This window comes from Chrysemys picta, chromosome 9 (assembly GCF_011386835.1).
Source record: "Chrysemys picta bellii isolate R12L10 chromosome 9, ASM1138683v2, whole genome shotgun sequence".
NCBI lineage: Eukaryota > Metazoa > Chordata > Testudines > Emydidae > Chrysemys > Chrysemys picta.
In genome coordinates, this window is record NC_088799.1 from 7724847 (window position 1) to 7793963 (window position 69117).

Sequence of the window (69117 nt, forward strand, 5' to 3'; positions counted from 1 at the left end):
TAAAGGTTTATTCATAAAAGGAAAAAGATAGAGATGAGAGCTAGAATTGGTTAAATGGAACCAATTACATACAGTAATGGCAAAGTTCTCAGTTCAGGCTTGCAGCCGCGGTAGAATAAACTGCAGGTTCAAATCAAGTCTCTGGAATACATCCCCCGCTGGGATGGGTCCTCAGTCCTTTGTTCAGAGCTTCAGTTGTAGCAAAGTCCTTCCAGAGATAAGAAGCAGGATTGAAGACAAAATGGAGATGAGGCATCAGCCTTATATAGTCTTTTCCAGGTGTAAGAACACCTCTTTGTCCTTACTGTGGAAAATTACAGCAAAATGGAGCCTGGAGTCACATGGGCCAGCCCCTGCATACTTTGCTGAGTCTGAAGGCATATTTGCCTTCTCTCAATGGGTCCATTGTATAGCTGATGGTCCTTAATGGGCCATCAAGCAGGCTAGGCAGAGCTAACACCAGCTTGTCTGGGATGTCACCCAGAAGCATAGCATAAGTTTGCCATACAGACAGTATAGAGCCAATATTCATAACTTCAACTACAAAACTGATACACACATATAGACAGCATAATCATAACCAGTAAACCATAACCTTGTCTTAGACACCTCATTTGACCCCCTTTATACAAGATTTGGGTGCCACTACAGGACCTTGGTTGCAACAATGATCTATATGGTCCCAGTTTATGTCAATAACGTCACACAAGGGACCTAAGCTCCTAACATCCTAATGATCTATCATGTTGGCCTGCCCAGGAAAAGTTCTCAGGTGCTGGATAAGCAAATGTCAGGAAACTGATTTGTCCTAAGAGTAGCCTCAAGTGGTGGAATGGAAGAGACCATCCAGAGAGAGGGACATTGGAGAATTGGAATAAATCAGCCATGGAAGGTAACAAATGCAGTGATCCCAGTGGATCATTTCTCAGGCAAGAGAGGCTTGCCTGAGACACATTCTCAGGCACATGGAGGCTGGTGGGAAGATGGTACCATTGTAAGAACTAGCTGACACCATTTCATCATCCACAATAAGGGGATCTGCTGCGCTGCTCCACCATCAAAGTGGGCTCCCCCCGATACTGGCCGGTGCAAGGATATTTTGCGCCCTAGGCGAAACTTCCACCTTGCGCCCTCCTTCCCCCTGCCCTCCCCCCAGAGCATCGCTTATTATAAACTTTCAAAAACGAATACAGCATAATGTGCCATTATTCATTAGAATTAATACAAGGGGGCAGAGGAGATGATCACAACGGTCCCATCTGGCCCGGGGGAACCAATGAGCAAGGCGGAGGCTGAGAATGCCCCCAGCTCGCAGGGTCCCTAAACGTTCCCAGGTTCTGAGTACTTTGCCCTCCGGGGGGGACCCAGGAGGGCAGAGCCTGGCTTTCCCAGGGAGCAGGTGAGGATCTCCCTGGGGATCAGGGCCGGCTCCCTGCATTGGCACAGTGCCACCGGCGGGGGGGTGTCCGTGTTTGGAAGCGGCACCTGTGCCAGCCCTTTCCCCTCTGTCGCACTGTGGGGTTTAGATTCACTTTCCCTCGCCCCAGGAGGTGGCTGCGCCCGGCCCCAGGCGCGATGTATTGGAGGGCGAAGCTCACCTGAGCTCAGAACTGTGTCCTGCCTCCCCCAACAGCTCCGTCCCTCGGCTGCGCTGGTCATTGTGCCTGGCCGGCTCTCCTCCTTGCTCCGCCGCAGGCTCCCACTGACCGTCCTGCGCGGCGCCCCTCGCTGCGGGGGTGGGCTTGTCATGGAGGCCTCGCTCCCCACCTTTCCCCCCTCAGCTGACTCCCATGTTGCCGGACACCACTTTTTGGCGCCCGCAAATCTTGGCGCCCTAGGAGGCCGCCTAGTGGTTACACTGGCCCTGGGTACCCCACAGCAACAGTGTCTCTCCATGCTTTATTCTGTGTACGCACCCTTGCTGGAGCAGAGAAGACTGACCATGGAAATACAGGTGTTTGTCTGCTCCAAGCTCACCAATTGCAATGCAGGCCTGGATACAGACCCAGTTGGTACTGCCGGCAACAGCCCACCTTCTACATTTCACAGGCTGGTGTGAACATATTGCCCTGATGTTAGGGGCACTGGGATTCAGTTAAAGGTCCTGGTTTTAGTCTTCAAAGCCCACAATGGGCTGGCAACAGGCTACGCAGAAACCACCTTTCCCTCCATCAACACAGCAGCTGCACCCCACCTGGCCAATGGGACAGGCTCTGAGCAGAGTGACAGTGCCAGGTGAATGGGCACAGCTTTTCTCAGCAACTGACCCAGGGCTGGTTGCCCTCTCATGATTGACCACAGACCTTCACCCTTTCAGGATGCAATGCAACACCCACTTCTTTGCCTTGGCTTTCCCACAATAGCAACAAGGTACAAAATGGTATTAACAATAGAATTAAAACCAGACAACGCCACAGTGGAAAGAAAAGCCAAGAGACAGGCTAGGGTCAGGCTACCTGTCATATTGATGTAATCTTGTTAGGTGCCCAGATACCATGGTGATGGGCTTGGTATAAGAAGCCAGATAGGCTGGAACAGACAGATGCTTTGGTGGCCAAATAGATAGATAAAATGGCCAGATAGAGAAGGCTCTCAACCTGATCTACTAGTTAAATCGGTCTCCGTACATCTCACGGGACTGTTGGGAGGCTGAGTTTGTTAATGGTTTGGGAGTCCAGATGCTGCAGTGATGAGGCCATAGGATTCAAATCCCTTCACAAGATCCCACCGTGCAGCACAGAGCCCTCTCAAAGAAGCCCTGATTCCAGTGGCATGACTCCTGCCCCCTTGTGAAGGTCACTCCGACCCCTTTACCTGTCCCCCTGGAAGAAGGCCAGAGGATGTGATGCAACTTGCAAATCAAGGGCTAGCCACTACTTACTCACGCGCCATTTTGTCTCGGCTCTGCCGCCATCGGAGAGTCACGGGTTTAGTCACTGGGACTTGAATGTCACTGGCTGTCCCTACAGAGGAAGGTCCCAGCACAGGCCAGGCAAGGAGGAGTCATTGCCATTCACCAGGGCGGATTCCTGGGAGAGTGGGGAGGCAGGGACTCAGGTTTGCCTCCAGCCCAGTCCCTTCTGAATGAGTCTCTTGCAAACGCCTCATTCATCTTTTCCTGCGCCTGCCACCCCTGGGGAAGGAGAATGCACATCTGCATCACCTGTGTAAGGGCGCTAAGGCACCCTGCTGGGGGATGTGCCCCAAGCCAGCAGGAAAGGGAGTGAACTAGGGGTTACTAGGACGGGTCCCTGGGTCGGGGGGGGGACACAAAGGGGTCTTGTTATGGCGCGTGTCGGGGGCAATTGACGGGCCCAGGGCAGGGGGGAGGGGGCGACGCTAAAGCGTTTTCTCAATGATCTGCGGAGAGGCTCCTCCCCTCCCCCCAGCTCCCCGCGGGGCGGCTGCAGCGTTGCTGAGAAGCCACCTTTGGCGCAAACGGGCCGCATTGATATTCAGCACCACGGGCAGCTCCTCCACGCGCCGCCGCCCCGGCTGCAGGGCGAGATCCCGCCGCGGCTCCGGGAGGCGAAGCACCTGCAGCCGGGCTGGGAGAGGGGCTGAGGCGGGGGCATTGCACCGCCAGCCCTCGGGGTCAGGAGCGCCCTGGGGACCCCGAGCTGTGAAATGGGGCTGAGCGTGTGTGTGTGTGTGTGTGTGTGTGTGTGTGTGTGTGTGTGTGTGTGCACATGAGAGACAGAGAGACACTGTCTGATCCCCTGTGTGTGTGTGTGTGTGTGTGCACATGAGAGACAGAGAGACACTGTCTGATCCCCTGTGTGTGTGTGTGTGTGTGTGCACATGAGAGACAGAGAGACACTGTCTGATCCCCTCTGTGTGTGTGTGTGTGTGCACATGAGAGATAGAGAGACACTGTCTGATCCCCTCTGTGTGTGTGTGTGTACACACCAGAGATAGAGAGACACTGCCTGATCCCCCGTGTGTGTGTGTGCACACGAGAGAGAAAGACACTGTACTCCCCTGTGTGTGGGTCCCTGTGTGTGTGTGTGTATACACACCAGAGATACAGAGACACTATCTGATCCCCTGTGTGTGTGTGTACACATGAGAAATAGAGACACTGTCTGATTCCGTGTGTGTGTGTGTGTGTGTGCACACCATATATATAGAGAGAGACACTCTCTGTCTGATCCCCGTGTGAGGATTTGTGTGTGTGTACACACCAGAGATAGAGACACTGTTTGATCCCCTGTGTGTGGGTCCCTCTCTCTGTGTGTGTACACACGAGAGACACTGTCTGTCTGATCCTCTGTGTGTAGGTGTGTGTGTGTGTGTGTATACACCATAGACAGACCATCAGAGACACTATCTGATCTCCTCTGTGTGTGTGTGTGTGTGTGTGTGTGTGCTTGCACCAGAGATAGAGACACTCTCTGTCTGATCCCCTGTGTCTGGGTCCCTATTTGTGCCCGAGTGCCTGTATCTGTTGGTATGTGACTCCCCGAGAGTATGCCTGCCTCTGGCTGAGTCCATGTGACTAAAATAAAAGGCAAACACATAGCCTAGTTTTATTCATAAAATCTGTTGAATGAGCCTGCAGCCCAGAGGCTGGCAGCTGCTGCTGGGGCAGGAGGATGGCGAGCTGGAAGGGGGAGCAGATACAGGGATCAGACTTTCCTGAAGGGATCCCATTTCCTGTGCAACACTTTGCTCCCACGCAGATCAGTGCAGCCCTGGAGACGCCGAGATTCCCATCGACAGCCCAAACCGCAGGCCTTTCGTTCATGCTGGTGCATCCATAAATTGGCACAGAGATCAGCTCTGTACCTGGGCCATTCCCCTGCCCCAGCGTGCATTGGAAATAAGGGAGAGATGCCAGACAGATCTTTCCCCTCCTCCCCCTCGCCTCAAACACCGGACTGATATGCTAATGGCTAAAGAGCACGCTGTTTGCAGTACATTATACACAGTCCCCGAATATTGCCCCTATAGTGAGCCCGATGTGTCCCTAGAGTTCGCCCAGTGGTATTTTGAAGCACCCACCATAACCATTGAATCTTATTATCATTTGTATTACAGTACAGGCCTCAACTGAGATCGTCAACACATAGTGAGAGACGGTCCCTTCCCCAAAGAGCTCACACCCAGTTTAGTGTCATAGCCACAAGAAAAGCATTTTGAACGCTCGGGCTTGGTGGATGAACCCTGCCAATCTCTAAGAAGATCCCCGTTTTCACAGCCCCCAGCCAGCCTCCCGGGAATGCCTCATCAGGACTTCTCAGCACGGACAGACCAAAGTGTGACTCACAGCTGCTGCCTTGGCGAATGGGCCCTGGCAAAGAAGTTGTACTGCTCTGTAGAGATGTTCCTGCCATCTTAATCTTCCTGCGAGACCTAGGTGAGCCCAGTGGCCCCAGCATGTACCATTGGCAGTGGCATGGAGAGGCAGCACTGGCCACCCCACTGTGCCCACTCTGGTTTGGCCCCACAGGTCCTCTGTCATGATGGAGGAGCCAGGGGGTCAAAATTGAGGGAGTGGAGTTGTGACTCTGTGTACGGGGGTGGGGAGGTGGCAGCTCTGCTCAGGTTTGGCCTCGCAACCCCGCCACCATAGGGCCAAAGCTGAATGAGTAGTGGGCCGGCTAGCGCTGTTCCTCCTTGCTGCTGCCAAGGGGTGGCTCCTGTGCCAGGAATTCCCCCTGGGGGCCTGCCTGGCCTCACCCCACTTCCAGCAGCCCATGTCCCCTCTCAGGGATGTGGAGTGATGCTGCACCTGGACTGGCTGAGCTGGAAGGCAAGGGCTGAGCATGGCGTTGGTAAGGAACTGGGACCAGCGGCTTCCGCAGAGATGGCTCCACAGGGATTGACGACGTGGGAAACATTTCTGGGGGCAGCCCTGAAGGCCCCACTTCTGTGGAATCTTGTGTGTGCCCCAGTGAAAATTTAGCACCATTCCTCACAGCAAGATGTCAGCCAGAACCTATTTCCCGGACCCTACAGCAGCCTGGCCTGGGCTATCTTTCTGGCTGAGGGCTTTATCCTGCTGCCCATCACTGTAGCGTCTGATAAAATTAATAGCAAGAGCAAAGTCTTTAGGGGACTTCCTGGAAGCTCTATGTCTTTTCCCTTCATGGGATAAAACTCTGCTTTGGGGAGGGGCTGTGGTTGTTTGTGGGGGTATTTGTGGAGGGTGGGGGCACTCTGTGGAGGAGGGTCTTGCAGTGATTGCCATTCTTGCTCGGGCAAAAAGGCTTTTTCAAAGAGGAAGGTTTTGCAATGTTTCCTAAAGATGGTCAGAATCTGGGTTCACCTGCCCGGCTCTGGAAGATTGTTCCATAGCTGGATCTCCGTGACGGAGTACGTTGGCCCCAGCTCTCAGGCACTTTGGCCTGAGCTTTGTGACCTGCATTATCCCAGAAGAGCCCAGCTGCCTCAGCAGTTCATAGATGGAAATTCAGTCTTTGGTGTAGCTGGGGCTTGAGCCGCTAATTAGGATCAAGGCCTTAAACTGCCTGACAGCCAATCAAGGGCTGATTTAACAAGATAACATGAGCATCAATCCCCTCCCCTTACTCCCAAGAGATAACTAGCTCCTTGGAGCAGTGATTTCACCCTGATATTAAGGTCAACCAGGTCCCCAGCATATGGCCTCCTCTAGTCCCCCGTCTAGTCTGGCCCGGAATAGCCTAATGGTGATCCCATCCCCTCACCCTCCTAATGTCATTTTTCATTATAATTTGTTCTTTCCAGTTTATGATCCTTCGGTTCATCACCCCTCATTGAATCCTCGCACTGCTGAGAACTCTCCCCTCTTCCTAACATTAGAGTAGACATGACGAATGGAACTCTCCCCTCCTGCCCAGTCCCCTTAACCTCTCCTGTGGGTCCTGTCCCACAAACATTTGATCATGTGGACCAGGCATGACCAGAGCATGACCACATGAAACCCATGAAGTTGCAATACATAGGGTCTGGACAGACTATATGAGTGTGGCCCATCGGGACCAGCTGTCCCAGAATTCAGTGCTCCTCCATTGTCTCCCTAGGCCACTCCCCCAGTGTTAAAAGAGGAGGGCAATTGCCACTTCCTCCATTTGGCCAAATCACAGGCAGCCCTTAGCCTCCTAGCAGGCTACCAATGTAGCCCCCTCATCTGGGCCTCCCCTGATGTGGGCCATAAACTCAGCCAAGGGAAATAGCTCTCCTCAGACATTCCCTTCCTGGGCGGCTCTGAAGAAGCACAAGATGCAGCTGAGACTTTCCAGCTGCTCCCCATGTTCTTGCCTATTCAAACGCTCTGGTGAGAAGGACTGAAGCAACTCAGGAGAGAAGCAGCTCTGCCTATTAAACGCCATCCTCCAAGCCTGGACTCTCCACCTTCTCTCCAGTCCCACCTGAACAGAGCCTGCCAATGCTCCTGGCCTCTCCCTTTCCCTCTCCTTGGCTGATTATGGTCAAGCTCTGTAAAGTGTCCCAGGTTAGAGGTTGTGGCAGAGACATTGCATGGAATTGCCAGCCTGGCACTGAGCTCCCTTGGGGTCAAATCCAAGAGTCACTTCTGCAGCTTCCTTCCCTTCCGTTCCGAGGGGGGGGGTCTTCCCCTTGCTGGTGCCTGGGCAGCCTGGGATGGTGCAGGGGTCTCACAGTGGCTGGCAGGGAGGCAGAGTCCTCCCTTCCAGGCCACAGAGTGGAAGTGGAGTTGTGGCAAGACAACTTTTGGAGCATCTGGATTCCTGTGACTTCCCTTGTGTCATGGGCCTGCAGAGGTCTGTTGCCTGGGCCTTTATACAGTCTCCTGAGAGTACCCCTATTTCCTGCCAAACCCTATGCTTAGCCCTTTCAAAGGCAAGCTCTGCAGCTCCCCGACTGCGAGACGGGGCCTCTGGGCTCCAGCACCCTTTGTGTGTTACTGTGTGCTCTCCACGGTGAGTTCAGATGCTTGTTGGAGACTTCTACCCCTTCAGGGAGCAAGCAACCAGTGAGTGTTTTCAGTGACGCAGGACAACCTTTTCAAAACAAGGCAGCATTTCTTAGTCACCTGGGATCCAGCGTCTGACAGTCCTTAGGGGAGCATGGAATAGCCAAGCTTAAGACAGTGCCTGTACAGGCAGAAGCAACAGCCCCATTACCCCATGCCTTCCTCGACTCCATCTTGTCTCTGTCGCTCTCTGTTTCTCCTGCTCATGACTTTTCCACTCTGCTTCCCTGCAGACAATTGGAGGACGCTCTTGGCTGCCAGTTGCTAGGAGTTAACGGTCCAGTTCTTGGGTCTTCCATTCATATGTGTTGATCCCATTCAGATGTTGATGGTGCAATAGAATCCAACCCTGCCAGATCTAATGCCTACAGGACAATCAGTTATCCCCACTCCTCCTGGTCCCTAGAGTAGGAATCAACCCCTTCACACTGTCTGGCCTGGGTCCAGCGCAAAGCCAGGTGGCTGATCTGACAGTGGATGACAATCAGGGGTCCATGCTAATATTACTAACTCTATTGGCTGCCTTTAATATCAGGACTCAGGAGGTGGTCCTGATACATTTGTGGTCCCTGGTGGGAGAGGACAGGACTGGCCATAGGTGGTTTCATCCCTGGATCTCTGAGAGTAGTGCTAGACAATTGCTCTTCTGCCCCAAGAGCTCCCTCATGTGGGTACCCCAAGGTTCTCCGCAGTCACCTGTTTATTCAATGTGCATGGGAGGCCATTCAGGGCTGGGCACTATCAGGATGCCAGACACAGCTTTGTTGCTCTCTTTCCCAGCCCAGTGTGTGGGAGAGACTGGGGCATGAATGAGAGTGAGCCAGTAGGGACTTAACACAGATATGACCACAGGGGGTTAGAGGAGACACCTGGGCAATTTGGCTAAGATTATATCAGCCACTTGGACGGCTGGGTTCTAGATGACCAAGCAGCAGCAGTGATAGAGATGTTGTTTTTCCATTTGTGTCTGCCTGGGGGAATTGTGACCTTTTCCTCAGATATGCACCTTGAGGCATGAATCTTGCCTGTCTTCTCTAACCTGGATCACTGTAATGCCCTTGTTCTATGGGCCGTGGCTTCAACTTAAATCCATTCAGATGCTGAACTTAGTGCAGATGGGGCAGTGGCTGGTTAAATGGAGTATCCCGCTGTGAGCACATGACATCTGTGCTCTGGACTTTGCACTTGGCTGCTTATTGCCTTTGGAGTTAAAGGTGCTGGTTCTCACCTACAAAGCCCTAAGCGGCCTGGGGAGATGCTACTCTGTGCCATAGACTCCACCGGGTATGAACAAGAGAGGCTGCTGGCAAAGTGCTCTCAAGAGGGGCTCTCAACGTTGGCATTCACTCCCCTTGGCCTGAAACAGCTGGACTCTCTTGCCCTTCTGGACTCACTGCAGAGCCCCTGTTGGAGCAGGCATTTGTGATTCTTGTGGGAGCCTGAGCCTTGGGTGGATTTGTTCCGGGATATGTTCTTGCCAATTAGGGGTGATCTGGTGTGGGCGTGGGATTCACTGCTGGCTTGTGTTGAGTTTATTGGGTAAGGGTTGCATTTGTAATTGGCAGCCAGAGCCCCAGAGGCTGGGATTGGCATTTGTAATGTTTTTCTAGATCCAAACAAACAAAGGGGCCAACAGCAGTGATGGTATATGTCCCACAAGGAACTAGACTCAGAACCCACCAGCTCTGTCACTTGGCAGCCATCTAACAGCTATCAGATGGGAACACCAGTCAGTCGTTGCTGACCTGGGCTGCACTATAGACCAAAGTCTGCTGGGCCTTCCAGGGCCCTGTAATTGGTCCTATTGGGAAGATGTTTGGGTCTTTTCACACACCCTTTCTGGCTACAGCTGCAGTGATACAGAATCATAGAAACGTAGTCTGGAAGGGACCGCGAGAAGCCATCCAGTTCAACCCCCTGTGCTGAGGCAGGACCAAGAAAACCAAGACCATCCCTGACAAGTGTTTCTTCAGCCTGTTCTTAAAAACCTCCAGTGATGGATTCTCTGTAACTTAAAGTCTTTAAATCATGATCTGAGGACTTCAGTGACTCAGCGAGAGGTCAGAGTGGGTGGGTGAGCGTCTGTGGCCGGCAATATGCAGGAGGTCAGATTAGATGATCCCAATGGTCCCTTCTGACCTTAAAGTCTGTGTGTCTATGGGGATACCACAACCTCCCTTGGAAGTCTATTCCAGAGCATGACTACACTTAGAGTTAGAAAGTTTTTCCTACTATCTAACCTAAATCTCCCTTGCTGCAGACTAAGCCCCTTGCTTCTTGTCCGACCTTCAGTGGACATGCAGAACAATTGATCACAGTCCTCTTTATATCAGCCCTGAACATATTTGAAGACTGCTAACAGGTCCCCCCTCAGCCTTCTTTTCTCTAGACTAAACACGCCCAGTTTTTTCACCTTTCCTCATAGGTCAGATTTTCTATACCTTTCCTATCATTTTTATTGGTCTCCTTTGGACTCTCTCCAATTTGCCCACATCTTTCCAAACGTGTGGTGCCCAGACCTGGAGGCAGTGCTCCAGCTGAGGTCACATCAGTGCGGAGGAGAGCGGGACAATTACCTCCTGTGTCTTACGTACAACACTCCTATTAATAAACCCCAGAATGATATTAACCTTTTGCACAAGTGCATCACATTGTTGACTCATATTCAATTTGTGATCCCTAGAACCTCCCGATCCTTTGCAGCAGCACTGCTGCCTCGCCAGTTACTCCCCATTCTGTAGTTGTGCACCGATGACTCCAGTTACCTTTGTCCCTGGGAGCACCGAGGTCTTTTCTGAAACTCAAACCAGAAATCCCAGCCGTCCGTCATGCTCCCTGCTCCCATAGGGGTCAGAACTAATCCTGCACCATTTGTTAATTGCGCAGATGTTTTGCCTTTGTAATTCTGGCCCATGGGCACTTCTTGCTCAAGGGGTCGGGAGGTTCCTGGGGCTGGGGATGGGAAGGGAGTTGAATGGCTGGAAAGTGAATGAAGAAAGGTGAGCAAAGGGCTGATGTTTAAAGGGAGCATGGAGGGTTGCTAAGCTGTTTGGAGTGTTGCTTGTAACCAGGGTCCCCCTACCTTGCCCCCCCTCCCCTGTCCTTTGTAGTGACCAAGCTCTGGGGGAGTAATTGGCGCAAGAGTGGGTGACTGAGGCTGCAGTCAGCCCCCCGCCCCCCGGGATGACTAGACCAGGAGACATGGTAAGGCCATGAATTGACCACTGGGCCAGCTGGTCATCAGACCTTCCTGCTTCAATCGGAAAGCAGCCAGGGCCGGCGGACACTGCAGTCATGAGTTATCTGATTTTCTGCGGGAGTGCAGGGGGGAGACTTCACTTTTTTCCTCCTTTGGTTCAGTAATAAAAATGGTGTAACACCCGCCCCCCCCAACCCCATCCCCCAGCCCTGAGTGTTAGGGAAAAGCCTGGCAGGGCCAAGGACTCTGGTAGGTTCCAGAGCAAGTGTGACTTCACTGGGGCTGCCCCCCGCTGCCCTTCCCAAAGCTGCTCGAGTGAGCATGCGACCTCCAGTGTCGCTGCTCTGTGCCTCCGGTGCTCTTGGTGACACACATACGCTGAGCCGTCCATCTGCAGCGCTCTAAGCAAACTCTGCTGGCATCAGCTAGCTCTGCCTTCCACAGCTGGCCTGCTGGGTCGATGAGGAGGGGGCAGGGGCCTTCGTCACTCCGACAGGAGGCAGTGACAGGCAGAGGAGAAGCTGGAGCGAGGGGGACATGCTTAAATCAGGTCAGGGTGGGGATTTGCTGGGGGAATGGGACCGGGAGCCCCAGGACTGACTGGCTTTCCTCTTAGCCGAAAGTGGCACCATCAGGGCAGAGCGAGGGCCCACTGGTGGAACCACGTGGGGGAACCTATACGACCAAATGGCCTCTCCCTGCTTGGAGCCTGAGCTGCTTCTCGCCCGCCGGGATGCAGAGATAGAGGAAGGGCTGGATAAGGACACATCTTATGGACTGAACCCCCGGTCATCCTAGGACGGAGCTCTGTGGACATGTGCTGATTGTTCCCCGGCAGCCCAGCCCCTTCTCTCCCTGGGGGTAGTTCACACCTGCAGTATAACATCCTCGCCCCAGGCTCCACAGAAGGGAGATGCCAGGAACCCTTGTGCCTAGGAGCTGCGGGAGCCAAGCCGAGCACAGGTTCTGCCCAGGTTCCCTCTTTACCGTTCATTCCCAGATGGACTCTCCTGGGCTTTAAATCCGTCCCCAGGGGCAGAAACCTCCCTTTCTACCCTGGATCTGTCCCTCTCCCAGGGATGACGCCCTCTGATAAATCACCTCCACCTCTCCTGTTCTCCTGGGCAAATGAGTCCGGTCTCCTGAACTTTAGTTGCCATCACTGACACGAGCTTGCCAATATCAACTCTGCTGTCACAGACTCCGACACAGGTGGCCAGTGACTAGAACATGTCTGTGATGGGGTTTAAACTTCCTCCCACTGACTAGAGCACTGAAGGGGTTAAGAGCAGCTGGAGAGCTCAACAAGTGCATCCAATTATACCTGGAGGAGGAGCCAGGACCAATTTGAGATAAGGCCCAGTTGGAGGGGACTAGATGGCTACTATAAGAGTAGGGTTTCAGGTTATAGAGGAGGGGGTGGCCTGTGTGGCAGGATCACCTGAGGGGAAACTATGGAAAAGGGTCAGGGAAACTGGGCTGCAGGGGAAAGGAACATCCCTGGACAAAGGGCCCTGAGGGAAGGACAAGATTGGGTGAGGGCTTTGAAAAGGGAAATAAACCCTGAAAGAGAGGACAGGCAGGGCAAATGGGGCTTTGGGGGAAGGCCCAAGCTAAAGGGGAAAGGAGCAATGGAGGGGCCTGCAGGAAGTAGCTTATATCCTGAGATTGTCCCTGAGGGGAGAGGGCAGCTGGGGAGAAGGAGACTCCTAAGCAGGCCCAGAAGTGAAGAGGCTCCAGGGAAGAAGCCCAGAGGGTCTGTGGCTTGGGAGGAGTCCAGCCCCCAGGGAGGCAGAGCTCTGGGACAGAATGAGGAGGAACTCTGAGGGGGAGGAAGAGTTTGCAGAGGACTGATGCTGGGAAGGATAGAAGAGTTTTTGTTTCTTTGAGTTTGGACATTATTGAGAAGGGGTGGACTTAAATCATGAGCTGGCTGCAGGGCTGTGTCAGGGGAAGTGGCGCACCACCAGTGGACCAGAACAACCATTGGCAGGGGGTGCCTGATGGGGAGAGAAGCACTATACCATGCCCAGTCCTGGTGAGGTGCTCCAGCAGTGAGTCCACCCTTTCACAGTGCTCAGGAGCTGAAAAAACAATGACCAAAGCAGCATGTAGGTATCTTGGTTTCCCTCAAGGAAAACTTGGTCTCCCAAGGCCCACTTTGAGAGCAGGGGAGTGTATGAACCAGAGAACATGGAGACAATTTCACTTCGCCCAGAACAGGGGCTTGCTAACTTTGCCCAGCTGAGGGCCTGCTTGGCACTCCACCAGAAGCCCAAGGGCCACATGCGCTTTACCTAGAGTAGATCATAGTCATGCTCCTCTTTAATGTGGAGGTGAAGCCGGTGGGGACCACATGGCCCGGAGTGCAGGAGTGCTGGCCACTCAGACTGAGATGGAGCATTGCACGGTGGCAGGACCAGGCTGGAATGCAGGTGGGTTAGGTGGTTTCTTGGAGGCAGCTCTCTGGAGCTTTGGTCATGTTTTGGGGAGGGCTTGTCTTATCCGGCCACTCTCTGCCTGGTGAGGCTTCTTGGGCCTAATTTTTAAGCTCAAACTGGACCTAAGCCCAGCCAACCTGACCCAAGCCCAAGAAGGTCAAGTTGTTTTCTGACTTTGACCCTGACCTTTCCCTGGGAACCCGAGTCCGTGCCGCCACCAGTTCTTGCGTGGAGGCGGCTGCACGGGCTGGTGGCTGCTGGTCCCTGCTGCGTTGTGTGAGTGCTGTGGAGTGACAGGTGCTGTGACTGCTTGGCACTCTTGTGCTGTGGCACGCACAGCGCAGCCAACGGGCAAGGGCGGGGCACGCAGCTGTGGCTGCACTGTGCGCCTGGGCAGGAGAAGGTCAACAGAGCCTGAGAAGGTCGGGGTGGTTTTCTGACCTGAACCTGACGCGTCCTCGGGTCCTGATGGGTTTTGGGTCGGATTGAAGGACAGAGCACCCCCAGTGGCAGAATGGGGAGCAAGGGAGAATGCCAAGCCTAGGCGAGAGAAGGGTTAGTAGGGGATGTTTGGAGCCAGGGGCTCTTTGGGGGAGTCCCTCAGTTCTCTGTTTCTTGGCTGAGTCCCTTATTCAGTGTCTCCAACTAATTACGGAACGGCTGGATCTGCCGGGGCCTCCCCTTGTCTCTAACTGGTTTGTGAGCTCTGTGCACCAGGGACTGTCTCTTCCTGCTGCGTGTGCGGCACTTGGCACCACAGGGGCCCCGATCCTGCAGGGCTGGTGCCATTGGGGCCCTGATCCTCACTGGATGGCCACTGTCATACAGATAGTAACTACCGCTGCAGCCTTCTACCTGCTGGGAGCTTTGCCTCTTTAGACTCCTAACATTGCCTCTACGAGAGGCAACCAGCCCAAGTGGCCCCTTGGGGCTCACTGGGAGCTGGTGAGGAGAGTAAAGACCTGGTGTGTCAAAGCATCCCTCCCTGGGGCCCCGGCTGGTCTTCCCCCTCCCTGGGGCTGTGGAGGTGACCTCCAGGATCCAGGCAGAGCAGCCCTTGCAGGCCCCTGATCCCATGGGATGATTTCTGTGCAAGGATTCTCACCTGCTCCCGCTCGTTCATCTGAATAGGCTGCAATCTTCTGTCTGTCGCCATAACTATCATCACCATAGTAACAGACGGCAATGTTAGCAAGAGGAGGAGTTGCCAGACTGAAGAGGGTCTGTGCGGGGGCGGAGGGTCTGTCAGTCAGAGCAGGGGGGGGGGGGGGGGAGGGATGGGATGGAGCTGTCACAACATGGATGGTGGTGGGGTTTCGGATAAGTACCTTCCTGTGTGCACACAGGCGTCCTCCTCAGTTCCTTTGTGCCCCTGGCTCTGCCATTGCCAGGCCATATCCCTGCCAAATCTCACACATCCACATCCTCTCCCAATGCACAGCCCCCCTGCCAGCATCCCTCCACCCCGCACAACCCATCCCTTCTCCCTTCCCGTTACCTGCCCCATATTGTCACACCCTTCCAACTTCTCTACACATCCCCCTGTACTTCTCAACACCCCCTCCCAACATGAACACCCACCCAACCCAGTCCCCTTCCCCCTCCCCATTCCCACCCCCAGGGGCCCTGTTGTCCACCTCTTCAAACATAGGCATAGCTGCTACCAGGAATACCCCCCTCCCGTGACCAGCAATCACCTGCCTGTCTGGGTTTGGCTGTGCCAGGAGTAGGCAGTTGGGACCAGTGATTCCTATTTCTGTGCCTCTGGCCATGCCAGTGTCTAGCTGGGGGCAGAACCTTCAGGCCTGAGTCCTGCCAGCAGCTGGGGAAACATCTGTGCCATCCAGCCTTTTGTGACTGCAGTGTAGTTTCTCCTAGTGAACAGGGGTGAACTTAAACTCAGCAGGGTCAGGAAAGTCTGTTAATTAAGGAGGGTGGGAGGGCGTGCTGTGACGCTGCCCTCCAACACAGGGCTCTCCCCTGGTTTTATTTTGGAGGATTCCTTCCCTTGGATGACTCAGAAATGTGGATCTGGACCTTTTTCAGCCTTTATAAAATGGGGCTGTCCCAGTTCAGGGCAACTGCATCTGTATCTCCCCCTCCCTGTGGTCCAGCAAGGGTATCCACTCTAGCCTCCCAGCTCCTTAGCTGTCCCCTCTCTCAAGGGAGAGAGACATGGGTCTCTGCCCCTGCCTAGGGCTTTTCCCAGGCTACACAGTTCCCTACCTACACTCTCTTATTCCCAGCAAGCCAGACTGCCTGAATGGCCAGGCTCTGTGCTCTGCTTTCTCTTCAGGGGCTAGAACAGCGTAATTACCCAGTTCCACATTACCAGGCAGCTCTTTCTAATCAAGCACATTTATTCTTAAGGTGAAAGCATTACAGAAAAAACATATTAAAAGCAGTAAAAGAACCTACCCACGTGCTAATAAGCTTACCGGAGATCACCTGCAACCCCAACAAGGGCGCTGGCTGGTGATCCGTCCTTCAGACCTCATGTGGGGTTTTTTCCTGTGGTTACAAGTTTGCAACTGCTTTTGCTCAGAACACGACTGCCCACAAATAGTTCATTCTTTCCTTTATACAGCTGGGACCTTTGATCTGGTCCACGTTACAGGTGATCAGCAGACAAAGGTCCTTTCCTCAGGGCTGGGGTTTTGCCTAACTAGAGGGAGATACATTTGCATTCACCTCCCCTTAGAGATTCCTGCTTATAGGGCCAGTGCAAGGATGTTTTGCACCCTAGGTGAAACTTCCACCTTGCGCCCTCCCCCTCCCTGAGCGCTGCGGCAGCTCTCCGCCCTGAGGTGCCCGCCCCTCTGCCCTGAGGCACCCCCCCTGCAGCATCTCCCCCCCTCCACCCTGAGGCGCCCCCGCCCCGTGGCAGCTCCCCACCCCCCCAGGCCCGGGGAGCGTGCGGCAGCTCACCTCTGCTCTGCCCCCTCCCTGAGCCCTGCGGCAGCTCCCCACCCCCCTTCCGCCCTGAGGCGTGCCCCCCCCCACGGCAGCTCCCCTGCCCCCCCCCCCCAAGTTGCACACAATCCAACAATCACACACAAATGTTGCATTTTTAATACAATGGACTCCAAAGACACTTCAAGGTAATTCAGTTGGGTTTTTCAAAGATATTGCAGGAATCCTCACAGGGCCTTGTGCCTCATTTTGCGGCTTTCTGCTGGAGAGAGGGTATTTACAAGGGAGGCCCTAAGCAGGGGGAGGGCAGTTTTGCTGATCTCTGACCTTGGCAACAGCAGGCGGGTTGCGTTCACCCCCCACACACACACCATCCCTGCTTGCATTGGGAGGTCCTGCTGAACCTTCAACAAACTGAGCGTTCTGGACTAGTTGTTAGGCCTCAGAGTTAAATCTGCATCAGCAAAAACCAAAGCGTTCCAAAGCCCTTTGAATTCCAGCCCCTCCCCATCTCCTTTCCTCAGACATCTCTTCCTTGGTAGCTGCAATGTCCCAGTGCAGGGAATTGTCTGGGAAATTCCAGGGCTTTCTGGGAAAATAGTCCTGTCTTGCCTACCCTTTCTAATGCACCAAACAAAGGGGCAAGACCCCCTTACAGACAAGCAGCTCTGCTTTCAGACATTGCAAAGCAGCCAAAAAGGGCCCCCTTTCCCTTCCTTTTGTAAGGCTTCTTGAGTTACAGGGCCCTTCTTGGTGGGTATGGACAAGCATGCCGGGCTGGGTGTATCTGGAGGTGAGCAAACACACCAGTCCCGTGGGATAAGACATAAGAGGAGGAAACTGGGATAGAGTGCCAAGGGGTGAGAGTGATGGATTCCCTGAGGTGGGAAATGGGAGGGCGCTGGTGAGACAGCAGGAAGGTGGGGGCGGGGCTATCATCTGTCAGTCATATCCATGGAGACCAGCTGCCTGGGCAGTGAATTCCCCGCTCCCTCCTGGGGGCAGTGGCACAAGGTGACTGACTGGGATGCTGCCCTTGGTGTCCCTCCCCCTTGGGCACAGTGGCTTCCTTGGCTTGTCATTCCTTTTAGATGCTACTCCCTACTCTTGCCCCAGGGAATCTGCCCCAGGAGGCTGCAGCCTGTCAGGGAGAAGGCAGCCCCAAGCCCAGCTGCGAATGGGCTGAGAGCGCGGGTGGAGGGACCGGCAGCTGGAATCGGGGCTGAACTCTGTGTTGGATGATGCCCTGGACTGAATCCCCCTCACCCCCCATGCCTTAGGCTCCCCACAGGCCATGCTCGGTGAGTTCACTGCTACAGAACCTCCTGTGATGCCTCCAACAACTCTGAGCAGTCTCCTGCCCAGGTGCTGCCATAGAGTCACTGCACGCAGCATGGGCAGAAGCAGGCTGGTAGATCCTGCCTAGCCCCACCAACAACCAGTTGCTTCTGCCTCCTGCTAAGGGAAGTGACCATTGCCAGAGGCAGGAAATCAGAAGGCACCGACCAGTGCTCTGATCTGAGAGGCGGGATCCTGAACTGGAAGGACCAATGGTGGAGGATAGACTAGACCTCCTAATGGGTCTTCTCCAGCCCTAGCTCCTATGAACAGTCTGATCCAGTCTCTGCTCGGAAGTGGGCTGCCCGGTTCTATGGACCAGCAATCCGATGAGGTGACGGGAGCAGCTGATGTAGAGGGAGCTGGTGTTGGAGGCCATGTGTCCTGTGGGAGGGGTGCTGAAGCACTCACAAGGGGAATTCGCTGCCCATCCCCGCCTCATCTGCCCAGTGAACTGAACTCTGGCACTGAGAGGACACAAACAAGGTGGGCCGCCATAGGGGCTCTGCTGCCTCCCGCCCTCACTCGCTCGCTCACACCAAATGTTCTCTGCACATTGGGAGCCGTGTTCCTGGCAACCAATTCTTCCCCCATCTGGTGTTTGTCTCCTTCCTAAAATACCTCACGCTGGGAGGCTAATGCTGAGGAGAGATTTAACTCCCAAGGGAACTGGGTCTCCTCTCCTCCCCACTCCACAGCGCCTCAGTTATTAAACTGGAGGATAGAACGGACCCGGCTGGGGTCTGTCCTGTACACACTGCTGGGACTAGAAGGTGCCCTGTGATGGAGTGATAGCTCATGGTTTGGCCTGGTGTGGTGTCATGGATCCAGGGGCAAGGGCCCTTTTCACCCTCTGCTACCTCCGAAGCTCAGTCACTGACTGAACTCAACTGGCCCCTGTGGCTCTCTGGGGAATTCGCCTCTCAGAGCACTGGTCCCATGTTCTCAGCTGCATAACCCGTGTTCCGCACCCTCTGAAGTCAGAGCCACCACCTTGTTGGGGGTGGGCCTTGTAGCAACTGGTCTGAAAGGGAGTGAGGTCATCCTGGTAGGGGCAACCATGACGGAGTGAGGTTGAGAGGGCTTCTTAGTCACTGATGCTGCCCAGGTGCAGCCAGAACCAGCCCAAACCTTCCAGTAAAGAGGCCTTCACCCTGCAGTGGCATGGGCAGGGCTGAGTCTATTCTGTTCTATACAAGTTCTTATGCCGTGCTTATCACCGTACTATCTGTACCTGCTGGTCATGCACTGAGCAACATGACCAACATCAGTTGCGTGTTTGTTCCCTCATCCTCTCCCCAGGAAGAGAAGTTAGGGCAGGAGTGCTGTTATATCTCTCACACTCTCCCCCTCCCTTGTAGGTTTGTTAGAGAAGGCAGGTCAAAGAAATACACCATGCATTTAGAGAAGGAGTTGGTGACTCTTGTGATGGGGCATAGTTCCTTGGGGGGGCATTCATTCCAGTCTTGGGGCAATGCTGGGGAGGCCTTTGTCTGGCTGGGGGCTGGGCAGGACTGATGGGGGTGGAGGGGCCATGCTGGGGAGGGTTTCCCTCTACAAAGGGCTGGCAGGGAAGACCTGCTTATGGGGGAGTGGGAGGTTCTTTTGATCTTACTGAACATTTGTGTTGCAGTTCATGTGGCTACATGCAATTATCCATAGGCCTTTGCAGTGAGAGGAGAGAATGAAAGTAACAGTGATTGACTAATGGTCTGTCCAAGAAGCTGGATCTATCCAGGGAACCCTATAGACTCAGGTAGGTTCCACATGAGTCCTTGGGCTATTTTCAGGGGTCTGTTGCAACAGCTTTCCACAAATGACACACAGCATTCTAAAGCCAGGCCTACCAGCCCCCTGCATATAAAAAAAATCAGGCCTGAAAAAATGACCAGATTGGCCCTAAATAAATAAACAAACCCCGAAAAACCAAACAAACCCCCAAACCCATTAGACTTTAAATCAATAAGCCATGTTGGGCTCTTTTCATTGCCTTCCCAGTTCGGCATCATGTTTTCAAGATTTTCTTCTCTGCACCCGGGGGGGGGGGGGGGGGGGGGGGGGGGGGCCTAGCAACTTAAAAGCTAAGATTCTCCCCTGCTCATGTGACTCTGGGAGCTGGGGCTTTAAGAAACAAATCGCCAATGGCGAGCAACTGGCCCCAGGAGCAGCCACTCCCCTCTCAGGGCCAACACCAGGCTGTGGCTCCGGGACGGCACCTTGGTGCCTCTTCACGTGCTGTGCAGCTGGGCGCGTTGCCTGAGCCTGCTGTCAGTGAGCTCGGGGCCCTGGCTAGTCCATCCCTCCCCCCTCCCCCCCAGGTGCCTCCGTGTTATGAAAATAAACGACGAGCTCCAGAGATGCCAAACACGCTGGGATGGGTTTCCAAGGCAACCGGAGTGTGTGAGCAGGAACAGCGGTGGAGAAGGCTGGTGTGGGGTTGCCATAGCGACAGGAAGAGCCAGCTTGGCTTTTCCAAACCTTGCTCCAGTTCCATCACCTCCTTCGGTGGCTGCCGGCCCGGGCCCCGCTGCCGGCCCGTGTGGCTTTTGTCCCATCCCTGCTCGCCAGCAGCAGGGAGAGTTACCTGCGCAGGGAGTTGGGGGTAAGCGGCCAGCAGGCTGGCCATGCTGAATGGCAGAGGGGTCATGCCCCCCAGTCAGGACAGGGGAGGGAGCTGCTACTTCCCCACCTGCCTAAGCAATGGGACGCCCCACCCCATGCACCCATTGCCCTGCTCTCCCTTGCTATAGGAACTCTCAGCAGGCAGGACCTAGGCCGTAAGGCTGGGGATCAGCGGGGTTCCCCTGCTCTAGGGGCCCACAACAGGACGGGACCTGGCTGCTCACAATGAAGGATCAGTCGAGTGGCCGGCACCTTTAGAGAGGGGCTCACGGCCGCAGCCCTGCTCTAGGTGAGTAGTTCTGTCTCCCCGTGGCTCACCCTACACTCAGGGGGCCCATCCTCAGATTCCCTGTCTTTTTTTTTTTTTTTCCCCCTCTGCCTCTGCAGCGGCTGAAGACCACGTCCCTATGAATCCAACCCTAGGCCCATTGCACCTCGCCTCCTGCCATCCCTCTGCAAACGCTGTCCCCTCACACCCCCTGCTGGAGGCAGCCAGGAGTGCTTCCGCAATCGAGACTGCCATTAGTGCATTGCAGAGCAAAAATGTTCATTCATTCCTGCAGGCCCTCAGCCTGATCCCACGCACGGGGCGGGAGAAGGCACGGAAGTGTCCATGCCGGGAGCAGCAGTTGAGATCTATGTTCGCTGCACCGCCCCCCACTCATCGTTCAGTCCCAGAACACCCCAGTGCTTGGGCCAGGTCCAATTTCCAATCGCTCCTGTGCTAAGCCTCCCTCAGGAAAGGGTGGGAGTCCATACTCTGCTGCCCCCACACTGCGCCAGGAACGTGGGGTTTGTGGCCGCAGGAGTCACCCTCTCCCTCCGTACTGCTCCAGGGAGGCAGCTACGTTCCAGCTCAGGTGCGCAGACGATGTTTGCAGTCGCAGGCGCTGTGGGGTTTTGAGACTCACTGCTGTGAGGAGGTGACTGAGTCGGCGGCTAGTAACGAGCAGGGCCCAGCAGCACCGGCACAGACCCAGGACATAACAGCAAAACCCATTGGGGAACTTGCTGGCCTCTTGTACCTGACTCATCGCTCCACCTGCGCAGCCACCGAGTGGGGAGCTCTTGGGACCCCCCAGTCCCTGGGGGACAGACCACCAGGGGAAGGGGAGCTTCTATAGAGGGAGGGGGCCCAAGGAAATAATATCACTATGCAAAGGGGGGGTTGGGGAAGGAGTGTGATGGAACAGCAACGAGCTTCCCCAGCAGCACCATCTTCAGTGACTACCTGCTCTCTGCTAAGGGTAAGTCAACACCAGTGATCCCAGGCTCTGACTTGTTTTCGCCCAACACCACCTCCCACAAAAAACCCCGAACAGCTGACCCAGGGTTGGTGGGGCTTTGAGCCCAGGCGTTTACACAGCTGGGGAGCAGGGGGGTTAGAGCCCAGGGCCCTGGTTTAACGTGGGCTGGAACCTGCCCACTTTGCAAAATGACTCGTATTGACATCCTCCAGTGCCTGCCGACAAACACCCCGCAAGGACAGCCAAGGTCTCCTGCTGTTGGCTGGACTAGAATCCTGGAGCATCTCAGCACAAACCCCCGTGGGCTCTGCCCCCAGCCACACACAGGTGAGTGGGGAAACACTGAGGCCACAGTACCATGGGGAAGGGCTTTGCTGTGGGGATATCCACAGCTGGGCTAGGCAAACCCAGGCACTAAGCACTCAGGGTAACTATGCTGTAAAGACATGTCCTAAGTTTCCTCCATGCAGGGTCCCCTTTTAGTGGAGGTGTTTTCCCGGCATGCCTTTCTGGGGCTGGCCCTTTAAATATGGGTGAGCCAAACTACTGCATCCCTAAAGTAGCCATTTTGTAACAGGCTGCATCTCCCTCCCTGCCTGCTGGTAAGTACCTGTGGGGATCTCCCCTCCCAGTGGGGTTTCATCTGCACTCCTATGTTGCCTGGGGCTGTTGAATTGTTTTGTACCTGTGGGGCTGGAGTGTTGAAAACCAGCTAGTAAGTGGGCCAGGGTGAGTACAAGGCTCTGTAATGAGTAACTCGCCTCCTGAGAGAGCGATCCTGTGAAAGTCCTGCGCTGTGGTAGAGCATTTCTCCCCCTTGGGCCTGTCTAGGTGATCCACGCAGCAGCTATGTCCCCCCACACCGCTCTTAAAAGTTAGCCCATTCTTTTACTAGGGTGTGGCTTAAAGAAAGACACAAGCCCAGCCTCTGATCCTTCTCTTTATAAATAATGACCAACATTGATTCAGGGAGTCCTCCTCCTGGGATCCAACAGCTGGGGGCGGTCAGAAGCCAGGGCTGCTGCAATCCACCCTCCCATGCTTCAGCTGTGGCACTGCCTCAAACTCCCACATGTGGGTGTAAAGGGGGTTCAAGAGTTGGATGGTGAGGGCGGCACAGGGCCCCGGCTGCTGGCCTCACTCACAGGGGAAGCCTCTTCAATTCAATACCCTCACACAGGAGACCATGAGGGAAAGACAAACACCCTACCCCCCCCCACCCTACACACAAACACCAGACACTGCTGCTGCATGGGGCCTAGCCAGAGGAGGCACCAACCCTGGCTGTTCAGTTGTGCAATGCATGCTGCCCCCTCAGCCAGGCCCTCTCTACCCTCAAAGCCACAGCCCCAAACTACCCTGAGCCTCCCGTCAACCCCGCAGCTTCCACCGGCCTCTCCCCAGCACGTTAGCTGCACAGCAGTGACAAAGACGTGCTAGAAAAATAAACTCTAGTGTAAAATCTGGCCCCTTCGCAGGAGCAAAAACACCGTGTCCAAACTGCCTCCCCAGCCACCGACGGAGCATTGCACCGCAGGCCTGCTGGGCTCCAGTCGGCCTCTTCCTGGGGTCAGCACTGAGAAGGCCGGGCCCAGGAAGAGACTTGGAGGAAATTAGTTCCCATCAGACTCTCCTAGCAGAGCTGGGACTGCTGGGAACAGACCCACTATGAGGCTTGGGTGAGGGGGGGGAAACTCAGCAACAGCTTCGTGCTGAGTGATGCTAATTCAGGCCACATACTCCAACCACCATGTGACCAGCACTGAAGAGGGGGATCATGAGCACCCCCCCAAACCCAGCCTAGGAGGCGGTGCTTGCAGCACCCCCCCCCAGCACTATGGTTGTGAGCTCACATCCCAAGTCACTTGTGGATCACACACTGCTCCCCAAGCTGCTGGGGTTAACCCCTTGTGGATCACACACTGCCCCCCAAGCTGCTGGGGTTTTATGGGCACAGTGGTGCTGCCTAGTGCCAGGGACTTCACTGCTCTTGCCCTGGTACCGTTTGAAGCCCCTTCTCCCCCTCAGGCCTGGTAGAGGGGCACTACCCTGTCTATGGGGCTCCTGCAGATGGGGCAGGTGTGGCTAGGCAGAGCCTCGTAGCAGCGGAAGCAGCAACAGACATGGCCGCAGCATAGCAGGACGCACTCGCGGGGCCGTGTCAGGCAGATGATGCAGGCGTCCTCCGACGCATCCTCCCCAGACTCAGTCGCCGTGTCCCCGCTGCCCCACAGGGCCTCGAACTCCCGCCGCTGCTCCTCCTGCTCCTGCTTGTGCCGGCGCTGCTGATAGGCCTGGCAGAGGGCGTACAGGATCACCGCCACGCCTGTCAAGCCGCACAGCACCGCCGCCCCCTTCCAGAAGCTGCTCACTGACTCCATCTCCGCCAGCAGCGTCTGCCAGTCCCCCAGGTGCAGGAAGTAGTTGGACCCATCAGCTGGGGGCTGCAGGTGGAGGGTCCCATCTGGGTGCATGGCCAGCTCCCCGATGCCAGTCAGGCTTGCCCCCACTCGCAGCATCTCCTCTGTCTCCAGCAGGCCCTTGGGCTTCTCCCCGCTCAGGTAGTGACTGATCAGGTCTTTGAAGCCGTGGGTTGGGTGCTGGAAGCGCTCATACACAGTCTCCAGGGGCAGCCGGACAGCCCGTAGAGGGCTCTCTACACTCACCCGTGTCACTGCCTCAGCACTGGGGGATGCCAGGGCAAAGGGCACCGTGTACACCTGCTCCGAAACCACCCGCTCACTTTCATTCCTGCAACCAATCAAGAGCGCAGCAGCTGAGCCGGTGGCTCAGAAACGGGCCTCCAAAGGCCCTAGATCCCTGGTCTGCCCTCACCCCACAGGCTAACCTTGCTCTCCTACCTTACCCCACCAGCGAGTGGCCCTGGGGCACAGTCTGTGGGCCTCTGATGTAGCGGAGTCCCCAGCCCAGGCAGAACGAATCCAAACCAACCCAGGCCTGCAGAGGACACTGCAAGAAGGGAATCTGCCATAGGTGCAGCTCTGCCATGCACCGCAGATCTGCTGGCCCCATGTGCTCCCCCACACTGCCTGCTGCTGGTGCCCCTCTCTTCCCAACTGTCAGCCCATCCCTCCCTCCTGGGTCTGCCCCAATGCCCACTCACCAACTCCGGGCGAGGCTGTTCCAGATCAGTCGATGCTCCTTCAGAACTAGTTTCTGGATCACTCCCTGCAGCTCCTCGTGGTGCTGGCTGGACAGAGCCGCTTTTGCTGGCAGGACAATCCCTATGGATAACGTGGAGGGGGTGTGATCTCTGCGAGGCAAACCCTGGTTCATGGAGCATCTCCAGCGCCCAGAGCTGTCTAAAATCCCCCCAGGGTCCCTTGGGCTATAATTCAGCACAGTCCTGTAGGAGACTAGGTTTGACTAGTGGGTTGGGAGAGCTATAGCTGCTTAACTAGGAGTCCCCCTCCCCCTCCAAAAATTCAGCAAGGGGCGGTCTCCCCTCTGGGACCCAGGGAGGACATCCCAGGAGGTGTTTCTGAATGGCTACCCACATGTTGCTCTGCAGACTGTAATTCCCCAGTTCCTAGAATTGAGATTCCAAACACACCAGGAGACATGCTGCTGCTGCTGTGAAAGTCGCTGAGAGATGTGCACCAAGCTGGATAAGTGTGCAGGGATCTTACCTTCTAAGGCAACATAATGCAGACACTGGCCACTGGTGGCAGATAGCAGGTCAGGCAGACCATCATCTACCTGAAGCTTCGGGGCCTCCTGCAGAAGGAGAAACCAGAAATGAGAGTGAGCCTCAGCCACTTTCAATCTCAATGAGCTGCTACTCAGCTCCTGCTGGGGGGGAAACACCCACTCTGCCTATGCCTGGTTGTGCCCCACCTCCAGAGGCCAGTGGGTACCTCCCTCTTCCCTGGAATGTCTTTGGCCCCCAGGCTTTGCACTGTGGCATCGGTTCACTTAATCCACGTTACTCTGCAGGCCGTGGAAAGGTGGCACTAGATCAGCCCCTGGGTGATTAGGGCATGTTGCAAGGGAATAGGGCCCCTTACTGGAGTCTCATCTTTCCGTGAAGCTGACAGCCACCATCCAGCTCTAGCGCTTGCGTGGCTCTGCTGCGTTTAGCCACTGGCAGCATTTCTGCCTGTACGATTCCCACATCAGACCCATCCCTGTGCAGCGGGCCCTGCGCCAGGCATAGCTGATGAAGCATAGCGTGGCACAGACTCCTTTCCCAGCTGTGCAGGTGGGTAGTGAGGAATCCTGTGAGCCGAACTACAGAAGGGTCTAGATTGAGCGATCGGGGCAGACGTGACCTACCAAATCCCACCGTACGGTCTGTCCCGCCTTCTCTTTTAACCAGGAGATCCGGCCCACGGGGACTATCACGCCCAGCAGGCCGTACGCACTTCGGAGACTACAGGTCCCAGCATGTAGTGGCCAGCCAAGTTCTAGAAGGATACAAGTGCGCCAAGCCAGGCGAAGGCCACCGAGGTGTGCCAGAGACAGCGACGCAGAGCACCTGGTGGGATTCCCGGCATGGGGGTGCAAACAAGACGGCCAGAGCCAGGGCTGTGCTGGCTGGTATCCCTGGAGGTGGAGCGCTGCAGGCTGGGATCTGTAGGCCCCGTGGCTGAGCCCTGCAGGGCGGGGAGCAGGGTCCCCCCCTTGCACTGTTTGGACACCTGGACACCTGTTAAGGCGGCCCTGGGGCTGGGCAGCGTTTGGGGCCCGGGCAGGAGGGGAGGGCCAGGGAGCCCCAGGTACCTGGATCCGAGCCAGCGCTTTGGCCTTCTTCCTGTACAGGTAATAGAAGAGGCCGGAGAAGGCCAGGCTGGAGGCCAGGCACAGCAGCTCCCCGGAGGTGACGGGCAGGGCGTCCATGGTGCCGGGCAGGGGCGCCGCGACTGCAAGGAGAGCACACGGGGGGCTGCCCGTTAGCCCGGGGCTCCCACGTGGGGCTGGACCGGGCGGGCGGGCGGGCGGGCGCCCCGGGACCCCTTGCTGGGAGACTCACCCGGGCCTGGGAGGAACCGCCCAGCTACCGACGCCTATTAGGGTTCCAAGAGTCCAGGACCGGCTGGGAGCCACAGCCCCGCCGCGCTGCCCCCTGGGAGATGGAGTCCGGCCGCGCTCGGCTCCTGGGGGCCGCCGCGGTGCCGAGAGCTTGTGGAACTACAGCTCCCAGATTGCACCGCGCCGCGCCCTAGGGGTGCTCGGAACTACTACTCCCGTCGAGCCCTGCGCCGGGCAGACCTCAAACGGGCGTTGGGGGTGGAAGAAACCTTCGGGCCAAGGGCTTGCGGCGCCGCTCCGGGGACACAAAGGGCCGGTCCTGGGCCCCAGGGGGCGGGGCCAGGGCCAGGGGGAGGTTCAGCGGTGCAGGAGGAGGGATAGCTCAGTGGGTTAACCACTGGCCTGCTAAACCTAGGGTTGTGAGTTCAATCCTTGAGGGGGGACTGGGGTAAAAATCTGTCTGGCGATTGGTCCTGGGGTTTGGACTAGATGACCTCCTGAGGTCCCCTCCACCCCTGATATTATATGCACGCTTTTCATAGCCAAATAACCGTCTGTTTGTAATGATCCCTGACATCCAACCTTCTCCCCTGCTGCCAGGGGCAGCTCCAGCACCAGTGCAGCAAGCACATGCCTGGGGCGGTAAGCCACAGAGGGTGGCAGTTGGGCGGCTTGGCTGCGGAAGGTCTGTTGGTCCTGTGGTTTCGGCGGCAATTCGGCAGCACGTGTGCCGAAGCCATGGGACTGGCAGATTACCTGCAGAAATGCTGCCAAATCTGTGTGACTGTGGACCACCGAAGGCTGCCTGACTGCTGTGCTTGGGGCAGCAAAAAACATAGAGCTGCCCCTGCATGCTAATCCCGCTTTGCGCTCACATGCTGGTTTGTTATTGCTGGCTTGCTCCACAGACTGGTTTGTTGTGGTAAGTTGGCTGAGAAGTATTGATATTCTATTCGTGATATCGCAGGGGATGCTCAGAGCTATGCAGCTTATACAGGCTTGGTTACTGCTGGGTTGTACTTGGCTGCCTGTGGTGGTGTGTTATTGTAGGGTTGCTCAGGGCATATTGGTTTGTCAGAAGGGCAGCTTGTGTGCACTGGTCTTGAGTCGCTTATACAGACGACAGGATGTTTTTATTCCAATGCCCACTGGAGAACTGGTTCAAGGGGGAAGGAGTGGGGAGGTCTGAGAGGAGGAATGCCATTTATTAGAGCAGTGCCCGGCTGGCATTGAATGGCAGCACAGTCAGGGCTCTTCCTGAGTGGGCCACGAGCATACCTTCTATCACTGTTACCTTGTGGTACCAAAAGGTACCAGCATGAACACACAGCCAAAGCATTTACAGTCTAAAATGAGCAACATGGGAAGGGGGAGAGAGATGGTTGTATTTAAACAGACAGACCTGCATTAGCTCAACATAGATACATTTGGTTCCTAATTACATACATTAGGCCAGTGTTTTGAGAAGTGGCCTCTGTGTCTGATGCCCAGGGTGACGCACCCGAGGCCCAGATTCTACAATGGAGTCAGTGGGAATGTGGATGCTCACTGTCTTTGAAATTCAGGCCCAGGGGATGTCATGCTGCAGCATAGCCCAGCCAAGTTGTTCAAAAATCAAGAGTCAGGGCCCCAAAATCATGAGATTTTAATAAATATATAAATGGGGGGGGGTTGTTTTTGGAGCTTTTGGGGTCACATTTTCCAGTTTTTCTCTGCAACCAGGAAGGGCTAGAAATTATCTTTGACATTCAAATTGAGATCCTAACATCATCCCGTGACTCCAGGAGCTGGGGTTTTAAGTAAATCACCAAATGTTACAAATCTTGTATAATTGCAAGAGATGGGAACTCGGTTTGGCAGCCAAAGATCAGAGATGAAGGTGCCTGTTGAAAGGGGGCTAGGGCAGGCTCTAGGCCTCAGTAGGCAGCACATCACACCTTTGCATGATATTGTGTCTGATCTTGACCAAAAGGCCAAGGAGAAACTGAGTTGGTGGCTAACATGGCAAATCTAGGGATTGTATGTGAAGGAACCAAGCTGCTCACTGGAGACTGGCATTTCTCAGCAGGCTTTGGTGTGGGTGAAACCTGTCCATGACCCCCTGCCCTGGAGCAAGTGACTCATGGCTGGGAGCAGCAGGGGAATAACAGAAGCACAGGGCTTGTCTCCACTGCAGAGTGAACTCAGGCTCTTCCTAAGGTGTTGCCCCAACCTCGGTCCTGTCCACACGCACAACCTTCTCACCTAGCTGGCCTATTCTGGGGTATTGGCTGAAGCCCAGCATGGGTGCAGGCTACCCTACTGGAGTCCTGATAGTCCTCCAGTGCCTTCCCACAGTTCTCCCAGTCTGCCCAGGACAGACAAGTTCTCCCCCAATTCCCTGGGAAGGAATCATGGAGCAGCTCAGCTCACTGCAGGGCTCAGAGCCATGGGATGTGCCCCTAGCAACACATGGAGGAGTGCAGCAGGACCGGTAGCTTGGGTAGGGCTTTGCAGTGGGGAGGTGTGAAGGGGTCTGCTTATCCTGCTCTAGCCTAGACAGGGTTAAGACCGTGGTATTGACAGCGGAAGTCCCGCCTCCCTGGCAAGACTGGGCATGCTCCAAGTGCTCTAGTAGTATAAAGGGAGGGAGACCAGCTCATTCTGGGCTGGAGGTTTCAGGGGAAGGACCTGTCTGGGAAGCTCTGGCGGAGGGCTAGCCACAGCCTCTGATTGCATTGTGAATTGAAGCTGTCCCCCGCCCACCAGCACCCCGGCGCGTGGAGGAAACCCTGGAGATGACATCTCATGGGAAATCCCAACACAGACTCTGGTAGGAAGTGACCCAGGGAGGGTGACGGAGTGGTACTTCCCACCCGGGGAAACTCAGTGTTTTGGTAGGATACCCCCTCTCCCCTGCTGAGTCAGTGGCAAGCTGCTATGCCATTGTTAGAGCCCTGGGTTGGGGCCTGGTGGAGTTGGGTGGGCCTGGGCCCCCCTACCGGGGCTGCCACACCCCATAAGAGGTGCCCCAATGCTATAGACTCTGGCCGCTAGGCCCCGTGCCAAAGGGTGGCGCTATAGACTGACAGGCCACTCTGCCCTGACCCTAGGGGCGTGAACCATCACACGAGGCTAACACCTGATTAGGCTAGCCCAGGTGCATATGCCCAGGTGCCAATCAGTCAAGTTAACTGCAGCGAATACCCACAGAATGGAGAAGCAGGGAGGTTGTTCCTATACAAGTGGCTCCTGGGGAGAGGAAGGTGGGGGTTGGGTTACAGGCCCGGGTGTGTTCATAGCCAAAGAAGCTGGCATATGGGGAGGCCTCTGTCCCTCCCTTCTGCAGGAAGCCCAGCCCCCAGCGCTTCTGAGGCTGTTGGGGAAGCCGTGAGGCGGAGGAGAGGATGAAAGCCTGAGGGTGGGATGGAGTTTTCAGAGCTTTCCTTTCATTTCCTTCTAGCATCTGAGAAATTCACCAGCCACTCACTAGCTCATTTACATGTAAAAATAACCTCTCCAACCCACACTCCCAAGCCAGGTCACTTGGGTTCCATGGGTTGCAACGCTGGCAGGGGAAGCCGGCGTTTCTGGCAGCTTAGGGATGACTGACCTCCTGCCTCGGCGTCAGAGTCCGCTGAGGTTGGCCAAAGATAGGATTGAGTCCTTCCCCTCTGGCTCTTCGCTGCCTGGGCCTCCAGATCCTGGTGCTGCTGCTTCTCAGTTCAGGGCCCAGCTGGCACTCTGGTGCCATGCTGCAGTGGACCCACGTGAAACAGCCCCGCCTGGGGAATTGCTCCGGAGCACACGTCTTGGGGAGGTCTGGCAGCTGGGCCTGGGGATGCAGAGCTGGTGGAGCTGTTGCTCCCACAGTGGCTGTGTGGCCTGCCCAACTCCAGCTGGTGATGCCACAGTATCTGCCTTCTTTCCAGCATGCCTGCAAGGCGTGGAACGGGGCGGGGGAGGGGCTTCTATTTGCTGCAGCTCCTGGGATCCTACTTCATTCCCCATCCTGCAGCCCTTGCACTGTGGGATGGCCTGGGTGGGGCAGGGAGCCCTTTACCTTGAGATCAGGGCTCCAGTCTGTCCTGGCTTAGTAGTGCCAGAGGTGTTACCATCCAGCAGCCCCATGGGAAATGAGTAGAGGGTCCAGTCACATTGGCTCCTTGTTGGCCAGTGAGCGAGTGGGCAGTGGAGACTGCTCTCCCCTTGGGGGTGCAGGGGGAGCTGCATTGGCAGGGGGCAGTGAGAGGCCCAGGACCGGCTCCAGGCACCAGCATACCAAGCAGGTGCCTGGGGCGGCCAATGAAGAGGGGGGTGGCACGGCCGGCCATTCGGCAGTGGGGCCGTCACTCCCTCTGGGAGCGAAGGACCTGCTACCGAATTGCCACAGTAGAATGAAGCGGCGGTAGAGCTGCCGCGCCGATTGCGGCTTGTGTGTGCTTGGGGTGGCAAAAACGCTAGAGCCGGCCCTGGGGAGGCCTACCCTGCTGCTGCCCTGGCAGGACCTGTTCTGTGGATACACGCTGCCTGGTTCTTTACACCACTGCTAAAGGCCCTTGAAAATTGTAAATAAAACAGCATGAGATGGACCCCAGCTCTTGGTGGCTGTGGTGGGAGACCTGCTGGTTTGGGGGGTGCATGTCCCCATGCTACCATGTGCTCAGGTGCATGTGGGCTCAGTGCTGGGGATGGGGTGGGCCCTGCTGTATGGGGGTACCTGGCTCTTACTTGAATGGGGGTGCTTGGGGGAGAACTGACTCCATCAACAGAGGGTGAGGGGCTCCCATTGCTTTATTATGAGGGAGGGAGGGGTATAGATCTGCTAGGGAAATGGGGCCCATCTCCCTAGCAAATCAGCGTGACTCCACCCCATCTCTCTTAGGGAGCAGCTTCCCCTCATGGGGGATAGGAATTGCCTTGTCACTCTGAGATTCAGCCCTGCCTATGTCATTCCCCTAGTTAGATGGGGGGTGAATATAGGAAGCCGGGGGGCTGATGGTGCCCCATACTGGGGCGGGGTTAGGATTGGTTGTACATTTGCAGACTTGTTCATTTCTTTTTCTTTTTTTAACGTGTAACCTAATTTCCAGACTGTTCAAGATTGGTGTTTTTGGAGACCGTTCATAAAAGTCACCACTAGATTTTCCAGTCTTAACTCCAGTTTAACAAAGTCCCCCCAGCAATTTCCTTACATTTTTTAAAATGTAAGACGTGTTCAGTGTCAGGATCTCAAGGACCTCGCACGCTGCGGTCCCCAGACTCCGCCCCACCGCCAGTCTGTGTGTTCCCACTCCCCACAGAATCCACCCCTTCCCCTGGGGTAGTACCCTGCCCGGGGCTTATCCCCATCTATCCTGGGACCGTGCAGAGTTAAGAACAGAGCCCGGTGTGAAAGTGGAAACTGCTTTTAATCGTTAAATAAATCCATCAAGAACAACCCAAAGCTAGTCCAAGGCACCAGTCCCCACCATGACCAACCAATTAAAGCAAATGGGGAGTTTCTAAGCCAAGCTGGTTTTGAATTACAATGAGCCTAAGAAGGTTAAGAAAATGCCCCAGAAGCGAGAGCAGCTCACGGTCTGAAGCTCCCAGCATTCAGACGCCTTGTCTGATCCCCCTCAAACGATCCAGGAAAAGCCTGCCCTGGCACATAGTTGGGTTAGTGGGAGGGAAGCTGGCAGGGGATCGGAGTTGGTTTAGAACAGGCAGCTTGTTTCAGGGCTAATCCCGGGGAAGATCCCGTAGTCAGAAGGGATCCTCACGGGGTTAACGGCTGCTGTTCCAGTTGGTTTAAAAAGATTAAAAATGCCTGTGGACGTTCTCCCCCTGCCAGCCTGGCACTAGAGGGTGCTGGGCTGCTGCCCTTCAGACCCAAATTATGCCTCCCCTCCCTGTGCCCGGAGTGGTGGTAGGGGAGCTGCACTGCTGCCCTTTGTGCCCTGAAGGGGTCCCATCTCCCTGCATCCCAGCCTGGCAACTGGGGCACTGTGCCGCTGTGGGTGCTGTTATGCCCATCCCTGGGATGGCACCAGGCTCTGGAGGCTCTCTGCCCCATCCCACCCAGTGTTCCCATAACTGGCCTTGTCTACTCTAGCCAGTCCTTGCTGCAGTGCCAGTGCTGCCCCCTGGTGGGGTCACTGCTGGGAGCACTGGTACTGAGGGCGTCGTTGGGCATCTCAACCTGCTCTACCAGCGTTAAATCACGCGGCGGTTGTATCGCCCAGGCCCTGCCGACACCGGCACTCCCAGCATTGCTCTCGTTGGAGGAGCTGTACCCAGACTAGACCCACAGGGCGGGGCTGTAAGGAAAAGGCTGGCGTTGCCCATTGAAGGCTCTCTCAACCCATGCCCGGCTTGGGTGGGCAGGTCCCGATGACCCTCTGTTGGGGAGCTGGGGGAGGCGGGGCTGACTGACTGGCTGGAGTGGGGCTCGGGCAGGAGACCCTGGGCTGACACTCCTTGCAATGTGCAGTGGTGGCAGGTGCTGATAGTGGGGATGGGATCAATGGTACAAGGGTGGTGCATGACCAAGGCAGGTGGGCTGGGTTCCAGGCTCCACCCAGCAGGTGGTGCAGGAAAACGCGGCTCCTACACTCTCTCCTGGAGCTCTGTCTGAGATGGGAGGAGCCTGCAGCCTGCACAGGACAAGCCAGAGCAGAGAAGCTGAGGCCACTAGATCTTCCCGGAGATGTTCCCCACGTGTCCCCATCCAAGAGGCTGGGAGGGAGGGGGCATGGCTCTGGGACTCTATGTGGGTTCTCCTGCCTGCCTATGTCCTGGGGAAGTTGCTTGGTTGTATATGTACAGATTCTTTGGCCCCCTCCCTGGCTGCACGCCTCCTTGCCCTGCGGCCCCCCTCTACCACACCTCACAGTGCTTGCCGGGGTTCATGGGCGAGCCCACCGGGCACTTAAAGTGCTCGACGAAATCCCTGGAGTTGCTGAGGGTGCCAATGACCCGGAACTTGTCTGGACTGTGTGGATCGGTGACCAGCCCCTCATGCGAGCTTTCTGGCGTGCGCACAGAGCACCACACCTGTGCGAGGGACACAACAAGGACCAGGATTAGGGAGGCACAGCCCAACGCCCAGCCTCGCTCCTGCACCCTCTTCTCAGCTAGTTTCCTGCCTTGGGCACCAGGGTTCAAGGCTGCCCTGCACTGAGACAGGGAGTGAACCTCCCAGGGCAGCAGCAACCCCAAGGCTGTCCCGTTGGGGAGGTGGTGAATGGAGCTAGGGGAAGATGGAGTGCTAGCTGGGAGTGGGCCTGACCCTTGGTATGGCTCGGCTAGGCCAGGATGTTCCCATCTGACTTCACTGACTAGCTCATTTGGTTCTCTTCTCTTGGGTCTCACTACTACAGGCTTGGGCCTTTAAAAACCATGGCCCGTTGTTCCCAAAATGGAACAGCAGGGAGCTGTAGGTTAGCCCTGAGGGGCACTGGCAGAGCTGTTGGGGGATGGGGGGGGGGGGCACGGAGGGGAGAGTCCACAACTGGAATAGCAGGGGACTGCAGGTCAGCAGCCGTGAGGGACCTCAGCAGAGCTGTGTGTGGGGAAGCCCAGGACTGGAGTAGCAGGGGGGCTGCAGGCTGAGATGGAGGGGCATCAGCAGAGAAGCTGTTTTCCCATCCCAGAGCCGTACCTGTGCAAATCCTACGAAGAAGAGCTGGTTGTTGGTGAGCCCCAGGGCAGGCAGGTGCTTCTCCTCTCCATTCTTCTGCAGCCAGGCTTTGTAGGCCTGCAGGGAGCCAAGAAAGCATGCCGGGAAACAGCAGCAAACATAAAGTGATGCTCCCCTCAGAATCGGGGGGGCGGTGGGAATTGAGCCCTGGCCTTAGGATCTGCTGCCCGTCCCCCGCCTGAGGGGCGGGCTCGTTGGGTTACTCACGTTATATGCTGTCTTCAGGCCCCCGTTGTCTGCAATGTTCTCGCCCAGGGTCTGCTTGCCGTTGACGTGCTCGCCGTTCACCATGTACTTGCTGTACTGTTCCATCATGCACTCGGTCCGGTTCTTAAAGGCCTCCAGGGAGGAGTTCTGCCACCAGGGACGCAGATTCCCCTCCTTGTCGTATTCTCGACCTGGAAGACAACCCGGTGCACGATAAATGGCCGGAGGAGGCGCTACCGGCAGCGACAGTTCTATCACCTGCACCTGGCTCTGGTGCCTTTTCCTCAAGCGGCCCGCTAGGGAGCTGAGCCACGCCCCCCCCAGCACAGTCTCCGTTCCATCCCGAGTGGCCCCCAGCATGAAGGATGTTGCAAGCAGCCCAAAGGCTAAGGTAACTTACAAGAGTCCATGTGATGGCTCAACAGGGGATCTTAAGCCTGCTGCCCATGAGTGGGGGTGTCTGGCAGGGGAGGGGCTGCTGAAATGGAGAGGGACATGAAAAGGGAAAAATCAGAGGCACAGACCAGTCAAGCTCAGGGTGGGGATGGAGCACCTGCTCTATGGGCGTCAGGAATCCTCCCTACCCATGGTGCCTCTGGGAGTGAGCAACAGGGAAAGGACAGGATCATCTCCCAGGATCTTCTGTGGCCAGGATGGTGGCTGTGCAGCCTTGGAGACTGACGGCCTCATCTCTCCAGCAGGCGCTGCCTGGGCAGCAGCCGTATGAACTTTCCTCGACCTGCTGGGACCCCTCTAGAAGAGCAGCTCACACTTCATGGCCTGCTTGGTCCTCGGCTTCTTCAGTTGCTAACAATGGGGTCAGTTGGCGCTGGTTGTGCTGGTGGCTTTTCTGTCTGGCAGGAACTGGCCAGGATCCCAGTTCGCTTCACCTCGGCCACCAAAGAGTCCCGGATGACTTGCTCTTTCCCTGCCACCCAGGGCTGGTTATGACCCAGCAGCCTTGAGGTGAAAGTCTCCATGCCCGTTCTCAATGTTCTTAGCCCGCAGGCCCCCTACCCTGATGGTGGTGCTCTGTACCCCTGTAGGTATGGGAACTCCACCTGCTTCTCCACCAGACCCCCAGGGAGCGTGTCTTGGCAGGGAGACTCCAATCACCCCAAAGCTGCCTTTTGGGTTCCACCATTGGCCATGGCCTAGCAACACTACACAGCATGCAGAGAGAGGATGCAAACAAAACAAACACGAGTCCAGCTGGAGAAGGGGGAAGATCCCCCAATAGCCACAAGGAGCAGTGTGGAGGGGGGGGGAACAGGGAATCGCCAGCCACTAGCCATGGCTCGAGATGCAGAGACATGGGTCCTCACCAAGCAGATGGAGCAGAAGCGAAAGCTGCACAGAGAAGCCTGGGGAGATGCCTGCAGGTGTCACCTGGGGAGACAGGAGGACAAACAAAATGGGGAAGAGAGCCAGCCAAAGGGAAAGGACATCTTGAGGGCTGTGAAGAAGCTAACGTGAGCAAGAGGTGTTGGCCATGCTGCAAGAAAATGACATGGCGAAGCACAGGATGGAATGGCTGGCAAGGCCACTAGTGGCCCAGAGGAGAGCGATGTTGGGAGCCTTTGCAGGGCATGTACAGGACAGAGGTGCTGGGCAGCTCCATGGTGCAGAGGACAGGATGAGGCTGCGATGAAGAGGAGCTGGGAGCACTGTGCCAGGGGGAGGGGAGGGGGGGAATAGCATCACCTCTCTATCCAGTATAAGGACTGTTTGGTTATGGTGTCCCTGAACGAAGTGTCCTTTCCATAGTGGCCCTGGTGCATTCTTGGAATGGCAGGGTGTGCGCATGAGACCAGGGAGCCGAGAGGGGAGCCTGACAGGCCAGTTGGGTCCTACCTTGGTCATCGAATGCGTGCGTGAGCTCGTGCCCCATCACTACGCCGATGCCGCCAAAGTTGAGGGCCCTGGGTGAAGCCAAGAAGAAACCCTAGTTTATTGTCTAAGTCCTTACCATGGTCTGTATCCCGGTGGTATTGGAGCCTCCCTGATCGCTGCTCATGCAGCACTGAGTCAGCCCCATGCTGCGTTCCCAGTGCTCCCTGGTGCCCTTTCGATGAGCAATCGATGTAGAGTGCTGGGGGCCTGAATGCCCAATGGAGGTGAGACTCCACTGACTGAAGCACGTGTCTAGCTAGGAAACCTGCTCAGGATGACTGCCCGTAACAATGCATTGCACTAGCAGGGCAGGCTTGGAGTAGATCCTTACCTAGAGTCCATTAGCGTCACTATTGGGCAAAGCATAAACTCTGCCAAGCCAAGGACTGCAGTGCCAGCTTGCTGGGAGCCCAAGGTTGGCACCCAATGGGCATAAAATGGATCTGCCTTCAGCTGCCCTCATTGTTAACATGAAAGGCTGGCCTGTGGGGAAGGCTGCCAGTCCTAGCAATGGGCCGGGCCCTGCGGCTAGAGCAGTGGAGCACCATGGGTCAACCATTGGCCAGCCTGCTGGGATGGTGACCCTTGCCCGGCCTCTTCCACAGCACTGGCGCTAAGGCCGCCCCCTTCTCTGACTCCCCGGGGGAAGGGCTGATGCAGGTCCTGCCCTCTCTTGAGGGTGAGAAGGGCAGTGAGCAGGCAGAGACGCTCATGACGCTGGACCAAGTGTCTTCCTGTGACTGCTCGCTCCACCCCGAGCCCACAGCTGCCATGGGCCAGGCTGCTTCCTAAGGGCCCGAGGGAATCGCTGAGGGCAGCAGTGAGTACCAACCCCACTGGGATCCCAGGACAGGAAGCTCCTCTCTATTCAGGGGTGGGTTTGGGACGGCAGGGATGGGGGAATCCTCCATTAGTGCTTGGATGGCAGCAGCTCAGCCCCAGAGTGTCTCTGCCTTGGAAGCTCCATTCCTTGCTCCCGGGACCAAGTGCTGCCCCCGTGTGAGAGAGGGGGTTGCCCAGATCTGAGTATACCCAGGGATCTACACCTGCCAGTGGGTCTCCTGCCCTATCTTTCCCCAGTCGCTTCCTGCCACCCACACAGGCATGACCCGGCGAGAGCCCAGAGCACCGGACGCACTTGGGGTGGTTGCGAGCGTAGAAAGGAGCCTGCAGGATCCCAGCTGGAAAGACGATCCCGTTCTTGGTGGGCAGGTAATAGGCGTTGACGGTCTGCGGGGTCATGCTCCACCTAGGGCGGGTCCAACGTGTTAGGCAGCATCTCCCCCTGCACCTGGCACCCTGTTAGCAAAAGCCCAGGGCAGACCCCAGCAGGAGGAGCAGCCCCCCATACAGGGGGAAGCTCCTCTCCAAACCCAGTATTAAGAGCCTGGCCAGAAACACTCGGCTGAAGTGCTGGGAGCTGGCTGAGCCTCGCACCTTTGTAGCAGTCTCTCAGCCACATGAGAGCTGAGGTCTGTCCCAGGGACAGCCAAAGGCTGGCCAGGAACAACCAGGATACTGGCCCCCTTCTTGGGGGTCTTGGCTGGTCTTTTTCTATTACAGAGGGGGCAGGCGGCTGCCGGTGTGTATCTGATACAGCCAGAACCAGGCGGGCCCTGGTGTGTGCCCGTGTTGTGGGGCGGGAACAAGTGCGTGTGTGCTTGTGAAAGGATGCACGGCTGCGTCGGTGCCAAGAGTGGGGTTGCCTGGGGGAGAGTCTTCCAATGGGACTGTTCAGGCCAAATGCTTCTCCAGTGAGCTGGGAGTCCCCACCTTGGATGGAAGGAGCAAACTGCAGCTGCCTTCTTCGCTTTCCTAAAGGTGCAGCCTGTGGAGACTACATCTCCCAGCATGCAGTGCAGCCAGCCAGTAGGTTCCAGCTAAAGCATTGCATGCTGGGACTGGTAGTGTCCACAGGCTGCACCGCCACCGGGAAGTGAGGGAGGCAGCAGAATGAGGCAGGATCTGCCTTTACCCTCTCTAGCAGGAGAATGACAGCACCAGCCACGCCCCAAAACTCGCCCCCAGGCCTCCCGGTCATGCACTCTTCATATGGGGCCCTGACTTGACCCTCCACCCCGCTCCCTGCCGCCATGGGTGGGAAGGTGCCCATGCTGCGGCGGCTCCTTACTGGTCCCGGTTCGGGGGTTTCCGCAGCTGGTCGGCCATGACCTTGGCAGAGAAATTGTAGAAGTTCAGCATGTTCTGGAAAAAGGAGTCTTCGGAGACTTCATACTGCGAAAGAAACAAGGGGCTGAGATGGGCTAGGGCCGCACCCCTCCACCCTGCAGGCTGAGTACGGGGTGGGGGGGGTCTGAGACGGGCTAGGGCGTGCCCTCCCCCCCCAACCCCACAGGCAGTGAAAGGGTGAGATGAGGGTAGATAGATCACTCTTGGCACTCAGTTATTATAGCAATGAGAGCCTGGATCCCATCCCCACTGCACAGCCGCACCAGTGGGCCCAGATACCTTGGGTGGGACATGCAGGCTGGGCACCAGGCAAAATCTCACCCACCCCAATCGGACCCTTGGTTCACTGGATCCCTGCCATGTGCCTGGCACAAGCAGCTGGGAGCTACTGGCCTTGCAATCCCAGGGCCACTCTTGGCCCAGGGCCCTAGGCTCAAGGGCGACCTACCCCATCGTAGACGTCGTCCAGCTCCTTGTTATCGAGGATGAAGTCCGGGAAGCCGATCATGTCGTAAATGGCGTCTGCCTGTGGAAAGAAGGGCGAGGCCAGCGGCTGAGATCATAGCGGGGTGAGCAGAGGGGGAGACCTGGGAGCTCCCCATGTACAGCCCCGGCAGCTCCAGGGGAAGTGTGCGCGGGTCACACTTGACACAAGCGTTGCTACTCCGGGGTGCACGGGGCTGGGGTTCCCTGCCAGGGAGCCAGAGGGCCTTCATAAAATATCAGGGTTGGAAGGGACCTCAGGAGGTCATCTAGTCCAACCCCCTGCTCAAAGCAGGACCAATTCCCAACTAAATCATCCCAGTCAGGGCTTTGTCAAGCCTGACCTTAAAAACCTCTAAGTAAGGAGATTCCACCACCTCCCTAGGTAACCCATTCCAGTGCTTCACCACCCTCCTAGTGAAATTTTTTTTCCTAATATCCAACCTAAACCTCCCCCACTTCAACTTGAGACCATTACTCCTTGTTCTGTCATCAGGTACCACTGAGAACAGTCTAGATCCATCCTCTTTGGAACCCCCTTTCACATAGTTGAAAGCAGCTATCAAATCCCCCCTCATTCTTCTCTTCTGCAGACTAAACAATCCCAGTTCCCTCAGCCTCTCCTCATAAGTCATGTGCTCCAGCCCCCTAATCATTTTTGTTGCCCTCCGTTGGACTCTTTCCAATTTTTCCACATCCTTCTTGTAGTGTGGGGCCCAAAACTGGACACAGTACTCCAGATGAGGCCTCACCAATGTCGAATAGAGGGGAATGATCATGTCCCTTGATCTCCTGGCAATGCCCCTACTTATACAGCCCAAAATGCCGTTAGCCTTCTCGGCAACAAGGGCACACTGTTGACTCATATCCAGCTTCTCGTCCACTGTAACCCCTAGGTCCTTTTCTGCAGAACTGCTGCCTACCCATTCGGTCCCCATTCTGTAACAGTGAATGGGATTCTTCCGTCCTAAGTGCAGGACTCTGCACTTGTCCTTGTTGAACCTCATCAGGTTTCTTTTGGCCCAATCCTCTAAAGTCTACATGGCTGAGATTCCCACCCCCAGGACGCCCATGTCCCAGAGACCGGGGATGCCCCTGCCTCGTGGCTCATGTGAGGGGAGTGTGCAGTGCCAACAGTTACAGGGGGCATTGCCTGGGGAGGGGCTATTTGGAGTCAGCTCTGACATCGTCTCCCCTCTAACTCAGGGCAGGAGTTGGGCTGGCCCCCCTCCCGCTGGGGTCACCTTCTCCTTAGCGGCCTGTCTCGTCGTCCTGTCCATCCAGTCAAGCTGGTCCAGGGATTCCTCAAAGGCCGTCCGGATCTCGCTGATCATCTCCTCTGCCTATGGGGGAGCAGGAGAGTCAGTTCCTCCGACACGGCTAGCCTGCACCACCCCCTTCCCCTGGAGACTCACGCAGCACTAGCCCTGCCTCCCAACCCGACCCCCTCTGTGGGGACTGTCCTGCTCCTCGCACGATCCCCAGAGCGGAGTGGTTAGAACAGGAGGGCACGTGCAGCCAAGCTGCACTCCCTATGATTGGTGGGGCAGGGAATTCCCTTCTCTCTGGTCTGTGGACCCCTGCCCTTTGCTGCCCAGAGGCACCTCGAGCTGGGGCGCTCACCACTGGTGAATTGAAAGGCTGCAAAAGAATTGGGGAGGAGTAGCAAATAGGGGAAGATTAGAGAAATTGGGATCTGCAGAGGAATCGGAGGGTGGGCTGCAAGAGAACTGGTGTACGGAAGTTAGGGGGGCAGTGGGGAGATAAGGGAGGCTGCTGGTGTGAGGGAGGCCAAAGGGCTCGGGGCAGGGCAGGGAAACTCACAATCTCCTTGCTGTCTCTGTCGAAGGTGGCTTTCACGAACAAGGAGCCCAGGGCGAAGCCCAGCGTGTCGTCAGTGTTGGAGATGCAGGTTTGCCAGCGAGGGGTGCAGGACTCCAGAGAGAGAGAGACAGACAGACCGGGTAAGACCTGAGGAGTCCCTGTGTCCTTGCTGGCCATGCTGTGGGGCAGGGGCCTCGGCCGAGCTCACACCCTGACACAGGAGGACACAATTTCTGGCCTCCCAAGGCCCCAAGTGCTGCTGCAGAGGGAGAGGGCTCCCTCCTCTCTGCTCTGCATGGCCTGCCCATCACTTTGTCAAGGGGCCCTGGGGCTCAGACCTAAACCCAGGTACGTCCCTTCGCCTTGTCTCCTTCCAAGGCAGACGGGCCTTCATCTGGATGGGGAACCCCTCCTGATCTCTGCCTGCCCCCTCTCAGGCTCTGCCAGGCCATCCTGGGGTGTTGGGGACACACACACATTCAGGGGCTCAGTCCTGGCCCTTTCCCTGCCTGCAGCCTCCTGTTGGCTGGTCCCCGCGCAGGCTGCTGGGCCAAAGGGCTGAGCTGCTTCCCGCCACGAGGATCCCCTAAGCTGAGGCCTGTCGGCATCTCTACGGGATACTGGTTGCGCTGCCCCGAGTTCCACACCCTCCTGCTGTGCTGCACTTCCCTCCCCAGAGCCCCCATGCGTTTCACTAACCCCGCCATCACCGCCCGGCTGTCCCAGCTCAGCCCTGTTACCCAGCATCCCCGGCTCGCAGCCAGCAGGGCACTCTCTGACTCGACACAGGGCTGGAGGCGGTGTGGTGCACAAGCATCTTCCCCTTAGCAGCCTCCACTCACATCAGTGCCTCCTTATCCCATGGCCCAGACAGGCCAGGTTGTGGCTGCCTGGATGAGGATCCTCTGGGATTTCCCCGGGGCATATAAGGCACCCCCATGTGCATAGAGAAAGGGGCCTCGGGGCTGATGCCAGTGGCTTGGCCCGGGGTGCCCTATGCAGCAGCCCCTCACCTTCTTGGTGCCATAGAGGGTCTCCAGCAGCTTCTCCTGGGCCGTCTCGAATCGCTGGTCCAGGCTTGAGGCAGTTTTCTGAACCAGGTTCCAGATCATGTAGTTGTTCAAAATGCTGCAAACGACAGAGCCACGCTGACTCCCCGAGACCCCAACCCTGAGGGGCCCCACCATGAGACATGCCCCCCATCCCCACCCACTCACCCCACCCCCAATTGGCATGGCCCTGAGACCCACCCCCATGTCCCAACAGGCACTGCCCTGAACAGATACTCCCTCACCCCCAATGGACATGGCCCCTGCTTCCCAATGGGTGCTGCAAGGCGACCCCCGATGTCACTTCGCTGGTGCCTGCCAGCCCCTCAGACACAGAGGGCCCTGAAGCCCCTCCCTCCAGCTGGGGCTCTTACCTTCTGTCCGTGCTGTTGATGAGCTCGGAGACCTGCTGCAGGTACTCGCGGCCAAACACCACCACGGGCTCCGCCTCGCTCAGCTCCAGCGGGGCCAGGGCATAGGCCATGTAATCCAGCCAGTCGATGGCGGGGGCCAGAGCCTGCCGAGACATGGGGCTGTGAGGGGGAGTGCTGCTCCTCCCTGGCTCCAAGGGTGGGTTCCCCAGCTCTGGGTAACTGGGGCTCCAGGCAGGGCCACCTCCCTGAGAGGGAACCCCATCTCACAAGGCAGCCAGGGCAGGTGGCTGGGTTTCACTGGGGCGGGGGGAGGGTGCTTGTCCCTGGAGAAACACCTCAGGTTCACTCCAGCCCCCAGTCGCTTAGACTTGCTGCCTGAATCTCTGCCTCACTCCCAGCCCCCCGAGCCTCTCCCATCCCTGCCCTGCACCTCCGCCTCACTCCGATCCCCCATCCCTGGCCCCTGGCCCCTGCCTGAGCCTCCTGAGAGACCTCCCTTCCCACTAGCCAGGACTGCATCTCTCCCTGTTGCTATGGTGACTGGTTGCTTGGTGACCATTGCATGATGACTAAGGCTGGCTGTTCTGTATTGCCAGGAACTTCAAAACTGGAGTGAGGGCCCTGGCATCCCCTTCCCCAGCACAACAGCATTCAGGGCTGAGATAGCAGGGGGCTGCGGGTCGGGGTTGAGGGGCATTGGTGGAGCTGTGGGGGGGGGAGCCCAGGGCTGAGATAGCAGGGGCTGCGGGTTGGGGTTGAGGGGCACTGTGTGTGTGGAGCCCAGAGGTGGGACAGCAGGGCACTGCGGATCAGGACTGGGTGTGTGGGGACCCCAGAGCTGGGATAGCTGCTGCTGCCCTCAGTATCGAGGGCACCCTGAGCTGGGTGTGGGGAGTTCAGAGCTAGGATAGCAGAGCACAGTGAAGCGGGACTGAGGGGCAGTGACAGGGGGGGACCCCAGTGGGGTAACAGAGCAGGTGCAGTGGGACTGAGGGGCCGTGGCAGAGCGGGGGGAGGGGACCCCAGTGGGGTAACAGGGCACGGTGCAGCAGGACTGAGGGGCAGAGCTGGGGTGGGGACCCCAGTGGGGTAATGGGGCATGGTGCAGCGGGATGCAGAGGCAGAGCGGGGGGGTGACCCCAGTGGGGTAACATGGCATGGTGAAGCAGGACTGAGGGGCAGGGGCAGAGCTGGGGGTGACCCCAGTGGGGTAACAAGTCACGGTGCAGCGGGACTGAGGGGCAGTGGCAGAGCTGGGGGGGACCCCCAGAGGTGGGTAGCAGGGCACGGTGCAGCGGGACTGAGGGGCAGGGGCAGAGCTGGGGTGGGGGGGACCGCAGAGGTGGGTAGCAGGGCACGGTGCAGCGGGACTGAGGGGCAGGGGCAGAGCTGGGAGGGGACTCTCCCCCAGAAGCTCTTGTTCTGTCTGCCTTCGGGGATTGCGCCGCTGGCCCCAGGCAGTGAGTGCTGCCCGGCAGGGGGCCCCCTGTTTCTGCGCCTGGGGGATGGTGGAGGCAGCTCCGCATTGGCTCCTGGCTGCTTAGGATGCTGGTCAGCCAGGCCTCCAGCATCAATGACACTCAGGCAGCTGAGCAGCGACCCGGCTGGAATCCTAATGAAACCCGGGTGGGGGGATGGACAGGGAAGAGGCCTGGAGTGTGTGGGGAAAGCAGCCAGCCAGGGCCTCCCGGGGAAGCAGAAGGGGCACAGAAAGGGGCTACCGTCTCCCCATGTGCCCTGGGCTGGGCCCTCACACTCTGCCCAGGCAGCTCGGAAATGTAACAAAGGACTCGGATCAATTGAATTCCTCTCTCTGTTTTCATTCTGAATTTTTCTCCCAGCTGCTCCAGGCCACGGTGGGACCCGCCCAGCAAATGGGAGCCTCCCGCTACTGATTCCCCCCCCCCCCCCCGCCAGAGGATAGAGCCCAGCCCAGCCCCGCCCCTGCACGCAGGAGCACCATGCTGGTTCCTTCCCCCCGCCCCCAGCGGCACCATGCTAGTCCTCTCCCCGAGCAGCACCGGGCTGGCCCCTTCCCCAGGACCCACCTGCAGCTCTGCAATGCTCATCTTGTGATAGATCTTCTCATCATCCCGCCTCTCGTCCTGGGGGACGGTGATATTGGCCAGCAGGGTCTCGAACTCCAGTACCTGCTCCATCTGCTCCTGGGTGGAGACCTTTTCTCCACCCAGCAGCATCCCCAGCTCCACCATATAGTCCAGGTAAGCAGCCAGCACCTGTCACTCAAGCAAGAGGCAGGGGGGTTAGTCACCTAGGAAGGGGCAACCCTACACAATTGGTCATGGGCCGTGGGGGTGTTCAGCTCCCCCAAACCTCCTCCCACCAGGATGTCCTGCCAACTGGGTCCCGGGACAGGCTCCAATCCAGGGTCCTGGCACTCGGCGGGGGGGCCCTTTCCTTCAGCCCCTTGTGATTTGGGGTCAGGCACATTCCACCTGCTGGGCTGGATCTGCGTCCGGAGCACAGGAAGGTGTGGGGCCTACCCAGGTGTTGGGGTGGGAATGTGCATTTCAGAGCACAAAGGCCTCTTGGGTTATCCCCGAGATGGGGCACACATTGGGGAGGGTTCTGAAAAGAGCCAGGAGACTGGTTAGAAGATGAGAACCTGCCTGATAGTGAGAGACTCAAGGAGCTCCACCCTATTTAGCTTAACAAAGAAAAGGCTACGATCAGGCTGAAAGTACCTATGTGAGGACCAAATATTTGACGATGGGCTCGTCGGGCTGGCAGAGAAAGGGCAGTGGCTGGGAGCTGAAGCTAGACCAGTGCAGGCCGGAAGTCAGGCGTGAACTGGGGCCTGCTCTGTGGAAGGGATGGTGTGCACGGGCTGCCCCCACCCAGCCCCCTACCTTCTCATTGGCTGTCTTGTTCAGGTAGTAATCCCGGGAGGGGAGGAAAAGGCCTGACTGATCCACCTGGAGACGGAGAACAAATGAGCCTGGATCACATAGCCACAGTCACTGCTCCGTAGCACAAAGCCCCCTGCCCTGCCGCCACACCCAGTCACGGCTATTCCCGGGAACCAATGGGGGTGGAGGAACTGGGGCAACCCCAGCCCTCAAAAGTAGACCAGGGCCATCAAATCTGACCTGTGGAGAATCCCCAAGCGGCATTCAATCCCCAGCAGCGAGAGGCTGAGGTGCCTTCCTGCGGTCCTTGGCACCGTTTTACGCCCAGCTATGTGATGTGGCCCCAAAACAGTTCCTGTCCCCACTGAACCCCTCCCAGTGTGTCCCCAGGGGGGAGGGGGCAGGCAGAGGGCTGGGTGTCTGAACTGGGTCATTTAAGGCCAGAGTCAGAAATGCCCAGCCATGATAGCCTGGTGCTCGCTCTGGCCTTGGCTAGGTTTCTTTATGGGCCCTTCTCCCTCACGCCCGGCTGGCTCTTCCACCCCCGTTTTGTGGTGACGATGTTTCCGAGCTAGGGGCAATGGGAGGGGTTTGCTTTAGGCCCATTGCATGCTGGGAGCTCGGTGTGAGGTTCTGGCACAGGGCCCCCTCCCCGGTCCTCACAGGCGCAGGGGCTACCTGAATGACATTGCTGTTGGAACTCTTGGAGTCGGCGCCCACGTAGACCGTGAAAAAGGGGGCGGCCCGGTAGGTCCCCGACACCATCTTCAGAACTTCCATGAAGTTGCTCTGGTTCCAGGGCCCGGTAATATTCCACCCGCCAATCTGCAGGAACGCAGGGATTTGAGCTTGTGCCTCTCTGGGTCACCAAATTCCCCTGGCTTTAATCTTCCACCTTCACACCCAGCACAGGAGAAACCCTCTACACCCTGCCTGTGATCCATGCACTATACCCCAGCACTAGGGGGCTGTGCTGCTGCGGGGTGCTGCTGGTGTGCTCCCATGTGCTGCTGGTGTGCTCCCATGTGGCCCCAGCCCAGCACTAGGAGGTGCTGCTGGGGGTGCTTCCCTCCAAGCTCTGCCTGTGCCCCACCCCCATGCACACCAGCTATTACTGTGCCTGGGGGAGCTGCTCTGTACACCCTGCCTGTGCTCCCAGCCCAGCACTAGGGGGCACTGTGCTTCCCACTACGCCTGGCCTGTGCTCCGTGTGCACCACCCCTGCCTAGCAGAAGGGGGCGCTGTGCTTCGAATGTGAAGCTGCCGCATTACCCCAGGCACAGAAGCGCGATTCTCACATCACTTACACGATGGGCAATATAACACATGGGGTGTGGGGGAGGCAGGAATCACAGCCCTGGAAATAGGACTCAGCCCGGCCACTGCAAACTCCCACCCCTACTAGTGAGCTGCACCCCTGCCTGGAGGGACCCCTGCCAGGGAAGAGAGCAGCTTGGCGCATGGCTCCTCTGCTGGCGCTGTTCAGTCGTAACAGGGATGTGAACGCTCTGTGTCTGGCAGCCTAGGCTGAGACCCGGCAACTCGTCTCCCCTGGGCCCACGTGGGACTGGCATTCGGCCAGGCAAAGGCTCCCAGAGCTCGGTCCTTCTCCAGGATGGTCTCCCCGTGGAGAGACTTTTCCCCTGCAGAGAGGCGAGTACGCTGAACAGCCTCCCTCCCTGAGCTGGGCTCCCGCCCAGACCTCACCTTGGTCTGGTTCTTCCCCCCCCCCCTCCCCTGGCACCCACCTTCTCAATCAGGTCCATCAGTGGCTGGGAGCCCAGCTCCCCGATTTTCTGCTCCTTCAGGCAGGACAGGTAGTAGCGCTGGGTCTTCCTCTCCGCCTCGCTGCTGGAGTTGAAGGAGGCGTTCTCTGTGGAGTGGATAACAAGATGGATTCAGTTATTTCCTCCCTTACAGGGGGGCTCTGGCACATGGAGGGACTGTGGAGACTGGCCCTGGTCTCCTAGAACTTTGTGCCTGTGACCACGCCCTGTGACCATGCCTTAGGCCTGGGTCCCGTCTCACCCTCCTGCTGGAGCCCCCTGTATCGCCATGTAGTCTCATGTGGGTTAGGTTCCCCCAGGTTATATGGCATGATCCCCACCGGTGATGGCACCAGGGAACTGTCCCCTGCACTGCCCAAGGGTCTGCCCAGGTGCATCTGGCATGCCACCGTGTGCCCCTGGCCAGTGTCAGTGCAGGACAGACTGCCAACTGGCGTGCCACCGTCTGCCCTGGCCAGTGCTGGCACGGGACAGACTGATGGCTGGCGTGCCACCGTCTGCCCTGGCCAGTGCCGGCGCAGGACAGACTGTCGGCTGGTTTGCCATTGGGTGCCCCTGACCAGTGCCGATGTGGGACACTGCTGGCCAGTGTGCCCTCTCTGAGGCAGAGAGACCATGGAAGCTGATGCAGGATACAGAGCACAGTCTGCCCTGTGCTGTTTCCAAGAAGCTGTAACCTAGCCATATATGCCAGCAGCTGAATGCCCACATAGGTTATCGCCCCCCACCCCCGTCACCAGCACCAGCCAGGCTGGGCCTACTGGCCAATGGAGCCAATCCAGGAGACTCGTCAGCCTCTGTGCTGAGGGGCCTGTCCGGCTGTGTCTGGAAAGTCTCCTAACCCCACCCAGCGTGTGTGTGGGGAGCCCCTGCATCCCTGACCGTATGGGCATTCTCCCCTTCCAGGGCAGGCCCTGGGAAGCCGATCCCTGACCACCTAGGTCTCTCCCTGGTCCATACAGCCCACCAGGCGCCCTCCTCCAATGCCGCCCTCCCCGATTCTCTGTGCCTGTGTGCAGGGAGGAACCCAGCACAGGGCTACACCCACCTAAGAGGTGTTTCATGATGGCCTGGTTCTGGTCCCAGATGCTGTTGAAGGTGCTCCACTTGGAGCGCCCATCGGGCAGCGGGTTCCGCTTTATCCACCCCCCGCAGGAGTACTGGTAGAAGTTCTCGCAGGGATTAGTCTCCCGGTCCAGGGCCTCCAAGATCTTACTGGCCACGGTGATGCAGGCTTCTGTGAGGCACGTGCTGTGGGAAGGGTCTGAGTGGCAGAGATGCAGTCATTAGGGCCCAGGGCCAACAAGTGGGGAAACTGAGGCACAGAGCGGCAGGGCCTTGCAGCAAGTCGGTGGCAGAGCTGGGAACAGAGCCCAGGAGCCCTGCCTCCCAACCCTGCAGTTGACCACTCCTGCGTTGGTGCCCCTGAGAGGGGGCATGGGGAGTGTGATTGCCGGCACGGGAGGTGGCCCCCACGGTCCTCAGGAGATGGGTGACCGAGTCCTGCAGCCGCACCCTTCTTCAGCTGGGGCCACGTGGTCCCTTAGAATATTTAATATTTACTTCCTGCCGGACAGACCCAGGAGAATCTCTTCCCCGTATTTCCCCCGCTCTCCAGCAGCGACTCCTGTTCCCCAGGGTAATTCCAGCCCAGGGGAGCCTCCCCGCACACCACAGAGCCTTTTGCAACTCCCTGGGGCAGGCCTTTCCTCTAGTGCGTAGCCCCAGCGTTTCAGCTTGTTCCTGATAAGGAGCTGGAGCTGCAGGGAGATGGGCTGGGGGGGGGCCGTAGTGAAGGTGTGAGCCCCACCCTCTCCCTACCTTTGCTGTACTGGACGCCTAGCGCAATCAGAGAGCCCAGCAGCAGCAGAGCCGTGACGAGGCAGATGGCACAGAGAGCCAACTCCAACTGGGTCCGTGAACCCAGGCGGCTCAGCAAGGGAGGGGGACCTTTCCTGAACCCCACCTGGGAGGGAAAAAGAGAGGGAGAGTGGGGGGGGGGGAGGGAGAGGGAACAGACGGGGACAGCGTATTAAGGGGCACCTGATGGATTAAACCCAAACACACAATCAGAACTAGCCACAAATCCGCCTTGCAGGAGGACCTTGAGGCCCTCCCCCTTGGCAGTACCACTCCACCCTTCCCTCATGGTAGCCCTGCCTGAGACCTTCCCCCCATGGCAGTGCCCCCCTGGGCTGCCCTATTGCCTGTGGGAGTGAAGAGATGCTGTGACCCCTCCCCAGCACTGAGCGCCAGTGTACAGTAATTCCGTTGGGAGCAGGCCCCATCCAGCGCTGCCAACGGATCCTGCCCGTGGCTGGACTTGGATGGCACCTGCTGGAGGGTGGGAGGGAAGAGCAGGGGGCAGGCACTGTCAGTGTTCCCCCTTCTGGCCACAATCCATATGACCTGGCTGCGAGAGGAAGAACCAGTGGGAAAAACTGGATCTGGCCCCCCTGGGAGATCCCACAAGGACTGCCCACCCTTACAGCTACGTTCCTGGGAGCCAGGGCCTGGCACCGGGGCCCATCCATGTGGAAAGAGAAGCCTCCCAAAGGGCTTGTGGGGAGGTTAATCACCTCTAAAAACTGCCACCCAGGTCCATGCAAGTCAATGTGAGAGGCAGTCCCGGCCCAGGAGAGACCGGGGGGCTGTAGGGCAGGACTAAGGGGCAGCGGCAGAGCTGTGTGTGGAGAGCCCAGGACCGGAACAGCGTGGGGAAGAGAGGACACAGAGCAGGGCAGAGAGGCATTGGCAGAGCCACGGGTGTGTGGCTTTTGGGAAAAGGTGGCAAAATCAGTTTTAATTCCCATTGGAAACGGCCCCTTTCCCTCCTTTTTCCCTCTCCCGTCCAGTGCTCGGTAACTCGCCTGGGCAATGAAATTATCTTGCCCCAGAGATTCCAGAGACAGCTTTTATTAATAGCTCTGCTGCTGAACACGAGCTGGCGGGGCTCCCATGGGAACCCAGAAAGGCCCAGAAGCCGGGCCGTGTCCTCCCTCGCAGTGCATTGGCCCTGGCCGCTAAGAAGCCGCGCCCTGTCCTGGTCTAAAAGAGGCCCCCAGGTCCGCGCACGTTCCAGGAGCGTAATCCTACCTCCACGCTATCAGGAGAGGCGCTTCCATCCCCAGCCGCATCCACCCCCTCGTCGTCCTGCAAAGTAGCTCGTTTGTAATCAGACATCTGCACAGAGAGAGAAAGCAGGCTAGGAATGACATCGCAGAGGGCCGTGCCAGGATCTGCAGGGGGCACCGGGCCCAGCTGACCCACAGCCAGGATCCGCAGGGGGCACGGGGCCCAGCTGACCCAGAGCCAGGATCCCAGGGGGCACGGGGCCCAGCTGACCCAGAGCCAAGATCCTGCAGGGGGCGCTGGGCCCATTGACACCGAGGCAGAGCTGAGGGGCCATGGAGCTGTCAACAGCAGGACAATTTCGTCTCCCTCAGGTTGGAGCGCTCCATTTCTATGGCCTCTCCTGGCTGGTGTACCACAGTGGGACTTGCCTGCCTTCCCGTTACGTAAAACCCTGATCCTGCGCTCTGAGAATCAGGGAGCCTGCATCATTGCCAGGGAGGACCAAGGGGCTCCTTGCAGGCAGGGCGCAGGTCCTGGTGATGCCAACCAAGAGTGGGCAAATGCATCTCCCTCCGCCCGCAACTTTACACGGTCACGTTCCTTCCCTGCCTGGCCCCCGAACGACTCCAGTGCAGGACCAAGTGGCGCTGCCAGGCTTGTGCTGCGGAGAAGGGGAAGCTCTTGCCCCCTCCTGGCACCAGCAGTTGCCCCCGAGCAACGTACGTCCCTTCGCCCTCTGTGGGTTGCCATGGCTGCCTCTGCAGAAGCCGCTCTGACATCAGCATTCCTGACAGGTGTCAGATTGCCTCACGGAGACAGTCCTTGGTTCCCAGGCAACCTGCAGCTTCATTTCCTAGCAATGCCACTGCCTCCTCTCTGCACAGCGCTGGGACTTGCTACGCAGATGTGGTCAGTCTATGCAACATCTGGAACGGGCTGCCTTGGCAGGCTGGCGCCAGCAGCCTGGATGAAGCTCAGAAGGGGAACTCACCTCAGTGTAGCAGCCATATCTGTCCAGCCCAATGGGCTTCCACTGACCTCAGAGAGACATTCTCTTGGGTGAGAGGAGCCTCCCCCAGTCCAGCCCCTTCCCCTTCGCATCCAGCCCAGCCCCCTCACATCCAGCTCCCTCCGCCCGCCCTGCTCCCTCCCGCTCCTCAGCGCACTCTCCCATTTATCTTGGTGCCCCATAACTCAGGCATCATCCTCGATCCTGAGCTTTCCTTTCTGATGGTGCCATGCAGCTCCCCCTAACGCCAGGCTGAGGTGGGAGATGAGGGATAGCCAAAGAAGGCAGCACCATGCCCCCTAAAGCCAAGTGAGGGTAGTGAGAGATGGGCCACAGCCAAATCGTGGAGGGTAGTAGCCCTGCAGCCCCTAATGCAGTGGTTTTCAAACGTTGTGTATGGGTCACTCCTTTCACACCGCAAGTCTCTGAGCGTGACCCTCCCTTAGAAATTAAAAATGGCGGGGGGAGGGTAATTTAATTTAATCGGGGCTCAGGGCTGTCAGCCCCACAGAGCTGACAGCTTGTGACCCCCCATGTAACCACGTTGTGGCCCCCTGCAGGGTCACAACCCCAATTTGAGAACCCCTGCCCTAAAGCTACTCTGTGCTGCAGAGAGATGGGGGACAGGTTACTAAAGCCAGTGCAATATGCTAGTAGGAAGCAAGGCTTGTGTCTGGACTGGGTTACAAAGCTGCGATCACAGCAGTGTTAGCTAACCCGTTTTAGTGTAGACAGGACGCCTTGCCTTCCAGGTGTCCCTGCCCCTCCAGTTGCCTAGCATGCTTGCAAAGGCTGGTGTGGACCCTCGCCACACTTTTGTTCCAGGCTACAAACATTCAGTCTTTCTACCAGGTCGATCCCTCAAGTGACTGGTAATCAAAATAAAAAAAAGACTAGACTAGGGAACCTGCCCTTTCAATCACCCCTGCCTTGTCTACACTAGACTTTCAACGGTGTTAGGGTTTGTCTACACTGCGGGGAGCTATAGGGGCATAGCTACAGTGCATCCTACTGCGGCAGAAGGAGTTTTCCATCACTGTCCGAACACCACTTCCCTAAGCAATGGTAGCTAGGTCGAGCTAGCCACATCTACACTGGGGCAGAGGGCGGCAAGCCAAATTCCAAGTGTAGATCAGGCCTTACTCAGAAAGTGCTAATGCAGCTTTGAGCCCAGTCCAGACAAGGCCTCACGCCTGAAGCTTCATTTACATTAGAAATGAAGGCTGTGAATGAGATGACTTCGCTGGGCAGGGGCATGGGCCCCTCAGCTGGTTAGCTGGACATTTCATTGGGACTTCTTTGGCATTGCACATGCCAGATGACCTCGTAGGTGAGGGTTTGAGCAGCTGGGGATTTGGCCCTTGGGAAGGGGGGTTGGGATTGTGTGCTAAGCATATAAGCCGGCTGATTTTGCTAATTGACCAACAGTGAAATAGTTAATGACAGTTACATTGAAATTGTCATTAGGTTTCAGGGTTAACGCCGTTGAGCTGAATGGGGACAGTTCACCCCTCTCAGCTCCTGTTTGAGGCTGTCTGCAGACTCGGGCCAACACTGCCATGTCGCTTAAACTTGGCTCCCGTTTTCTAGGTTTCCTTCACAGCGGCGAGGGCTAGAAAGGGAGTTTGGGAAAATTCAAAGCTAATACTGGGGAGCCCAGTTTCACAGTGAGGGGTGGCTCGGGCAGCGGCCGGAGCATGAGCACCGGGGCTCGGGTCACAAAGGCTCAAGAGGCAGCGTGCTCCGCTAGCCACCGAGTGCTGGGGTTTGCACAAAAAAAGCTGCCAGCTCAGGAAACAGGCACGAGTCTGTTCGGAAAAAAACCTTTGGCAGAAACTCCCCGGCTGGGGAAGGATTCCTGGGAGCCGCTGGCATCTGTGAAAATGTCTCAGCTTCCTGCTGGCAGCCTCGTCTGAGCCAGGGAATCCCCCCACCCACCCCTCCAGCTCAGGGAGACCCTGCGCCTGGGAAAGCACAGCTCCCTACAACGGAGACCTGCCCCTCTCTGCCAAACAACGACCCAACAACCTGCCCAGCAGGAAGACGGGCAGCTCAGCTGTGCCCGTAACACTGGCTCCTCCTGCCCACAACGTGGTGCAACTGGCTCTGGTAACCGCCTGGCCACGCAGGCCTCTGCGGGGCAGCCCAGGCCCCACACACCCCATCACAGGCCTTCTCCTTTTCAAGGCCCTCTCCTGATGCAGTGAGACCCTCCAGGTGTGCGCTGTCATGGCAATACAGACCCCAGGAATCCTCCCAGCCTCCAGTTGCATTGCCCTTGGCCCTGGCATTCCCTACACTGGCCGCCAGGGACATCTCCCCGTGCCTCTGGAGACCCAAGCGATGTACGAGGAGAGGAGGGAGGTCATCCGTGAGTAGAGGCCCCCGTTCTGGGCTACAGGTGACCATGCTGCAGCTGGGTCTCTGGTGCTCAGAGTCCAAGAGAGGTTCCCTGGTAAGTGGCCTTTGGAGCAAGAAACACCAACCCCCTCCCTGCAGCCGGATTGTATCCAACCAGGTCACTGGGCCTGACTGTGAACTGCCCCCCTGGGACTGGGTGCTAGGATGTGCCAGATCCCAGCTCTGCTGCCCAGAGATCCTGGCTTCTGACATCTCTGAGCATCACCATGGAGAAGCTTGAACCCTCAGCAGTGATGAGCAAGTGATGGTTCCAAAGACCAGAGCACGGCAGGATGAGGCCAGGACAGCAGGCAAGGCAGAGCCCCAGGGTGCTCAGGGAGTGGGGTTGGGCTGGGTCACCAGATCAGGGTGAGTGGGGTGGGGCCGAGCTGCAGGATCCAGGCATTTGGAGAGGGGGCAGCAGAGCCCCCAGCTCCTCGGGCGAGTGGGTGGGGACCAGCCCCAGGTCTGGGCACTCAGAAGTGGGGTGGCTGAGGTGCAGGACTCTCAGCTCTCAGGGTGTCGGGCAGGGCTGAGCCATAGGATCTAGGCAGCAGGGCGGGGCCAAGCAGCACTGCAGGCCCTAGGTTCAGCCCTGACTTCTCTGCCACCCCTGCGGCACCCTGCAAAGGGGTTGGCTGGCCCCGGACCTAACATCCTGCTAGGGGCTGGGGGCAGCCCTGACCTCTGTGGTCACGAGGTGCCCTTTCCCCCCGGTACCCCCAGCCATTGGAGGGCACCTCCAGGGCTTTACTCTAACCCCTCATTGAACAGGAGACATGAACTCCCAGCCTCCTCCCTAGGGCCCTGGGTGGGCTGAGTTCCTTCTCTAGGGAGCCCACATTGTGCTGGGACTCTGGGGGTGACTGCAGAGGGGGGCCGAGACCACATGGCTGGCTCCCATTCATCCCCTCTGGCCCCATGGGCTCAGTCTCAGGGAAGGGTTATACCCCCCAATGGACTACCCCCCCCCCCAAGTATCGCACTGCTCCAGAGACACCGGGCACCCCTGCACAGGGCACCCAGTGCTCCCCAGGGCCCCGGCACCCCCCTCTCCCGTGCTCTGGGGCAGGGGAGCAGGAGACAGCGAGTTTCAAGGGTCCCTGTGGAGCCCCTCAGCTGCCATAGTCTTGCCTGGCGTGGGGGTCGCCGGGGTGTGGAGGGAGCCAGGGCCTTGGCCTGGCTCCCACTCCGGGGTTGTCCAGCGCCAGGCGCCCCGGGCTGCAGCCCCCGGCCGAGCCCCCCAGCCCGGCTACTCACGTTGTTGCTGAGATCCTGGAGAGCTACGTTCATCCTGGACATCATGGGGCTCCCGGCACGGCCCCCGCCGCCTAGCTCCGCTCCCAGCCTGGGGCGAGCGGGGCTGCAGCCGCCGCGCCGGCCCCGGGGCTGGCCATGGTGCTCGGGGGCTCGGACCCGGCGGCCCCCTCCCCTGCCAGGAGCCGCGCGGCTCAGGGCAGCTCCCGGAGCCGCAAGGGCGCAGCGGAGGCCCCGGCTGCGGGGGCCGGCGGGGCGAGGGGCAGGCGGCTCCCCGCGCTCCGAGCGGGGACCGTCACTGGGGCGAAACAGCGGGTGTGTCCATCAGGGCGGGCGGGCGGCATGGGCTGCGACCGGGGGCGGCGGCGGCGGGACGCCCGGGGCCCCGGAGCCCGATGGCGAAGGTCAGCGGGGATGGAGGCGCCGCCGGCTCCGCGGGACTCGCAAACAGCCTGGCCACGGGCGCACGGGCACAGCGCGCAGGGGCGCGGCCGCGCAGCGCGACACTGGCACACGCGCGGCCACCGTGACTCGGGCGCGCACAGAGACAAGGCGCACACCCGGCAATCTGGCACACATCCCGCAATCTGTCACACACACACACACACTCACACACACCGCAATCTGTCACACACACACACACACACCGCAATCTGTCTCACACACTCAAACACACACCACAATCTGTCACACACCCAGTCACACACCCCCGCAATCTGTTACACACCGACACACACCCCGCAATCTGTTACACACCCCGTCACACACACACACACACACACACACACACCCCGCAATCTGTTACACACCCCGTCACACACACACACACACACACATACACACACACACACACATCCCGCAATCTGTCACACACACACACCCCGCAATCTGTCACACACCCAGTCACACATCCCCGCAATCTGTTACACACCGACACACACCCCGCAATCTGTCACACACCCAGTCACACCCCCCGCAATCTGTTACACACCGACACACACCCCGCAATCTGTCACACACACACACACCGCAATCTGTCATGCACACACAACGCAATCTGTCTCACACACTCAAGCACACACCACAATCTGTCACACATCCAGTCACCCCCCCGCAATCTGTTACACACCGACACACACACCCCGCAATCTGTCACACACACACACACACACACCCCGCAATCTGTCACACACACCGCAATCTGTCACACACACACGCCGCAATCTGTCTCACACACTCACACACACACCGCACTGTCACACACACACACCACAATCTGTCACACACCCAGTCACACCCCCCACAATCTGTTACACACCGACACACACCCCGCAATCTGTCACACACACACCCCGCAATTTGTCACACACACTCACACACACCGCAGTCTGTCACACACACACCACAATCTGTCACACACCCAGTCACCCCCCGCAATCTGTTACACACCGACACACACACCCCGCAATCTGTCACACACACACGTACTGTCACACACACCCCACAATCTGTCTCGCACACTCACACACACCACAATCTGTCACACACCCAGTTACCCCCACAATCTGTTACACACCGACACACACACCGCAATCTGTCACACACCCCGCAGTCTGTCACACACACACACACACCGCAATCTGTCACACACAGTCACACATACACACACCCCGCAAGCTGTCTCACACACAGTCATACAGACACACACACACATCACAATCTGTCACACACACACACACACACTGCAATCTGTCACACACACAGAGAATCACACACACACCCAGCAATCTGTCACACACACAGTCACACACACACACCGCAATCTGTCACACACACAGAATCTCACACACACCCCACAATCTGTCACACACACAGAGTCACACACACACCCTGCAATCTGTCATACATACAGAATCACACACACACACACACAGAGTCACACACACACCCCACAATCTGTCTCACACACACAGAGTCACACACACACACCCTGCAATCTGTCATACATACAGAATCACACACACACACAGACACCCAATCACACAGACCGCAATCTGTCACACACACAGTCACACACCCACAATCTGTCACACATACAGAATCACACACACACACACACACAATCACACAGACCACAATCTGTCACACACACACACACACATACACACACACACACAGAGTGACACACACACACACACACAATAAATCCCCCCCCCCGTGTTTTAAACTAACATGGATTATTTTTTAGTAAGAACAATTTGACACAGCATGCTTTTTCAGCAAAAAACAGTGTCTGTGAGTTTGTGGATCAGAGATAAGAAGGCTGCTTCTTCCCCAAATTTTTTAACAAATGCAAGTAAAAATTATATTAAGTCTTGTAAAGGGATAAACACTTTAAAAGACAAACCTATATGAAGACACATCCCTTTATTTACAGGTGTGTTTCAATAAAATAGAGCAGGCAGAAACACCCCAGGTTTAAAACCCCAGGGCCTTAGTAACAGCCAGTTTATATTCCCCTTATTCTGTAAACCAGTGGATTAGAGAGAAGAAGTTTGTTTCTTCCCCGACTTTTTAAAAAAGAGAGAGGTGAAAGTCTTGTAAAGGTATAAACACTTGAAAAGACAAGCCTATATGAAGACACATTTTTTTATTTAGCCCCTTAGGGACAAGTGTTTTAATAAAATGTAAGTACAGGGGAACCCCGCTATAACACGCCCCGCGATAACGCGAATTTGGTTATAACGCAGGGCGAGTCTGGCGCCAGCGGCTGCAGCGGGCACGGGGCGTTTGGGATCCATGCTCCGGTGGCGGCAGCAGGAGCGACTCTCCCTGCAGCCCCGACGGGCCCCTGGGGTTCTCACCTCTGTCCCCTGCAGGGCTGGCTCCAGTCCGCCCCGGCAGCTGCAGCGGGCGGTCCGGCCGGGAGAGCGGGGCTGCCACGCTCCGGCCAGCAGTCTGGCTGGTGTCTCAGGGCTGCGGGGCTGCCGCAGTCCGGCCAGGAGAGCAGGGCTGCTGCGCTCTGGCCGGCGTCGCGGGGCTGTGGGGCTGCTGCGGTCCGGCCGGGAGAGCGGGGCTGCTGCGCTCCGGCCGGAGGTCTGGCTGGGGTTGCGGGGTGGGGCTGCCACCCCTTCTCTCTCTCCCCCCGCTCCCTCCCTCCCGCTAGCCCAGGGCGCACACTCTGCTGCAAACTGAACACAAGTACAGTGGAACCCCGCTATAACACGACCCCGCATTTACCGCGATTGAAGTTTTTGGACCCCAATGATCACGTTATAGTGGGGTTCCACTGCATGCAGAAACCGTTCCGGGTTTAAAAACACAGAAAACCTGTTTATAAAAGTAATGTACAGTGATCAAAAAGTTTTCCCCTGGGTTTTAGACTAACATGGGTTATTTTTTAGTAAAAACTGTGACGCTGCAGCAAAGCCCTTGTTAGCAAAAACAGCCTCTGTGATTAGAGAGAAGAAAGCCAGAACATAACAAAAGGAAGTCCTAGGCCTGCTTTTAAAACAAAATTATACCAAAAACTGGTACTAAAAAGAATAGTAACTTTAACTGTAAATGAGCTTACTATATAAAATAAAAACTGTTTACAAAAAAAGTTTAAAAAAGCTAAAGTATGTAGCCAGAGGCCCTCCCGCGTTTTTCCCCAGAAAAAAAACAAGTAAGGGGCCTCCTGCTCTGCTCTTATCTAAACAACCAGGACCCTGTAACAAAAGTTGACCAACACATAATATAAACCATTTAAAAATGTGTTTTTTAAAGTAATGCCTTAAAACCCCCTCTTTTTAACTTATTAAATAAACACATGAAAAAACAAACCTCCCTGAAGACACATTCCTTTATTTATAGGGGCGTTTCAATAACAAAGAACATGCAGAAACACCTCAGACCTAAACCCACAAAACCCTTGCTAAGAAAAAGTTTTTCCCCAAGGTTTTTAGTGAGAACCACTTGAAACAGCCTTTTGAAGGTAATGGATTAGCATGTTTTTTGCCACCCCAAGCACGGCAGTGAGGCAGCCTTCGGTGGCATGCCTGACAGAGGTCCGCCGGTAACGCGGATTCAGCGGCAGGCCTGCGGGAGGTCTGCCGGTCCCGCGCTTTCGGCGTACCCGCCGCCAAATTACCGCCGAAGCCGTGGGACCGGTGGACCTCCCGCAGGCATGCCACCGAAAGCTGCCTGACTGCCGCCCTCACAGCGACCGGCAGGCCACCCCCCGCGGCTTGCCACCCTAGGCACGTGCTTGGGGTACTGGTGCCTGGAGCCACCCCTGAGGATTAGAAAAGAAGAAGACCTCTGAAAAAACAGGCTACCCGAAGACACTTTTTTTATTTAGCCCCATTGGCATAAGTGTTTCAATAAAATGTAAGTCTGCAGAAACAACCCAGGGTTAAAAACACAGAAAGCCTGTTTATAAAAGCAATGTATAGTGATGAAAAAGGTTCCCCTGGGTTTTAGGCTCGCACTGGTCATTTTTGTTAGTAAGGACAGTTTGAAACAGCAGGCTTTAGCAGCAACGCAGCTGTCAGCAAAAACCGCCTCTGTGAGCCAGCAGATCCGAGCTAAGAAGGCTGCTTCTTTCCCTGCTTTTTAACAAATACAAGTGAAAGTGATATTAACTTTGGAAAGGAATAAACACTTGAAAAGACAAGTCTGTATGAAGACAGAGCCCTTTATTTCACATGTCTACACGCGTGTTTCAATTAAAAAAAAGAGCATGCAGAGAACACGCCAGAGAGAAAACCACACAACTGGAGCTTTCGTTACATTTTAAAAACAGATACGGCTAATTAGGCCAGCCAGTGCTCCGTGCACTATAGTCCGCCTTCGCCAGGCTCTAGGGTCACTCCTTCAGTTTGCTTGGTTTTTTACACAGACTCCTTTCCTCACCTTTTAAACGCTGTAAAGTTTTAAAAAATGGTGAGATTGCATTGAAAGATACTTTATGAAAGTTATAACAAGTATTTTACTCCATTTACTGATTGTAAAAGACAAAAAGCACCGTTTTGTGACTGCATGAAGCTCAGAGATAGCCTAGCTGAAGAACACCCTCACCCCTTGACTTTCCCCCCTGTCACGGATTCACAGATCGTGCCCACTCTTGGCCCCGTATGGTCCGTGGGGGGTGCCCCTTTCAGTGAGACAGCCCTTCTCGGGGGTCCACTCTCTCTCGGGGTCAGGCCCCTCCACCTCCTGGAGCCGCACCTCTCGGAGCCTTAGCATGCCTGTTTCTCGCCATGGGCCCCCTCAGGGAGTCCACTCGCTCTGGGCCCCCGGGGCCTCCACCCCCGAAGGGGTTGATGCAACCATGTTCTCTAGACCAGAGTGACTCTCAGCCAGCATAAAACAGGAGGGTTTATTGAGAGTTGAACACAGCACAGGAAACTCTCAGGGCCTCAGGCCTGGCCTCCCTCAGCCCAGCGCATCCCAGTCTCTCTGCATCCAGGTAGGCTCTGCCTGCTCCCCCTCTCCAGCCCAGAGCCCCCCTGCTCCCAGCTGGGCATCTGAGGTCCCCGGCCCCAAGCCCCGCCTCTGTCCATTGTCTTCTCTCCAGGTAAACAGGGTTGTAAACCGGGGCCTCCTCTCCTCGCTTCTGTCCTCTGGCTGGAACCGTCTGGTTAGGTCACTGGGTCCTCACTCTGCAGCCCATTGTCCGCCCACTGGCCAGAACCGGCTGCGTCTCCTCAGCTGGGCCTCCGGATCATCAGTCACCGGTCACTGGGGTATCCATCCTCCAGGCCATCGGCTGGGTCCCCAAGTCCTCTCTCCGGTCCTCTGCAAAACAAACTCCCTCTCCCCTCACCTCGTTAAACCAGTAACACTGAGGGAAACTGAGTCCCACCTCCTCCGCATGCAAACCATTGAAAACGCCACAGAAAACAAGAAAAAAACCCACTTCATCACACCCCCATACTTTTAACACTTGCTAAACATGCAGTGTTTCATGATATAAAGGTTTTTAACATTTAACACGAAAATACAGAATTGACTGAGATGTAACATAACATGACCTTTTTAAAGGATATTCTGTATGCAGTGAGGTCTATTTGAAGCATTATGTTTTTTTTAAAGTTTATTATGAAAAAGCAATATTAACTGAGCTGTAACAAAACAAGGCCCCTCTTAAGGATGTTTTATAGAAGTTTAGTGAACTAAAAAAGCTTAAGATACTAGGCTGTCCCTTTAAAAATAGTGTTTTTAAAGTACCAAAACAACAACTGGGTAAGAATATGAAAACTGGCAATTGAGGGGAGTTTACATATGTGTTTTAATAAAAAAAAAAAAAAGATGGCTTTTTAAAGTTTGGATTTATACCAAAAACACAAGAAAAAATAGCTTATGTAAAAACGTTAACTGTTTTTTACCAGAGATATGGAGCCTTCCTCACCCCTGCTCTACACACACACATACACTTTTCTCCCACCTCCCCCTTTTTTCTTCTGCCTTTTAATGTTTTTTTAAATCTAAACCAAGAACAAACAAATTTTTTAAAAAAAGCCAGAGCCCCAGAGATCAGGCCCTGGGAGTAAGAAAGCTGTCCTGTTTTAGGGGGCATGTTGATAACTCCTTTAGTGAAACGGTTTTGTAGGCCGCCTGTCTGTGTTAGTTGTTATGCTTTAGCATGGGCAAGCGTTTATCATTCCACTTTATGAGGTATTATCTCGCCCATCTTACGGCCTATCAGAAATATTAACAAAAACAAGCTGAAAGATACTTTGTAGCAAGGCCTGCAAAGCGATCATTACAATGTTGTTGATCGTTATCTTGTCTGAGCCCCTAGAGAATATATTTTGTTTTGTTTTTATAAAACACTTTTATGCAAACTGTAACCCTAGATGATGTACAGCATTAAATAATATGAAACAGTAGACAAGAGACCTGAGACATTGTTAAAATCAGAGGGGCTATGATTAAGTCCTAATGCAGAGGGCCTTGGGGTGGAAAATTAAAAGGTCCAGCCAAAGCGGAAGATGGTATGATTTAAGAGAGGTTCTGGGGCTGCTTTATAACAGTCCATAGGGAGCCTATAACCCTCATGCACAAACACCAGGGCTGGGTGAGGTGGTTGGGCCTTTGTTAGAGGAACAGGCCGTTCATATACCTTTTGTTGTTGTTGACAAACTGTAACCTAAATGCACATATACTACGGGGGCAACCTACCGCCCTTTTGACAAACCCCGCACCCCTTGAACTCCATAAAAACACGCTTTACCCAGTTATTTTCAACTGACATTTTATTTTACAACACGGCCTGTTTTGTTCCCAAAACACTTTTTGTTCTCAAACACTGTTGGCCACAACGGCATGTTTGTTTCTTCAGGTTCCATAGCAGCGACCGTATAACCTCTCTTCATAAGAAGCTTGACTGCCCATGTTGGCCAGGGCCTTCGAGGTGCAGCCATCTTTAATCATCAGACCTGTTTAAATAGAAGCTCCTCCTTATTTAGGGAGGGAGGGCGCATGATACACTTAGCAAATAGTTTAGGGCTGTCGTTGTAAGATACGGACCCCGGCCAGGAGAACCCAAATGAATCAAACGAAGGTCTGTACGGAGACGAGGCACAGGTACTGGATCAACAAAATTGTAATTATTGCTTTGTAGGCCTTTCTACAAAGTATCGTTAAGCTTGTTTTTGTTACTATTTCTGATAGGCCGTAAGATGGGGGAGGTAACACCTCCTAAAGTGGAAAAGTGCTTCCGAATGATAAACGCTTGCCCATGCTAAAGCATAACAACTAACACAGACAGGCGGCCTACAAAACCGTTTTACTAAAGGAGTTATCAACATGCCCCCTAAAACAGGACAGCTTTCTTACCCCCATGGCCTGATCTCTGGGGCTCTGGCTTTTTTTACAAAATTTGTTTGTTCTTGGTTTAGATTTAAAAAAACATTAAAAGGCAGAAGAAAAAAGGGGGAGGTGGGAGAAAAGTGTATGTGTGTGTGTAGAGCGGGGGTGAGGAAGGCTCCATATCTCTGCTAAAAAACAGTTAACTTTTTTACATAAGCTATTTTTTCTTGTGTTTTTGGTATAAATCCAAACTTTAAAAAGCAATCTTTTTTTTTTTTTTATTAAAACACATATGTAAACTCCCCTCAATTGCCAGTTTTCATATTCTTACCCAGTTGTTGTTTTGGTACTTTAAAAACACTATTTTTAAAGGGACAGCCTAGTATCTTAAGCCTTTTTAGTTCACTAAACTTCTACAAAATATCCTTAAGAGGGGCCTTGTTTTGTTACAGCTCAGTCAATACTGCTTTTTCATAATAAACTTAAAAAAAAAATGCTTCAAATAGACCCCACTGCCTACAGAATAGCCTTTAAAAAGGTCATGTTATGTTACATCTCAGTCAATTCTGTATTTTCGTGTTAAATGTTCAAAACCTTTATATCATGAAACACTGCATGTTTAGCAAGTGTTAAAAGTATGGGGGGAAAGTCAAGGGGCGAGGGTATTCTTCAGATAGGCTGTCTCTGAGTTTCATGCAGTCACAAAGCGGTGTTTTTTGTCTTTTACAATCAGTAAATGGAGTAAAATACTTGTTATAACTTTCATAAAGTATCTTTCAATGCAATCTCACCATTTTTTTAAACTTTAACAGCGTTTAACAAGTGAGGAAAGGAGTCTGTGTAAAAAAACAAGCAAACTGAAGGAGTGACCCTAGAGCCTGGTGAAGGCGGACTATAGTGCACGGAGCACTGGTTGGCCTAATTAGCCGTATCTGTTTTTAAAATGTAAAGAAAGCTCCAGCGCCAGCCTGTGATGTATTATTTGAATAAAATCTATGGCCCCAAAACAAACACAGGAGCTTGTACCTGTGTCTCAGCACACGGGTGGCAAACATTTAAAAACAAAGACGTTCTAATCATGCAACAGAAAAATTCATACTTAAATCTAAAAGCCCTATGAAAATAAAAGCTTTCTATAACTTCCACATGGATTTGTTCAAAAGTGGGGAGGAAAATAAACTTCTCTCGGATCCACTGGATTACAAAATAAGGGGAATATAAACTAGCTGTTTCTAAGGTTCGGTGGTTTTCCCTCCGGCGTGTTCTCTGCATGCCCTTTTTTTTTTAAATTGAAACGCGCGTGTAGACATGTGAAATAAAGGGCTCTGTCTTCATACAGACTTGTCTTTTCAAGTGTTTATTCCTTTACAAAACTTAATATCACTTTCACTTGTATTTGTTAAAAAGCAGGCAAAGAAGCAGCCTTCTTAGCTCGGATCTGCTGGCTCACAGAGGCTGTTTTTGCTGACAGCTGCGTTGCTGCTAAAGCCTGCTGTTTCAAACTGTCCTTACTAACAAAAATGACCAGTGCGAGCCTAAAACCCAGGGGAAACTTTTTGATCACTATACATTGCTTTTATAAACAGGCTTTCTGTGTTTTTAACCCTGGGTTGTTTCTGCAGACTTACATTCTATTGAAACACTTATGCCAATGGGGCTAAATAAAAAAAGTGTCTTCGGGTAGCCTGTTTTTTCAGAGGTCTTCTTCTTTTCTAATCCACGACCTGGGGTTTTAAACCTGGGGTGTTTTTGCCTGCTCTATTTTATTGAAACACACCTGTAAATAAAGGGATGTGTCTTTATATAGGTTTGTCTTTTAAAGTGTTTATCCCTTTACAAGACTTAATATAACTAAATATAGCCTTCTTATCTCTGATCCACAAACTCACAGACACTGTTTTTTGCTGAAAAAGCATGCTGTGTCAAATTGTTCTTACTAAAAATAATCCATGTAAGTTTAAAACACAGGGGGAAATCTTTTTTATCACTATGATTTACTTTTATAAACAGGTCTCTGTGTTTTTAACCCTGGTATGTTTTTGTATGTTCACTTTTTATTGAAACATATGCAAAAGTGCTAAATGAAGATATGGGTCTTCATATAGGCTTGTCTTTTAAAGTGTTTATTCCTTTACAAGACTTAATATAACTTTCACCTCAATTTGTTAAAAAGTGGGGGAAGAAGCAATCTTCTTCTTCTCTCTAATCCATGGGCCAGCAACCTTTCAGCAGTGGGGTGCCGAGTCTTCATTCATTCACTCTAATTTACGGTTTCAAGTGCCAGTCATACATTTTAATGTTTTTAGAAGGTCTCTTTCTATAAGTCTATAATATATAACTAAACTATTGTTGTATGTAAAGTAAATAAGGTTTTTAAAATGTTTAAGAAGCTTCATTTAAAATTAAATTAAAATGCAGAGTCCCCTGGACCGGTGGCCAGGACCCGGGCAGGGTGAGCGCCACTGAAAATCAGCTCACGTGCTGCCTTTTCACGCGTGCCATAGGTTGCCTACCCCTGCTCTAATCCAATGGTTTACAAAATAAGGGGTTTATAAACTGTCTGTTACTAAAAACCTGGGGTTTTAAACCTAGGGTGCTTCGGCCTGCTCTTTTTTTATTACAACACATACAAAAGGGATGTGTCTTAGGTTTGACTTTTCAAGTCATTATCCCTTTGCAAAACGTAATGTAACTTTTCCTTGTGTTTGTTAGAAAGCAGGTAAAGAAGCAAACTCCTCTCTGATCCACTGACTCACAGAGGCTACTTTGCTAACAGGAGCTTGGCTGCAGCTTCACATTGTTGTTACTAAAAAAAAAAAAAATAATAAAAAAAATAACCCCTGTTAGTTTAAAACCTAGGGGAAAACTTTTAAAAATGGTTTGTTATTAAAAGCTTATGGTTTTAACTTTTATAAAAACCCCTATGTAAAAGGGCTACATGGCGTGAAAAATGCTGGGGGTCTGTTTCTTTAGATAAGAATAAGACAGTTAAAAGGGAAGGGGAAAGAGGAGGGAGATGGCTCTGGTTTAAAATCTTGGGACTCTAGAATTGGTTCAGGAAAATGAATTCTATGACGCTATTGTAGAACAAACTCTGATTGGTCCCATCCAAAGGCGGTGATAACAAGTCTGAGAGGGTCTGAACTAGGGAAGTTGCCTCCTTCTACAGAAAGACTTGAAAGGTGAGATTTCTCTCTCTCTCTTTCATTCTCTCTCTCTCTCTCTGATTCAACCATGTGCTGCAGGGCTGGCTCCAGGCACCAGCTCTCCAAGCATGTGCTTGGGGCGGCACCTGGAGGGGGGCGGCACTCACCCGGGGAGAGCGGAGCCGCTGCGGGCTCACCGCTCTCCCCCGGCGCTCCGGCTGGCCGGGGAGAGCGGGGCTGCGGCCGGGCTCTCCACCCTCCTCGCGGCGCTCCGGACGGTCAGGGAGAGCGGGGCCCCGGCCGGGCTCGGCGCCCTCCCCTGCCGCGTTCCCCGCCGGGGGGCATGGGAGGGGGGGCGGCAGGAGGCTTTTTTGCCTGGGGCGGCAAAAAAGCCAGAGCCGGCCCTGATGTGCTGTCTATCTTTGCCCTTTGCAAAGGGGGCTCTCTTTTCCCTTTTCTTGCCCTGTTCTTTCTTTTAACCTCTCTTTTTTCTTAACCTACACTGGAATTGAATAGTTTAAATGCATTTTTATTCACTTTTTTACCATGTGCTTACTAAACAGGCTCTGCCTTCGTAAATTCCCTTTTTAAACCTAGTTTTCAATATTATTTAACTTTTTTCTTAACCCATCCTGATATTTAATACACCTTTTACATTTATCTCAAATTTTTCTATTCTTTAATAGCCTACCAAACTAGGCCTTTACCATCATCTCTCCTTTTTTTAATAACTTACCTCTATTCTTTCAAACTAAATCTTTAAAAACAAAAATCTCTTTCTATTCTTTCATAACTAGCCATTTACAAACATCTCTCCTGACTCAACTACATCCAATAACCTTTCTTTCCCTTTTTCTCTAAATCTTACCCAAATTTTATTTTTTCATCTTTAAACTCTCTCACTCTATTTTTTCAACCTTTTTCTCTCAATGTTTCCAAGCACAAAACTACATAACACTTCCCCTAGTCAAACACACACACAAATTTTCAAAATGGCCACCGGCACCAAACTTTGGCGCCAACGGAAATGGGGTGGGAAGGCGGGACATAAACCCTAAATGGGGCGTGGAAACCTGTCAACAAATGCATGGTGATGAATGCTATCGAGGGATATACTACTGACACTGAGTTACTTATGTCAACACTAACCATCCTCCCCCACGGACCACACAGGGCCAAGAGTGGGCACGACCTGTGAGTCCGTGACATACATGTCTGAGGCGCGTGTGTGTACAGCTGTAAGGGAGATGAGAAGATACGAGCATGGGGACACGTATAAAGACCAGGTGCCAGGCTCTCCACTGACTCGCCCCTTGCGCAGTGATTTATACTAGTCAATGGGCATCAAGCATCACCATTCTGAGTTAGGAGCATTTTGCACCCATCTTGCGCTGATGTAACGGTCTGCACCAGCTGCACGGCAATAGAGAGCTGGCCCCAAGTGAATGCACGTAAGAGTGAGAGTGAGTGTGCATGTGCAAAATGAGTGTATGCATGTCAGGAACGAGTGTGACTGTACCCATGGAAGAGTGAGCGTGTGCAGACCAGTGTGAATTGCGGGGAGTGGCTGCGAGTGGCCGTGTAAGAGTGGCTGCGTGTGGGGAGTGTGCATGGGCATATTAGTGTAACTGTGCACGTGTCCACACACGGGGCCAGCGTGCCTCTGCTACGGAGGTGTCTCTGACATCCCTTTTGATGTGGGTAGGGACAGAGGCTGGGAGATGAGGCTGCATTGGGACCTCTTGGCTAGGAAGTTAGATGGGCGCCATCTGGTGGAGTTTCAGGGAATGGAAAGCCAGTGTAAGGGTGCCGTTTACTTGGGAGTAGGGTGCAGCTTTTTGGGGGGTTAGTTCTCTTGGTTACATTAGTTAATAGACGTGTAGATTTATATAACGAGCCTCTCTGGGATGTGAACAAGTCCCGTTAGCAGTTACCCAGTACCCCACTATCTAAGGACTAGTAACTGCAGCCAGCAAAAAGCCCTACCCCATATGACTCACCCCTTTAGGGAAAGGCTGAGCAAAGACAGGGGCCTGTGGGGTGCCCCAAAGGTCACCGAGATCAGCCTGTGGGGTCTCCTGGCAATGAGGATTCAACCATAAGCACACTTTTGTCGCCCCCTTTTAGATTTGATGGAGATTAAGATTCAGGTTAGGGTTAAGTGAGTCCTTCAGGTGGCCTTTGGTGACAGGCCTGGGAAAGGCACCTGGGGTCACCCTGTCCCACCCAATGCTGCTGCACAAATCACACTGGCAGGATGGGGGGGGGGGGGGACGACTGAGCTAATTTATAGGGGTGCTGACTATTTCCAAGGCAGATTGCTCCATTTCTTTAGTCACTGGTAGACAGGTGGATGGACAGACAGGGGAATGGATGGATGGAGCTACTGTAGTGTATTGTCCAGGAGGATGGATGGACAGAAAGAAGGATGGTTGGACAGATGGATGGGTGGAGCAATTGTAGTTTGCTGGACTGGAGATGGATGGACAGATGGGTGGATGGTTGGATGGCTGGAGCTCTTGCCGTGGGTTGGGCAGGAGGATGGTTGGACAGGCAGACGGATGGGTGGAGCTGTTTGTGACATTCCCCTGATGTTATCGGGACCGGTGGTCTATTAGGTCACTCCAATCCTTGACTCTGGGAGCCAGCCTTACCCTGCTCTGCAGTGAGAACCCCCACTCCTGGGCTGTTCACGCTCAGCCTCTGGCATGTAAGCTGCTCCTTGGATTGTGCAACAGAATGACACTAGCCAATATCTCCCGTCCCAGACACATCCCTAGGAACCTCCGTCTTGCAGTGTCCAGTTATGCCCACTGGACACCACAAGCTTATATGAGTTTGTCAATTTAACTAAGAAATTGGTATGTACCAGGTTTGTTATCCCAAGGGGAGTCTCTGACATGCTTCAAACGAAAGGCACTGCTTCAGGTCGAACAAACAAACAGATTTATTAACTACAAAGATAGATTTTAAGTGATTATAAGTCAAAGCACAACAAGTCAGATTTGGTCAAATGAAATAAAAGCAAAACGCATTCTAAGCGGATCTTAACACTTTCAATGCCCTTGCAAACTAGATGCGTCTCACCACAGGCTGGCTGGTTGCTCTTCAGCCAGGCTCTCCCCTTTGATCAGCGCTTCAGTCACGTGGTTTGGTGTCTGTAGATGTAGGTGGAAGAGAGAGGAAGAGCATGGCAAACGTCTCTCCCTTTTTTCATTTTCTTTCTTCCCTCTTGGCTTTGCCCCCCTCCCCGTCAGAGTCAGGTGAGCATTACCTCATCGCAGTCCCAAACTGACTAAAGGAAGGGGGGTGACTCACTCGAGAGTCCAACAGATCCTTTTGTTGCTGCCTAGGCCAGCGTCCTTTGTTCCTGTGAGGCTGGGCTTGGTTTGTCCCACACAT

At 55.3% G+C, this 69117-nt stretch overlaps 2 protein-coding genes across 5 annotated transcripts; both read right to left on the reverse strand.

Annotated features, from left to right (window-relative positions):
- Positions 1–22626: 22626 nt before the first annotated feature.
- LOC101940590 (mitochondrial ubiquitin ligase activator of nfkb 1-A-like) lies at positions 22627–26831 on the reverse strand. The gene is made up of 5 exons (XM_005284012.4): positions 26693–26831; positions 26443–26582; positions 25350–25437; positions 24824–24944; positions 22627–24450 (listed from the first exon to the last, which is right to left on the reverse strand). The coding sequence occupies exons 2-5, from the start codon at positions 26557–26559 to the stop codon at positions 23724–23726; spliced, it is 1053 nt and encodes a 350-aa protein (XP_005284069.1). The 5' UTR covers positions 26560–26582; positions 26693–26831; the 3' UTR covers positions 22627–23723.
- Positions 26832–32062: 5231 nt separating this feature from the next.
- On the reverse strand, positions 32063–55082 carry ECE2 (endothelin converting enzyme 2). Of its 4 annotated transcripts, XR_010590557.1 has the most exons (21): positions 54776–54969; positions 50128–50214; positions 48853–48997; positions 48080–48295; positions 46993–47117; positions 45923–46069; positions 45245–45310; positions 44423–44611; positions 42375–42517; positions 41965–42079; positions 40952–41062; positions 40372–40470; positions 39093–39170; positions 38586–38689; positions 37593–37703; positions 36416–36483; positions 35887–35950; positions 34962–35039; positions 34562–34752; positions 34316–34411; positions 32063–33708 (listed from the first exon to the last, which is right to left on the reverse strand). XR_010590557.1 is itself a non-coding variant. In XM_005284009.4 (19 exons), exons 1-19 carry the CDS (start codon positions 54818–54820, stop codon positions 33532–33534), a joined length of 2313 nt encoding a protein of 770 aa, XP_005284066.2. In that variant the 5' UTR covers positions 54821–55082; the 3' UTR covers positions 32063–33531. The 4 variants fall into 4 exon arrangements, 2 of the variants coding, with proteins under 2 accessions (XP_005284066.2, XP_042699889.2); XR_010590558.1 differs by lacking the exon at positions 34962–35039; XM_005284009.4 differs by lacking the exons at positions 34962–35039; positions 35887–35950 and having other exon boundaries at positions 54776–55082.
- Positions 55083–69117: the final 14035 nt, after the last annotated feature.

Coding starts and splice junctions, on each gene's coding strand:
- ECE2 (XM_005284009.4), bottom strand. CDS start 54,820: ATGATGTCCAGGATGAACGTAGCTCTCCAGGATCTCAGCAACAAC. Junction 48,998..50,127: donor CCTCTCCTGATAGCGTGGAG/GTAGGATTACGC, acceptor TTTCCCTCCCAG/GTGGGGTTCAGGAAAGGTCC. Junction 34,412..34,561: donor GCCTGAAGACAGCATATAAC/GTGAGTAACCCA, acceptor GGCTCCCTGCAG/GCCTACAAAGCCTGGCTGCA.
- LOC101940590 (XM_005284012.4), bottom strand. CDS start 26,559: ATGGACGCCCTGCCCGTCACCTCCGGGGAGCTGCTGTGCCTGGCCTCC. Junction 24,945..25,349: donor GCATTATGTTGCCTTAGAAG/GTAAGATCCCTG, acceptor CGTTATCCATAG/GGATTGTCCTGCCAGCAAAA. Junction 24,451..24,823: donor AACAGCCTCGCCCGGAGTTG/GTGAGTGGGCAT, acceptor GATTGGTTGCAG/GAATGAAAGTGAGCGGGTGG.